This window comes from Lycium barbarum, chromosome 8 (assembly GCF_019175385.1).
Source record: "Lycium barbarum isolate Lr01 chromosome 8, ASM1917538v2, whole genome shotgun sequence".
NCBI classification, from domain to species: Eukaryota; Viridiplantae; Streptophyta; class Magnoliopsida; order Solanales; family Solanaceae; genus Lycium; species Lycium barbarum.
In genome coordinates this window covers 13,218,592-13,290,680 of record NC_083344.1, presented here as the reverse complement: position 1 = coordinate 13,290,680, position 72,089 = coordinate 13,218,592, and the positions used below count along the sequence as shown (strand labels likewise).

General features: G+C 38.9%; 1 pseudogene; it reads right to left on the bottom strand.

Moving 5' to 3' along the window:
* Positions 1–21,333: 21,333 nt before the first annotated feature.
* Positions 21,334–58,844, bottom strand: LOC132607696 (E3 SUMO-protein ligase SIZ1-like; annotated as a pseudogene).
* Between the last annotated feature and the right edge of the window lie 13,245 nt (positions 58,845–72,089).

The window sequence follows — 72,089 nt, the reverse complement described above, 5'->3', positions numbered from 1 at the left end:
AACTCAATCCTTATCTGTTTCTGCCTTAATGCATTTTTGGCTGCTTTGCTTAGTTTGTTGGTTGTGGCATTTTGAGAATAATGTTTTGGTTAGTTGTGAAGCCAAATAATGTCACTCTTTAAAGGGCATGCTATTGTCCAGTTGTACCACCTGCTACTGTGTTTGAAACCTGTTTTCTGTTATAATCAGTTGCTGGTTAAAAGTGTTATATTCTTGGCTGCAATTTTTGTTATTCATGGCAGCACTATTGGTGGTTCACTGTTTTGGTTTTGAGTTATATTTTATAGGTTTTCGTTGATTATATGCTAATCTTTTCCTTTTCGTTTTATGCATGATCATCGCATACGAGTCCGAGGGACTCGTTTTCCCTCCGCATTCGGTGTTGGGCATTTGCCCAACACGGCTCCTCTCTCTGTCCAGCCTTCCCCTGTCCGCAGCAAGCATATACAAAACATTATGAGCCAAGGCCCATATAACAGCAGTAGCCCACAGCAGCCACATATAAAATTTACTGGGCCGAGGCCTAACAGCAGCAAAATCACAGCCGTCCCAAAATGGGCTGAGCCTATTTAACATCATTTGCTCTATTTTATTCTTATGCCTTAACTTTGTATTGCACAATTAATACTTTATTTGTTTGTTTGTTTCCTTAGATAAAAATGAACCTTAGCAAGATTAATAGGTTTAGTTTTGGTAATGGGTAGTTAGTTTAAAGAAGACTAACAATTAATCCCGTAAGTTTCATTTTCTTCTTTTTTATATTAAAGTTATTTATATAGTATCTATAATATTTACTTCTAGAATAATTGATAGCATAAATTCATATCTTTGAGTTAAAGGGATCATGTTTCATTCTTATTATCTTAATTTCAAAGCATCACTAATATGCAAACATAAATTCCAGTATATTTTATAAATCACTCTCCAAGTTTTGAATCAATCACACATATTTTAGCTAAGTTAGTAAGAGTCAATAAAAAGAGAAAGAAAATTCACTCCCTTTGCATCCTATTTATAAAAAAATAAGTCTAGATTTTTTACATTGCCACATTCATATCATATGATTTTATTCAAAGTTTAAATGTGCTAAGTCCTTTCTTAAAAGTTATTACTTATATGCAAAATATCGTATTTCCTGCAAGCTTCATTTTAAAATAGCATTTTGATTTAAACCTTAGCAACATTTATAGTTTATTCTAAATAGCATTTGAGGTCTCTTTTTGTGCAAATTATCCTACAAGTCTTGTTTTAAACAACATTTTTATTTAAAGCCTTAGCATATTTCTTAAGTCTTATTTTAAGCAACATTCTTATATTTTCCTTAAAAACCTTAGCAACATTTCCTAACCCTTTTCTTAAAATTTAAAGCATCTTATTTAGCATTAATTCATTAACCTAAGTCTGGCCGGATAACCGTAGTTAACGGATTCTAAAGGATGCCTAACCCCTTCCCTTTAGGATAATATAGAACCCTTACCTAGAATCACACTGATTAAGCAGATTATTAACGGAGGTTTAGTTAGCTTTACCTTAGTTAATAATTAGGTGCCCTAATTCACCTTAAATCAATTAGGTGGCGACTCCTTAAAACAAAGCAATTCAGGAATCACCAATATGTTGTACTCTAATTTAACCCGTTTAAAATGGGGGTATAACACCAATAACTTTTCTTCAGGTCTATTTTGGTGAACACTGTGGCACCGCCCAATTTGTCAAACAAGTCCGCCATTAGTGGTATGGGGTACTTTTTCTTCACGGTGATTTTATTTAGAGCCCGATAGTCCACACAGAGCCTTAGGGTACCATTGTGCTTCTTTTGGAATAGCACTGGTGACCCGTAAGGTGACTGAGAGCGCACTATAATCTCCGTGTCCAGTATCTCCGTCAACAATCTCCGAAGCTCGGTGAGTTCGGGTTGTGACATCTTGTGGGGTGCCCAGGCAGGTGGCTTCGGACCCGACACCAATTCAATTTCATGATCCACTATATGCATAGGCGAAAGCCTTTTTGGCAGGTCCTGCGGTATGACACCCTCAAATTATTTCATGACCTCCTTCACAGACATAAGAATGGGCCTTGAAGAATGCTTAATCTCTTTGATACAAAGGGTAGCCAGGAACGTGGGTTCTTGTCTGTGGACTCCCTTCTTCAGCTACAATGTAGAGATATTTCCTAAGGCTATCTTTATGGTTGTGCATGGGATAATACAAGGTTTGGCCCCGTTCACTCCCATCATCAATAGCATATCCACGTAGGGTATGGGAATGGTGTTAGTTTGCCTCATGAATTCCAACCCCAATATCAATTCAAAGTCATCAATGATTACCACGCGCAGGTCAAACTTGCCTTCATAAGGATCCATTTTTACCGGCACTCCTCTAGCTAGTCCACTTACTAGTTGAGGTAGTGAGTTGATAGCCTTGACGCGACCCCTTCCCATTCCAACAACTAGGCCAAGGCATTCTACCTCAGTGGAGGCCAGATAGTTATGCGTAGCACCTATGTCTATTATAGCCTTAATAGGTTTTCCATTTACTCTCAAGTCGACACACATCAGGATTTTCTCCTTTTTGGGAGGAGGCCTCTCGGCTGCCTTTGTCTTTCTCTTCTTGGAAGTTGGGCCTGGGTCCTTCTTCTTGCATATACTAGCACTGGTACCCTCTAAGGCATCAAAAATGGAACAAACAAGTGCATTGACGGCACCTATCAGTTTTGTCTGATCAGCATCATCCTCATTGTCGTCCGTCCCGTCATCTAGAATTTGATGGGCATTCATCTATGCCTACGGGCATTCATTGTTCCGATATGGTCCTCCACAATAATGGCATCCTGAAGGGGGCTTCCTCCCCCGATCGTTATTATGAGATGCAACACTAGTGCTGCCTGAGGAGGAACTCTTGGATTTGGTTGTTGTACGGTCTCCTCAACTTCTGCCAGTGCCAGCATTGCTAGATTGGCCCCCTTGAATCCCCCATGGATACGTTGTTGAGATCTATCCTTTCGAGGTTCCACTTAGTAGTCACCAAGGCATTTCGCAGCTTGGATAGCTTTAAGCAAAGAATCGACCCTCTGTCTTTGTATTTCCATATGGGCGTAGGGTTCTAGGCCTTCCATGAATATGAAAATCTTGTCTTTGTTACCCATGTCCCTATGTTCAGCATGAGTGCAGAGAACACGCGCATATAATCTCGGACTAACTTCGTTTGCTGGAGTTCCTGAAGCTTCCTCCGTGCATTGTAATCGATGTTCTCGGGGAAGAACTGTAAGCGTATAGCTGCTTTTAATTCTTCCCATGTCTCAAGAGCATCCTCACCAGCCTTGAGAGCTTTATACTTTACATGCCACCAGAGTTTGGCATCACCTTGTAAATACATGGCAGCAATTGCTACCTTCTTTGGCTCCTCCAATTCTCCCATAGCGTCAAAGTACTGCTCGATGTGAAAGATAAAGTCTTCTACTTCTTTTGCATTTCGAGCTCCCTGATAGGGCGTTGGTTCAGGAATCTTGAGTTTCTAGGGTGCTGAGGCAAGGTTTTCCGCGCCCCTAATAGGATTGCCTCCTCTTCGGAGTAGGCCTTATAGTGCAGTGTTGACAATATTTAGTTGATTAGTCAATTTGTCAATGGTTTGCTACATGGCAGTCACCCTATATACCTCTTGTGCCCTATAGGCTAGAATCTCAGTTAGTTCTGTGGCAGCCGCTTGGGCGTCTCTATCTGAGTCGCACTAATATGTACAATGTCTTGCTCAGCCTGCCGCATCCTGCGGTCCAGGCTGTCCAACCTTTCAGTCACGGGTCGTAGTCTGTTAACTGCAGTTTCCAAAAGAAAAAGGCGGTCTCTATGGTTCACCATGATCATAAAATGATGACAATAGGATTGTGTTCACTCGTCTCATGTAGAGCCTAGGCTCTGATACCAACTGTTACGCGACGCCTTCCTGAGACTTCTTGGAAGAGAGACGTAAGGCCGATGTTACACCTCGCACTTTCGGAGCATGACCATGCTACGTACTTCACCGTATTAATGGAGTATCGAATACTTCCAAGGAAATTTTCGAAGGTACAAGCCATGAGAAGTACGCAATAATGAAGTAAAGGATGAATTACGATCTCGTAAGTGGTAACCGGGAAGGACAACCTTGGAACCAAAGGACATGACCATTATCAAACATGATTAATGATAAATATCATTTATGGAGAGTTTCGAAAGATTCTAGGACCAAGCAAATCGAAGAAAATAAGTTTGTAGAAAATTTGGAAAAACGTTGGCAAAATTTTGGACAGAATTTTGGGCCGAATTTTGGGCCAAATTTGGAGGGGTACATCTCTAGGTATATTAGGAGTTGTAATGTGTTTCAAAAGCCTAAAATGAAGTTCGTTGAGTCTAGTTTCCAACGCAACAAACCGTTTGTCAAAACAACATCGGAGTAGGGAGTTATGGCAATTTTAAGATAACCCATCCAAGCTGCAAAATGGCTTCTGCGGGTCCCACATGGAGAAGTCGGTGGAACCGACTTATAAGGGGTATAAAACCCCCCATCAACCTCATTGTTTCATCATTCTAAACTCTCATGAGTTCTAGAAATATCCTAACACATCCCCCAAACATTTATAGCCCATTAAATCAAGAATTTAACAAGTTTACACCAAACTAGTCCATGAAAGGTGATTGTTCTTGCTTCTACTTGATGTTGTGGTGAGTTTGGTCTTGAAGAAAGTTGGTGTGGCTAAAGTTCTTCAAGTATAAGGTATGTTCTTCATCCTATCTCTTATGTTGAGTTGATTTGAAGGCTTAGCAAGTCTTGAAAGTGAAAATAATTATGGAGGAAAGGTCATAAAGTGTTGTGTTGTAGTTGTTGTGTTTATGGAATGTTTTGAGCATGTTGTGGCCATGTGGTTGGGCTGATTTACATGCATATGGATAGTATCTAATGTTGTTGGTGTGTTGATGAAATTAGGCTCCTTGATTGGGAAGAAAGGAAGTGTATATTGTTGTTGTATGTTGAAAAACATTGTGTGGGATGTTTTATGGAATATTTTGGTATTGATGATGATGTTGTTGATATTAGTATTTCCATTGTTGTTGTTTTGTTGGTATTGTGATTTCGGGCTAGGGATATAAATAAGGGAGATGCTACCCGAATTTCGACAGATTCTAAAGGGGTTTAATTTGAAGGCTTAAGATAAGCATGTGACGATAAGCCTAACAATAATATGAATTCTCTTGAATGTAGATTTACAAGCTTGGGAGGATAAGAGTTAAATAGTTAAGGTTAAGGCGACCGAAAAGGTATGTTAAGGCCAATCCCTTTCTTTCAAGAGGCATGATTCCTATGTTATGATTCCATATGTATTTCCATAACCTTCTTACTTCTAAAAATTAAAAGTTCATGATTCTTAAAAGCTTCTTATGATACTAAAGATGAGATGTTTTCTATGATGATGATGATGATTCCATTTCTAGAAATTCCAAAGCATGTGATTTTAATGCTATTATGAGATTATTGAGCTTATTTCATGATTTTCTCGATTTTATTCATTGTTGTTGATCTCACCTTATAATAATTGTTCCTTCAAGGTGAGATATAGCGATGATGATTGTTCCATGATATAAATCAGAGGTTACCGACCTTACGTCACTCCGATAGAGTCGTAGCTTTTATTTGGGCTCTCATGCATGCTACTTATATTATATATGTATATGATATATATATATATATATATATATATATAGGGGATATGGGAAAAGGTGAGTTGGTATACTATGATATCGTCCCGGATGCGGGATCTATGGGTAAATGGATCGGGCTGCACGTTCTGCAACACTATTATGTTATATATATATATGAGAAATGTTTTTTTTAAAAGAAAGCTAAGCATGCATGGTATCCGCCTTATGAGGAAATCAGATGTACAGGTTATCTTTATCTCATGTTATGTTCCATATTTCTTGTTTTGTTGTTATTCATGCCTTACATATCAGTACATTGTTCGTACTGACGTCTTTTCTTGTGGACGTTGTGTTCATGCTCGCAGGTAGACAGGTACACGGATTTGACCCGTAGGTGATTTATCAGCGGATTCTCAGGAGCACTCCACTTACTTCGGAGCTGCAGTCTATTGGTATTGGTCCTTATGGTCACTTGTATTCTATGTAGAGGCTCGTAGACATGTGTGTATAGTTAGACATTTCATAACCCTACCGGTTCATATCATTGTATAACATTTTACTAGCCGCGTCGGCTGGTGATGATGGATATAATTGTTGAATATTATATAGAGATGTGTTGTTATGTTATGATATATGTCCTTACAGATTATGATATTCATGACCTATCTTTATGGTCCACCCAGAATTGATTATGAGATGTATGTTTAGAGGTGCTTGGTGTGTTAGCTTTGGGTGCCCGTCATGGCCTTCTAGTTAGGTCGTAACAAAAGTGGTATCAGAGCTGTTCGTCCTAGGGTGTGTTTATGAGCCGTGTCTAGTAGCGTCTTGTTTATGGGTGTGAAGCGCGCCACACTTATAAACAAGAGGCTGCCGGGAATTTAGGAATGATTGGCCTTTCCTTCTCATCATAGATCGTGCCGTAGAGCTAAATTATAGGATGTGATGCCCCTGATTCTAATCCTAAATATTTTGATTGTGGATAAGCAGCTGATTATGCCGCTATGAGGTAATTGATGAGAATTGAAGTTGTTACTCGGAAGGTATGTTTCCTGCCTTATTGATATTGATAGAATTCGATATAAGAACTCAAACTGGATGTTACGGGTATTTATGATCGCCCTGTGAGGCATTGGATGTGTTTTCTGGGTTGTGTGCAGAAATGAGGCAGTAACAAGTATAGAGGAAACTCTGCCAAAATTTTTACAAATTGAATTGTTTGAATGTCTATGCTATAGAGAAAGAATGAAGGGAAAATGTGACAATCAGATGTTTAGTAAGTGATGATTGAATGAACCATTATGAGACGATTTCAAAGAGAAGTTTTAAAATGATTTTAATTTAATTTAAGGGAAGAACCTTGGAGGGGAAAATGATTAGTGATTAAAGGACTGGAATGAGTTGCTTTCGAGATCTCGGAGAATTGTGATTTATTGAAGATATAGGGAAAGTTGGCACTAAGAATTCAAATACAGTATTACGATTTATAGATTGGTGAGTAAAAGATAACGAAGAGATATTGATAAGGAAAAGGAAGTTCACGAGTAGGGAAAGGTTTTACTCTAGAAGTATATATATATATACATACACATAAGATTAAGACGGGTTGATGATAGGCACTCAGACTCGTTTTATCAAACTTTCCTATATGATGTGAGTTTACGTTGGGATTTAGAAGTCACCAGTCATTCGACTTCAAGGGGATTCTGAGTATTTGATAGTTGGTACTATTCTGAGAATCATTATGGCCAAGTTACTTCGAGTGTTAATGACGACCTTGAACACAAGAATGAGAAATGGTTAGGTAAGCTGGGTTGCAATTATGATTGTTTTCTTGATTGTTTATATAACTTCTAAATGTGATGTTGCTTGGCCGACGAAGGAAGTAGAGATTGTATCAACCTTTGGAATATGTGGTGTATTTCTAGCTCATCCTTATATAAAGGCTCTATCTCAGATTTTTTCAGACGGGTGTTGTGAAGATTATTGACGATAAAGAAATTAGGTGTGATGTCGGTTTATGTGTAAGGAGAGAAGAGAGTAGGTGTACAAGTGAAGATAAAGTATTGCAAGGATCAATTCGGTTGCGACAAGAAAGTAAAGGGTGCAAGGTTGATTACCTTAGACAAAGAGCCAGGGTACAAGTACGAGTAAAGATTTTTAAGTAAAGTTATATCACCAGGATTCACAGTTAGGACGTAGGAAGGTATGCTAGGAAGACCTACAGATTTAGACATACGAAAAAAAATATGAGAAACCAAAATAGCCCAAGGGAAATTAGGAGTATATGAGCTTTACAATTAGAATTCTCTAGCTAGCTGGGAAAAAGGATAGGGAGATGCATTAGAGCCACAGATTCAGGACAAAATCAAATGGCAACAGGATATCTCGCAAGAAATGGTGCTGAAAAGCGATAAAAAGATAAGCCGCGAGTGGCTACATCGAGTATTATGTATACCCTTATGATTGATGTTACGACATGTTAAAAATATTGATTGTGTTGTATGTCAAAATTGAGGTAGCAAGCGCTACAGAGAGAATCAGGATTGGGCTTTCTCTAGAATTAAAGTCAGATAGCAGTAACGCGACCAACAATGTAAGAAGGAGCATTAGGAAAAAGAAGGTTATGATATCATGAAATGAAGGGGAGAGAAATTTGGACAAGGAAAACGTATACCTATGGAGGGTCAGGTAATATATATTTGAGGAAATGGTTAGTATGAAAGCATGAGAGCAGACGATAGGATCAAATTTAAATAAATCAACGGGAGATCGAGTAATGTTATACGTAACAAGGGATGAACGTGAGGACCCCGGAACCAACCTATACATTTTCATAACTAGAACCAAGAAGGTTGTAAATAAGGGACAAAGGTGCATCCTTGAGAAGGAATAAACAGGTCTTATGAGAGCGACGATGAAATTTTAAACTTCTGAGATTTAACCAAGAGAATGGATTTGAACCCATAATTGGTACACCTATTTAAGGGAAGAAAGTGCATCAAGAAGAGATTTTCAGCGTCAAAAAGGATTCGCACTCGTAACAAAACAGTCCAAAGTCTCCTAACCTAAGATAAAAGATGACTAATGGAAACAAGCATTTTACGAGTAAAAGGAAACAAAAGAAACTATGAGGACTAAACAGAGAAGGAGGTGTAATGAAATGGTTAAAGGGAATTATGTGGCCACCAACAACAAGGAGAAGGTTAATGAGTCAGTAGGCTTGCCTAAGGGAAAACAAAGTGAGATTATAAGACAATGGTTGTGTGAAAGATGCAAAGATGCGATCATGAAGAAAATCGAGAAAATTATATATATATATATATATATATATATATATATATATATATCTGTGTGTGTGTGTGTGTGTGTGTACAAGTTGTAGTATCATAAAAGAAGACGAAGACTCGACGAAAGAAGAAAGGAAAGAGTGTACTTTGTGAGGATTTCATGATAAGAACAAGAACGACAAAACACTAGAAGGACTATGATACATAGCTGTGATGTAAACAAGTAGTTAAGAAGAATTACGGGACAAAATGAGCTAAGCTAATGAAAGTACGAGTTGTGGGAATGGATGGTGTGGAATATCAACTTTTAATGGTATAGTATAGATATAAATCGAAATTAGGAACCCAGAGCAAGGAGAATTTCAAGGATATTAAGAAGATAGTCATGGAGAAAGACTAGGGCTAAAGGAGTGTGGTATACTCGGACACTCCATAAGGGGCGTAATGAATTCTGATGTCTCTGTGAAAAGACAATAAAGAAGGCATTTGAATTGTATCCGATATGTATAAGCATTTTGATTTGATACAAGAATCCAGTTAGCAAAAAGGAAATAAGTTAAACCATTTGATGAAAAGAACTTCGGTATTATAAGGAATAGAGGAATTAAAAGACTGCTAAGGTCGGCCATATGACTATCAAAGACGATTAACACTCAAAGGTTATGGGTATATGAGAACATCCTTTAAAAGAGGGGAAGAGCAGATTCAGTTCTAAGATGAGCTACAATATTCCCAAGCTCAAAAAAGGGAAATATATTGGATTGAAGGAGTCAAATTTTGAGATGAGCTGGTATGTCAAGAATGTGCTAAGGAAAAGTGAAAATGGATTAAATGCAAGTATATCAGGAGACAAATGTGGAAAAGAAGGCATGACAAGATGATGAAGGTTTAGCGAATCAAAGAGAATAAGTTTCGTCAACGCGATACATTGTGTTCCGGACGATGATTCGAATCACTCACACTGCAGAAGTTTTGGTTCAACTAAACATACAGTAACATACTCTAAAAGGTAATAGGAGGAATAAGAAGGGCTTGCAAGCTGACCAAGAATTAGTATAGGGGACAATCGGGACTACCAACAAGAACTTGTACACTAGAAGAGATGAAAGCTTTAAAAGAGGAATATTTATAGGAAGTTCAATAATCTTCAAAGGAAAGGAATATAGTGTGCCTATGGATAGCAAGACAGCAGTACTGCCCGAGATTAGGGAGTACCTCGTAAGTCGTGAAATTCCAAGCTGCTGGTTATATCAATTTTGAGAGTGTATGACATACAACCGTATAAACAATCTCCATGATGAAATGGCTAACAGAATGATGCAAGGACGACAATAAGGAGCCGAAAAACATGGAGGTTAGTTTAAGTCTCAATTAGTCACCGGTATAAGAGAGCCAAGGACATAAGGAGGGAAGCATACTCGTATTGGGAGGAAATTATGATTAAGTAGGATTTTATCTTAGTTCCATGTTCATGAGTTTATTTTGTAATTATGCAAAAACTGAGGAGAGGAAATTAGAGGAAAAGTTCAAATATGAATATGATGATATTGTAAGGAGTTAAGAGGTGTTCGACCAAGGAATTAAAAGGAGATGATATGGTATGTATATAAGGTTGGCTAGTACAAAAAGTGTTAATCTAAAATAGCACCAAAGAAGCAAGCAACGAAATGTGCCATATCTGAACTAGAAAATTTATTTACTAGTAGAGAAATAAAAAGCAAGGCAAAAGAGTACAACAATTAAGAGTTCTCACAGATTGGTAGGGAGTCGTAGCAATCATGAATTAAGACCATCATAATGGCATCAGGTCCCAGGACGCTAGCTAGATAGCTAGATATCAGTTGACCACTAAATACATACATAAGAACATGAGGATATGGAACTAATGAATGAGTTCGACAAAGAATTGGGAGGATATGAAAGAAGACAAATGAGCCAATAGTATAAGGGAATAGATATTAGAAACTAAAGGAGGACAACCATTTCAAGAAATTAATGATAGTATCATAAGCTCGCAAGCTATAACACTCGAGGACGAATGTTTCTATGGGGGGAAGGATGTTATACCTCGCACTTTCATAGCATGATCATGATCATGCTACATACTTCACCATATTAATGGAGTATCGGAGGCATCCTATGAGGTTTTGGAAGGTACAAGCCATGGGAAGTACATAACAATGAAGTAAAGGATGAATTACGATGTCGAAAGTCGTAACCGGGAAGGACAACCTTATAACCAAAGTACATAATCATTATCAAGCCTGATTAATGATAAATATCATTTATGGAGAGTTTCAAAATATTCCGGGACCAAGCAAATCGAAGAAAATAAGTTTGTCGAAAATTTGAAAAAAATTGGCAGAATTTTGGACAGAATTTTGGGTCAACTTTGGAGGGGTATATCTCCAAGTATATTAGGAGTTTTTAGGTGTTTCAAAAGCCTAAAATTAATTTAGTCGAGTCTACTTTCCAACGCAACAAACAGCTCGTCAAACCGACATCGGAGTAGGGAGTTATGACCATTTTAAGATAACCCATCCAAGCTGCAAAATGGCTTTCGCGGGTCCCACATGGGAAAGTCGGTGGAACCGACTTATAAGGAGTATAAAAACCCCCCATCAACCTAATTGTTTCATCATTCTAAACTCTCATGAGTTCTAGAAATCTCCTAACACATCCCCCAAATATTTATAGCCCATTAAATCAAGAATTTAACAAGATTACACCAAACTAGTCCATGAAATGTGATTCTTCTTGCTTCTACTTGATGTTGTGGTGATTTTGGTCTTGAATAAAGTTGGTGTGGCTAAAGTTCTTCAGATATAAGGTATGTTCTGCATCCTATCTCTTACGTTGAATTTATTTGAAGGCGTAGCAAGTCTTAAAAGTGAAAATAGTTATGGAGGAAAGGTCATAAAGAGTTGTGTTGTAGTCGTTGTGTTTATGGAATGTTTTGAGCATGTTGTGGCCATGTGCTTGGGATGATTTACATGTATATGGATAGTATCTAATGTTGTTGGTGTGTTGCTGAAATTATGCTCCTTGATTGGGAAGAAAAGAAGTGTATATTGTTGTTGTATGTTGAAAAACATCGGGTGGGATGTTTTATGGAATATTTTGGTATTGATGATGATGTTGTTGATATTATTATTGCTATTGTTGTTGTTTTGTTGGTATTGTGATTTCGGGCTAGAGATATAAACAGGGGAGATTCTGCCCGAATTTCGGCAGATTCTAAAGGGGTTTAATTTGAAGGTTTAAGATGAGCATGTGATGATAAGCCTAACAATAATATGAATTCTCTTGAATGTAGATTTACAAGCTTGGGAGGATAATCATTAAATAGTTAAGGTTAAGGCGACCGAAAAGTTATGTTAAGGCTAGTCCCTTTCTTTCAAAAGGCATGATTCTTATGTTATGGTTTCATATGCGTTTCCATAACCTTCTTGCTTCCAAAAATTAGAAGTTCATGATTCTTAAAAGCTTCTTATGATACTAAAGATGAGATGTTTTTTATGATGAACATGATGATGATGATTCCATTTCTAGAAATTCCAAAGCTTATGATTTTAATGCTATTATGAGATTATTGAGCTTATTTTATGATTTTATTCATTGTTGTTGATCTCACCTTATAATAATTGTTCCTTCGAAGTGAGATATAGCGATGATGATTGTTCCATGATATAAATTGAAGGTTACCGACCTTACGTCACTCTGATGGAGTCGTAGCTTTTATTTGGGCTCTCATGCATGCTACTTATATTATATATGTATATGATATATATATATATATATATATATATATATATAGGGGATATGGGGAAAGGTGAGGCATTATATACGCATAACCACCTGATCAGTTGGTATACTATGATATCGTCCCGGACGCGGGATATATGGGTAAATGGATTGGATTGCACGTTCCGCAACAATATAATATATATATGGATCGGGCTGCATGTTCCACAACAATATAATATATATACCGATTCGTATATATATATATATATATATATATATATGGATTGGGCTGCACGTTCCGCAGCAATATAATATATTTAGGGATCGGGCTGCACGTTCCGCAGCAATATAATATATTTATGGATCGGGCTGCACGTTATATATGTTTGAGAAATGTTTTTTTTAAAGAAAACTAAGCATTCATGGTATCCGCCTTATGAGGTAATCAGATGTACAGGTTATCTTTACCTCATGTTATGTTCCATATTTCTTATTATGTTGTTATTCATGCCTTACATACTCAGTACATTTTTCGTACTAACGTCCTTTCTTGTGGACGCTGCGTTCATGCCCGCAGGTAGACAGGTACATGAATCTGACCCGTAGGTGATTTATCAGCGGATTCTCAGGAGCACTCCACTTACTTCGGAGCTGCAGTCTATTGATATTGGTCCTTATGGTCACTTGTATTCTATGTAGAGGCTCGTAGACATGTGTGTATAGTTAGACATTTCATAACCCTACCGGTTCATATCATTGTATAACATTTTACTAGCCGCGTCGGCTGGTGATGATGGACATAATTGTTGAAGATTATATAGAGATGTGCTGTTATGTTATGATATATGTCCTTACAGATTATGATATCCATGAGCTATCTTTATGGTCCACCCAGAAATGATTATGAGATGTATGTTTAGAGGTGCTCGGTGTGTTAGCGCTGGGTGCCCGTCATGACCCTCTAGTTGGGTCGTGATCGCTAACCAACCGATGTTTCCAAAGTTACTACCCGCCAACCGGGTCCCCTCCATACGCTAGACGAGACTGTCAGTGCCATACGAGAAAACCAATGTCAAGAGAAATTGAGATAACAGAAAAGTGAGTGAGAATGAGAATGAAAGAAAGCTTGATTGCATTAATGAAAGCTATTACAACAACAACAAGCGGTGTCGAGGGGGAGAGACACTAGTACACATAATTGACTTGCTTGAAAGTTTTTGATTGCTTGATCCCCCGATATATACTTTAAAAAATAAAAACCAAAGTTACAGGACTAGACATAACCTTTGCTAGAGAATCATAATGCAAGTACAGAAAGTAAACTACTCTATATATACATCCAAAGGGACCTAACCTAGAGCTGGTCCATGGGCACCCTCGGGTCACGACATTGTCGTGCGCGTAGGGCACACTGGCACTGACGCTGGCACTATAGCTGGGCGCTGGGCACGCGTTGGGGCACGAACAGTATAGGGACGCTAGTAAGGGACATCGATGGGGTGACATAGGTAGAAGCAACCTTGTCACTTGGTGCCACCAAGACCACGAGGCCGTCCATGGCGCTAGGCGCTGTGAGGCTTGCCATGGCGCCATGGGGTGCATCCAAGGGGTCATGGGGCATGGCTAGAAAGCCGCCCATGACACAACTAACATTATGATTTCTTCCGAGGATGTGCAACTAGTTGACATGATGTTTCGCTTCTATGACGTGGAAACTGTCAGAGATGACTATAATAATTTAGTTGAATTACTTAAAGTTTTTTCGTTCGGTGCGGGAAATGTCAAAAGAAGTCCTCTATCTGCATAACTCTCAGTAGCCCAGATCATGTCTTACTATATAGATTCTTCTCATTCAACCTACAAATGTTTCAGTGCTTTCTCTTTGAGTTCTACTTCAAATACTAAGTATCCTTTATGCATTTTAATAATCTCCTATCTGTACTTTCAATGCAGTTTGCACTTGGAATACTGAGCAAACATGCCAGGTTGTTTCACATAAAATCAATTGGAAGAGATGTGTTTGTGGGGAGCGGGAGTATAATCCTATATTCGATGGGTAAGCCTCTCCATTCCTACAAGTGTGCATCGAGCCCATGCGAAGGGTTTAATTTTCCTTTTGTAGAGTTTCTCTCTTATTCCTATAAATTCTGTATTTAAAAAAATGTTTAAATATAAATAAAATAACTGGCCCAATTGTGTAGAGCAAGCATCGGGTGCAAACTGGAAGACTTGAATTCTAGCAACTAGTTTCTTGCATGGAATGGTCTGTGGTGAGAAAGATCTCATAAAATTTATGAGAAACATGTTTGGACATCCAACGTATATATATGCAAAAATTTAGTGTCACTTTATTTTTTGTACTTATTATTTATTGTGTAAATTTTGTAATAAAAGAGTTAATTCAAGTTAAATAATATGTTAGTCATTTGTTTACAATACATTACCTTGAATTTTGTTGTAAGAAACTTTATTTACGATCTATTTATCCGACTCCCTTTTGGCCTCGTTTGTGATCAAGTAATAGTCGATGAGTTTGATTATGTTTTAATACTTCCGAATCATAGTTTGAGTCATTCTTTGGAATTTTCCAGTCGATTTACGCACTGGGAAATTTATTTTTGGTGTCGAGTTCTGGTGAGTCTCCAAATTCCTTTATCAATTCGCTCAAAGATAATGTTGACATTGAAGTCCATTTTTCCCTTATCTACTGTTTAATTATCGTTAAGTTCAAGTTTTGTTGGTTGAAGAAAGATCTAATAAAGAGACCCAAGAATCTAGTACGACCTCAATAAGTTGGTTGACTCAGATCGTACAGATTGTTTTGAACATATTCAGGTGATCTTTCTAGAACTTTTAAATCTCTACTTTAAGTTTTCAAATACTCTAAAATCCAATTGATATTTGAGAAAAGTGTCTATATTTTGTATTATTTGCTCTCGAATATTGATTTTTTGCCTTGACTCAAATAGAAGAGTACATCATTATTTATATGCAATCATGATCCCTCACTATATGTTTAACTTATTGTCTAATTTTTTGCAGTGGTTTGTTGGAGAAATTGCTTAAACTTTATGCTCTGGAAGGGTCTCACTGTAATCTCATACCAACTAGTGTTATGCTTTCTCTTGAGGACGTGCAACTAGTTAACATGACGTTTCGTTTATAGGACGCGCAAACTGTCAGAGATGACTATAATAGTTTAGCTGAATTACTTAAGTTTTTATGTCTAGTGCGAGAAATGTCAAAAGATGTCCTCCATCTGTATAACTATCTCCGCAGCCTAGATCACGTGTTACTGTAAAATTTCTTCTCATTAAACCTATAAATGTTTCAGTACTTTCTCTTTGAGTTTCTACTAATATTAAGTATCGGGTACAAACTGGAAGACTCGAATTCTTGCAACTAGTTTCTTGCATGGGATGGTCCATTGTGAGAAAGATCTCATAAAATTTATTAGAAACATGTTTGAACATCCAACACATATATGCAAAAAGTTAGTGTCACTTTTTTTTTCGTACTTATATAGTGTAAAACTTTTATAAGAGAGTTAATTCAAGTTAAATAAGATGTTAGTCATTTGTTTTTACAATATATTACTTTGAATTTTGTTGTAAGAAACTTTATTTATCAATTATTTATCCGACCCCTTATGGCCCCGTTGGTGGTCAAGTGATAGTCGATGAGTTTGATTCTTTTTTAATACCACCCTAACCATAGTAGTTGTTTGAGTCATTCTTTGGAGTTTCCCTGTCGATTTAGGCGCTGGGAAATTTATTTTTAGTGTCAAGTTCCTGTGAGTCTCCGAATTCCTCTATCAATTAGCTCAAAAATAATGTCGACGTTGAGCTCCATTTTTTCCCTTATATACTGTTTTAATATCGTTAAGCTCATGTTTTGTTGTGATTTGTGAGGTGCGTTGTGCATTGATTCATGATATGTGTTCAATATGGTTACACTTTGATCTTTGCTTAGTATGGTTTCATAGTGGTTGTTGTCTTTCTTTGATTAATCATGAAATTACATTACTTAAATAAGTTGTGGGGTGATATTGAAAGGATAAGAATCGGGATTAAGTTAATTAAATTGGCAATGAAGGAATTTGGCTTGAGAACATGATTTAGTTGGTTTCGTTTTCGCCCAATTTGGACTGTTTAGGAGCAAAATTTATGATAACATCTTGGGTGTTAGGAAAACTTTGGGTCCATTTATACTAAAGTTAAAGGTTAGGTTACAATACAATAATAAGTTTAGTTTGTTGCGTAGGCTATAAAGAATTAACAAATGTAAGTATCGATAAAGAATCTACAAATGTAAGTAATGTGTCATCATTTGCTTTCTCACTACTTGTTGTGTACTGGAACGCCCTGGCACGAATCCGAATTGATTCTCGGAAATGGATACCCCCCTCACCCTCATATGTACCACTCTCTTCCAAATCTTCAGAGCGTGGGTTAGCAGCTTGATCCCCCTATAATTATTGCAGTTTTGAATGTCTCACCTATTCTTGTACAACGGGATCATTGTACTCCACCTCCATTCGTCGGGCATTCTTTCTGTCTTAAAACGACATTAAACAACCGATTCAGCGACTCCAGCCTGAGCTCTTCCAAAGTTCCATTGGGATCTCGTCAGAACCGGTTGCTTTCTAATTGCTCATCCTACGAATAGTCCCTTAACCTCCTCAACCTTTATACACCTAGCTATAATACCCAAACTCCCAAGGACTATCGCAGTGCTCCAAATCAGTCAACACATAATGAACGAAATTCCAACATTACTGAGCTGCATAGTAGTTGATAATTGGTAGAAAATTCTAATGTAAACTAATCAAAATTTCATCCACGAAACTTTGAATATTAGTAACATGTATACTTCACTAATTATTCCCTCCCTTTTTACAAGAATCCATTGATCAGTACTAACTCAAATTCCATGGGAATTAATTCTAAGAGGATCAGGGAAACTGAAAACTTGTTTGCCCTGAATTTTGAGATATAATCCATCAGTTTTTGCATGTCATTCACATCTATTATGCCCACACCTCTGAGAATCTCTGGTATTATTAAATAAAACAAACTTACCACGTAATTTATCAATATTTATCAGTATGCAAGAGACAAGTAGCATCTGCGGGTTGCTTAAGGTTATTAAAGTTCATTGGAAAATCGTCAGATTGTGAAAAAATCACTGTCTAAACCTTCAATTATATAGTGAGTTCCTAAAGGACCTGCCTATTCATTGTTGATGAGTACAATAAACTGTATAGAATGAATCAATGAACATGAATATAAAGTCAAAAGAATTAAAATTATGGACAAATGTAATTAAAAGGACTTCGAATTTTCTTCTTCTTCTTCTCATCGTTTGTTCTTTTAATCTTTTTGCTAGCCTATATGAGTGAAAGCATCAGCCTTATAGAAAACTTAGGGGGAACAGAATCTAGCATTTGCATACTAATATGTATATTATGCTCCCTTAAATTTCATTTATGCAAAGAATAGGATGATTTGGGTACTTTATATTATGGCGAAGTCATAGTGGAGTAATGTTAACAATTATGTCCTTGTGTATTTTCTTTTGTCAAAATTATAATTAATTCCCTCTAGTTTTTCAACTTAAAATCAATCTCTTTGTAGCTATTTCAAAAAATGTAAAAAATGATTTTCTCAAAGGATTGTTTGTCCATCCATCAAAACTAATATGTAGGGGGGGAAATCAGTATTTCGTGACAGGATTTTTGGTCCTATGAAAAGTAGAAAATGCCTTGAGTTGGTATTTTAATGCACGCTAAGTTTTTAAAACTTCTTCTACTTCTTTTGGTAGACCAGTTGTCTGATGTGCTTTAGGGGAAACAATTGAGCGAACTTAAAGGGTATTTAAATTAAAAATAAAAAATTAAAATTAAAAAATTGGGAAAACAACACAAAATACTCCTAAAAAGCAAAAATTTTACTCGCCCCATGCCCCATCTAAACTAATTTCGCTTCTTCCTCAACCGGCCGAAAATATTTACCCAAGTATCCTCTCGCCCAAAACCCTTCTTCCATGATACTATCACAATATATTTATATATCATGATGGTACCATGGAGGACTACGAGAAGGACTGAAACAGTCCTACATGATACCATCTCAGTATGTTTATATACCATTATGGTATTACAGAGGACTTCAAAGTGTCTCCTTGAAGGACTGAAATAGTCCTCCACGATACCATTACAATATATGTATATGAAATGATGGTATCATAGAGATTCTTTTTTAGAAAAGTGTGTCATTTGAATAAAAGAATATGATACCATCTCTGTATATTTATATACCATGTTGGTATCATAATTTTGGGGCATTTAGGATAAATAGTTTGAGGGCATGAAGGAAGTGGGGCGGGTAATTATTTTGTTTTTCAAGGGCAGCGACGCTCTTTCCTCAAAAAACTATACATGGAGTGTATTTTGATAAATGAGGCTTAAGAAGGAAAATCTTGAATCTCAAAATAAACTTAGGTGTCACTGCAATTTACTCCTGCTTGTCGATTTCATGTAACGTACAGGTGACGTTCAAAATTTTCCTCTATTATCCTCTGTTATTAGAAGAGGGATGGCATGGGTCTCGATATATGATCATAACAAACTAATGCGGATTAATTATACTTGAAAATTTTAGTTAATTCTTTTTTGCCCATCTAAAGAATTTAAAAAGTGACCACAAAAAGAGTTTGCACAGATTCAAAAAGGGACGATATATTAGGGGTGCAAACACAGAATTCATCAGTAGTTTCGTTAAACTGAAAAAGTTAAGGATATCGGAAGCTCATAGGTTCAAATCCCATGGAGTATGAACACTTCTACCCTAGAAAATGACAGTGTGGTCTCACCAAAAGTGTCTGATCTTGAATTTTTGTTCCTGCTTGACAAAATTCTTAAAAAATGTTGTAACTTGAGAAAACATGTTGGGAAGAACTTTTGTTTTCCATTAGGCATAAGTTGTAGTTTTTGCCTATAAGGTAGAACTTGTGGTCAATTGAGAGGGTTCACTGTCTTGAAATATCCTGAACTTCTGCCTTATAGGCAAAAACCAAAACGTATGCCTGATGGGCAACAAAAATTTTACGTATGTCTTCTGCCTTATAGACAAAACTAATTTATGTCCACGACTTATGTATGGGTGGGCAACAAAAGCTTTGCCTAGCGAATCTTCTGAAATGGATGCTATTTTTAAAAGCAAATAGTTACGCGGGGCAAAAAAAAAATGAAGACCACCCTTTATAGAGGCCATTTGTGAACTTAACCTCTACTACCCTCCTCCCAACTTAAATACTGCATTCTACTTTGTGGCCTAATTGAAATGTTTTATTCGTCACCAAAGATCCAAGTCAGCACCCGCAAAAAACTCTTGATTCCTTGTGGCCGTCTTTCGAGTCACGAAAGCATACCATTGTAAATGTCGCTGTAGTGCCCGATCATGGTGTTACCAATTGAACATCTTATTATACCTTGTGACATATGGTTCTTCGAGGAGTTACACCCACCACAACAAAAGGGTCAAGGTGTGCTTCCTACACTAAGAAGTGGCCCACCTATGCCACGCGCGTGCCTAACTTACACATCATGCGCTTCGTCCTTACCACTAAACCAATACCCTAGGTGTATCAATGGAGTATTTTAGCATCCCCAAACTTGCTAAAACTCATAATCTGGATAAATCAAGGAAGATTTAAAAACAAGTAGCAAGTCTTAAATTAGGGACGAACAGAAGTGGCAACCATCCCCCCCCCCCCCCCCTAACTTAATACTTGCCTCCTTCAAAGAAAAAACGATTTTCACTAATAGCTATTCTAAAATGATCATTACGTATGGTTCATTCTTTAACTGCTCTGCCCCAAACACCCCCCCCCCCCCCTCACAACCCAAAAAAGAAGACTTCATTTGTTGAGTCTTCCCTGTATGAGTAGTGATGTATAGAAAGGGGGAATTATAAAGATTCAAATATAAGTGTCATTGTTCTCCTTTAATCATTTTACATTGTACCAAAATTGCAAGGAGATCAAACATCCGGTCCCCCTGGTTTTGTGGCAAAACCTGGCTGTCAAAACATCCATCACCCGGGTGACTCTTTGTTTATGAAAACAGGGCTATCCGAACCATCACACAATTCAACTATTACACCAGGAACTCTCTACTACCAGCAACACAGATATGGCGTAACTCTGTCCATCAAGGTTTAGATGGGGAGAACCAACATTTAATCTCGATTAAGATTTTAACCACAATCTCTCATCATCTTAATGATTAACTATAGGAGTACTCAACAGGAGAAACACAAATCCGAAAAATGCTAGTCTATAAATTACTCAATTTAATAAGATTTACAGGCTATAGGCCCCTCTTCGTAAAAGGCAGAGAGGAGGTTCTGAATGAATAAATGACTCCCCTTTATGGCTACTGTAAATCCAGAGGTAATTACCAACTGGTGTATTTCAAACCTAGCTAAGCTTTCCAAATGTACAGTTAGCTTGCCCTATCCAAGCTATTCAAATGTACAGTTCACTTGTAAGGAACCGTCAACAAAAAGGAGGAGAAGTATATGGCCACACCCTCTTCATGATGCGAAGGAGGGTATGGCAGCGAGGATTCCAAGTCCAGACAATAGAATACAAAAATCGGTAGGTTCAGAGTTCATCAATCAGAACTCCTAAATATCCAGCACAGGAATTGAAGTCAGTTTCCTCTTGGTAGATGCATTTTCATCTCCAAGCCAAAAAGATAAATTACCAAGCCAGCAGAGAAGATCCTACAAACAATTATCATGTGGTTGAATCCTCATTTTTGTAGTAGAAGTAACCACTATTCCTCCAATGTGGGTTCGACTCCCTATTCAGTGTCTGAATCAATAGTCAGATACAATATCGGTCTTACAGAATGACGTTGGCGAGGAAAATTAAACGGACCATCTGATCTTTCTCTACCGCTCTTCTTTGATACTCCGTCATTCATGCCAAGAAGCAATGAAGCTGCGCATAGAGTTGCATTATTAAATAAGTTCAGATAACTTCAACAGAAGGACAATGAAAGAAGAATACTTCTGACAACATCTCTTATCTCACATAGAAACATTTATCATGCGCATTGGGAACTACTTCAAAAGGTAATAATAGCATAGGAGTTCCACAAAACTACTCTAGGTGCGTGTATGTGCTCGTATTAGAGTTCTAAACTTACTATATTATGCATCCAAACATGACTAGTCACAGAAAAAATAATTATGGTTAAAAAACGGCATAATACATAAATAGGCCCTTAAACTTGGCTTCAGCTGGCATGTATGCCCTTCAACTTTGGGTGTGCACAAGTAGGCACCTCAACTTGTATAAAGTTGAACAAGTAAATACAAATGTTGGTGTGGCATCGATGTGGCCTTCCAATAATTATGTACCACGTCAGTGCCATGTCATCATTTGTGTTTACTTGTTCAACTTTATAGAAGTTGAGGTGTCCACTTGTGCACAACCAAAGTTGGAGGGCATACTTGCTAGCTGAGGTCAAGTTTAAGGGCCTGTTTATGTATTATGCCTAAAAAAAATATATGTTGTATTTACTCCTAATAATATTTGTTGCAATCAAAAGTACTAGCCCACAGTGTAAATGCATATATAATATGAATGTTGACATTTCTTCTATAAATACGGAAATACCATTGTCACCCAATGAGTCCAACGAAGAGTCTTTGGTTTGCGACAGCTTCCCTGAGCTCAACCCATTTGCAACTTCAAAATCCCCACCTGCGCCAAGCCTAAGTGAAGTCCAATCCTCAGTATGAATGTCAGTTGACACACCTGGCTGATGCCCCATATCCGCCTCAACTGATGCAGCCAATGGTTCTATAATAGGAAGAAATATCTGAAGTGGTAAGGGATCCTTACAGCCAAATAGGGGATTATTAACTAAACTATCATTCATTTCAGCATTCAGACGATCAACAGAAGATTCTGGACGAAGAGAACAAGATCAAATGCCAGTGTCTATAGCCAACAAGTAGCCATTAAAATCTACTACTAAAGAACTTGAGACATCAGTATCTGAACCAAATAAACTCGGGGCCTCCTGGTTAACAGTAGGCAAAGACCACATATTCATCCCAAGTTCATAATCATTTGCATTGAACAACCCCAGACTTGAATTCCCATCATTAACAAGTGAATGGTCATCCTGGCAAGAATCTGAAATTCCTTTAGGCCTACTGAGAAAAAAGACTTTAGGTGCATCAGTATAGTTGTTATTGTAAATAGATGCAGAAAAGATAAGTGGCTCATTTTCTTCGTCAGAATCACTTAGGACAATAACTTCAACATCTCCAACTGGTGCTGGGGGATTACGGTCATTACAACTATATGCTGGCACAAAATTTGGAGAAACGGTTTCAGGCTCAAACCCATTGTCAGGGAAGTCAAAGTTAACATCACCATCCTGATTAACACTGGATCTTCACCTTTCTTGCCACTCCCAGTAGTACTGTTGCTCATGGGAATGATATCTTCAATATGATTTTCAAAGTTCTCTCTAACACTATCTCCATATGGAAATGTCTGCATAGCTTCAGGTTTGCTGATTTCCCACAAACCATTTTGTTCTTCTTCAACCCAGCTTTTAGTGCACCGGGGCTTGAGTTTGGAACCAAAATGACACATTAAAACAGGGGTTGAACCAAAATACCCCCAAAAAAAGTGTGACAAAAGTACCTTTAACGTAGTATTTTATTGAGTTAAAGGACTTAACCGAAACGGCGCGGTTAAGTCCTTTAGCACAGTAAAATACTACGTTAATGGAGCTCTTCCTTTTTTTTTATTTTGGTTAAACTCCTCCTCCTTTTACATTTTCACACATTTTTACGTACTTTAGCCATAGATTAATCATGCTTCAAGACTCCGAAACTTGGATATTTTATATAGAACCTTACTTATTTTTGTGCGATTAATAAGATAGGCTCAATACATCAAGGATAAGCAAAACATTGGATTATCATTTTAGTGGTTGAAAAGTGCTCAAAGTTCATTTTTGTTTGAAGACTTGTTGTCATTACTAGCTTTAAGTAATTTATGTTTTAGGGTTTAGATTTAAGCATGTTATTTTTTTAGTCAAAATTGCATCATTCATATGAATCTCAAAATAATTAAATTGCATCATTCATAACAATATAAAAATATTTAAACTTGTTCATCAATAACAAACCCAAACTTGTTAAAATACAATCAAAGAAAGAAAAAACTTAAAACACATTCATCAATTCATGCCCTTGAGCCATCACCGCGAGATCTGCCACCACCACGAAAGTTTCCTCCGCCACGAGAGGTACTTCCACCATGAGATGTGTTTTGACCACCATGCCATAAGGGACACTTACGCTTATCATGACCATCATAATTGCAAAATGAGCATTTTCGAGTGTATCTCTTTGGTGGAACATCCATTTCATTAGGAATACGGGAGTATGCATTCTTTTTTAATTTGCAACCATGGAAAATGACTCCGGTGGCCAATAACTCTCACTACCAAGTGGGTAGAACATTTCATCATACGTTCTTTGCATAATTTTCAAGTGTATATTCCTTAGCCACGTGCGTGGAGGTGTTCTTTCTGTAGCACCTCAGACTTTTAACTTAAGCCTTGACCATGATCCCAGACTTAGGAAACTAGATAAAAATGTGAGAATTGGAAATTTCTCTTCAGCTATCAGATGTGGATTTACGCCCCAGAATATGGACCATAAACAAGTATACGACCCGTATTTCAAGTCGTAAAGTGACACCCAAAATCACTGTGCATTCTGGAATTTATCTGGTGGAATTTCATATTGTTAAAAACGGACCGTATTTTGAATACGGCCCACAAAGTGTGATCGTATTTAAGGAGGAAACAAAATCCAGTGATTCTATTTGAAACATGTTGAATTACGGTCCAAGTTTACGGACCATAAAATCAGTTTACGGACCGTATTTCCCAGCCCGCACCAGAACCTATAAATGCCAGCCTTTAGTTATTTTATTTCGTTTTTCATAATTCCAAGCCCTAGAAATGAAGTGTTCTTCTCCCAACAATCCAAAACAACAAGGTAAGTCATTCCAAACTCTTCCAAATCAATTCTATCATATATGCTCTTAATCTAATCATGAAACCATGTTCTTAACATAGGGTTTTCAAGAAAACCCAATTAAAGAGCATAAAGAGCAAAACCTTGGAACTCTTTTTCCAAGACCAGATTATTATTCAAGTTTGAGAGCAATTCCAGGTAAGTTAAGCATACTATCTACATGAGGAACATTGTTTAATCATCCTCATACCTCAATTATAATAATTCTTAGAAATCCAGCCAGTTCATGATTTTGCCCTAGTTCTTGATTTTCATAACCTAGGGTTAGAGCTCAGATTTTTTTATTGTGTTTATACTTATTATGCATGCTATGGACCCTAGCTTAATCTAAAAGACTTGTAATTCAATCTATGAGTCTCAGAATGCAGTCTAAGTCATCAGTCAAGTTACAGAGCCAGTAGTCAGTTTTACACCTGTTGCTACATGTTCGATTGGGCCTAAGGCCATAATTATGATTCATATGCATATATAATTATTATGGGCCTGAGGCTATAACTTTGAGATCTCATTATTTATTTGGCCTGAGGCCATAGTTACATGATATTTTCATAGTTGGTTTCTATACAGATCAGCTCATGATATGAGAATTCAGTTTCATTATGCTTGATTGTTCATATCCCTTATTATCTCTTCAGTTGCTTATCATACTTGTACAATTCAAATGTACTAACGTCCTTATGCATGGGCCTGCACTTCACGGTGCAGAGTCTGACTTTCAGGAGGATACAACAACCGCTTAGCTTCCAGCGCTTTGAATACATCAACTAGTTGGTGAGCCCCTCTCATCCAGGGCTTCCCGTCTATTCCCAGTTTTTCGAGTATTAATTAGTTCATTAGTATTTGAGGCATGTCAAGGTCTTGTCCTGACCTACTTATTCTTTGAGTATTTTGATCATAGAGGTTTCATAGACACAAACTTTAGTCAGTTATGTTGGTTTTGCCTCACAACATTTATTTTCGCATTCTTTATTATCTTTGGGTTAGTGCATTCTCTTGATTCGTATTATATCTTGCATGCTTCCATGATATAACTGTTAGATTCAGTAGCCATGGGTTCGCTCGGTCATAGACAGTCAGGCATCGAGTGTCGTGTCGCGCCCAGGCCATGGTTCGGGGCGTGACAAAGCGTAGTATCAGAGCAGCTAGGTTGGTTCAGTGTCGTAGGGAGTCTATGAAACCGTGTCCAGTGGGGTCTCCTTTATATGTATGACGGCCGCATGCATATAAACAGCAGACCACCAGGACATATTAAGGAAGTATCACTTCTTCGGATTCTAGATCATGCAACTAGAGCTATAACTTCAGGATGTCATCCTAATTCTTGCGTTTACGTAATTTCAGACGATTATGGCTCCAAAGAGAAAGACTACCAACAGATTAAGGGCAGCTTCTAACGCTGCTCGTCGTGAGCCTATCCGAGCCAATTCCGATCAGATGCCTACACCAGAGACTACTCCTACTGCTCCAGCTCTGACAAAGATTCCGGCTCCTCAGACCGGAACAACTAATGTGGATGTTGGGAGTGTTTTTGCAATGCTCACACAGTTAGTGGCTGCTCAGGCCTAGCGTCAGGAAGCGGGGTCTAATTCTGGAAATCATGGAGAATCCTCTAGGGCTAAAGAGTTCCTGAGAATGAAGCCCCAGTCTTCTCGGGGACAAAGAAGGAAAAGGACTCTCAAGATTTCATTGATGGTCTTCAGAAGATTTATAGAATGATGACTGTGACGGAGACAGAAGTAGCTACATTTGGAGCTCACTGGCTGCAAGGAGTAGGAAATGCCTGGTACGAGACCTGGGAATTATCCCGAGGTAATAATGCTTCTGATGCCACATGGGATGAGTTCGTAGAGGCTTTCCTAGACCATTTTATGCCTGTTGAGGTACGAGAAGCCAGAGCTGAGCAGATCTTCAAGCTCAAACAGAATGGGAGGACTGTTCAGGATTACTATTTGGAGTTTATGAGTCTGAAAAAATATTCTACTGAGCTTGTTCCTAACATGAGGGCTAAAGTAAGGAGGTTTGTCACTAGTCTTGATTCTCACTTATATGATGGGGCGAATATTGCAGCCCAAAATGGAGGTATGATTATCTCCAAGGTATTGGCATTTGTGCAAGGAAATGAAATGAGGCTCAAGGAGGAGGAAGTTATGCAGAAAGAGAAAGACAAAGAGTTTAACAAGAGGGTTAAGTCAACCGGGCAGTTCAGCGGGAATAGTGGAAAGAACAGAACATTCTTCAACAACAGGTCATCTGGACCCGTTCCTTCATCAACCAGTGCTCCAGTTCCTAAGTTTAGAGAGGAGAAGAGAGGAAGCTTTCGAGCATCAGTGTCACGCCCTGAACCATGGCCTGGGCGTAACACGACACTCGGTGCCTGACTGCATGTGACCGAGCGAACCACATGGCTTGCCGAATCATCATGAGGCATACATGAGAGGAATTATAACGTGAAGTGCATAATGAGCTTTTGTAAAACATAGTAAGTCATAATATTAAACATAAGTACTTGGTAAAGTCATGAATGCGGACAATATCATAAATGAGACAAACCGGCTAACCAACTCTGGAAGTCTAGCATGACACTTGCCTTGTTTATGAAACCTCTAACATGAGTCTGAAACACGTAACATACTTGCTAGGACAAGGCCCCTAGCATACCTTTAGATGTAAACCTAAATAAAGAAAGACAATGCCTAAACCCCGAATGAGCAGAGGCGTCGTCTTGTAAATCCATACCTGCATCGTGAAATACAGGCCCCCGGGCAATAAAAGGGGACGTCAGCACATTGAATGTACTGGTATATAAAGCAACTGAAAGAAATAACATGGGACATAGAATAACATGATAAGAACTGAAACTGAAAACCTAGACATGAACATGAGCATGAGCATAGGTACATATATATATATATATATATATATATATATATCATGAGTAAAACATGGTAAGTAGGGAGAGCATTTCATAAACCGACAATATAATATCACCATGTGGGTACATGGAGTCTGGTACCTCACCGGACCAGCAGAGCCCCTATACCTTGCCAGGGTATAAGGTGGTAACGTGCCTGATGGATCCATTCAGTGTAAATTAAGGAATCGTCCTAACTGGGCGGAGCGATCCTTGTCCTACGGTGGCTACGAAGTTTCAGGCTATCTGAGCCTTCTCGGTAACTTGTGCAACTCCCAAAAACATGAACATGATATAATTGGCTAAGAAGCCCGTGACTTTCGTGACATAACTTGTAAATAGCTTGTAATCATAATTTCACGAAATAACTTGTAAACATGGTGTCATGAAATAACTTGTATTTAGCATGTATGTATCTTGAATCATGGCATGAAGATAATTATATAATACAACTCCATGAAAACTTGTAGACATGTAGGGTATTCATGAAATAAGCATTTTTATTTAAAAACATGTATGCAAGAACCCATGGAATACGAGATATGGGTGTTCATGGATTACGGACAAATTCTCAATAATCATATGGAGTTATTAAGAACACAATGATTGAATAATAGCAATTCATACATAATATATTCATGGACATGGGCCTAGGGTTGTTATGAGCATGGTGTAGAAACCCTAGTTTTCGTAAAGATTCATACTTTATGGATTAAGAGGCGTGGGGAAGAATAATGATATTCCCACACGTAGATAGCAACTCTACATACCTTAATCACTCCAAAACATGAAGAAAAGTCTGAATCTTTGAAGAAGAATTCCAAAAGCTTTGAATTTGAAACCTTGAGAAGAGTTTTCACAGATTTTCGTAGCTACTGTTCGTGGCTCAAATGGTACTTCTGCGGACCTCTAAATCCAATCTCCACCGTTCATATTTTATACTTACGTGTTACGAACGCTCAGTTAAAATTTGGGCTCGATCCAACGGTTAGATTATCGGTAAACACTAAATTAATATGGCTGGTTGGAATGAAATTCAATCAGAAAAATACTAGAGTTTTCTCCAACTTTTTTACAACTCTTGATTTTTATAGGGTAACGGGATGGATGGATTTATTCTAGTATTTATAAATAATAAATCTTGTAGAATACAAATGTTCTTGGTTAAAATATTTACCTTGGAGGAAACTAGATTGCCAAACCAAATTCTTGAAGGTTTCTTGATTTTTCTTGATTGCAAGAATGACTTTCTTGAAAGATTGAAGTGTCTAGGTTCTTTAGGGATAGAAGTAGAGAGAAAATGAATAGTCTCTTAGGGTTTATAATAGTGTTATGGAAGTTTTTGTTTCATAAAATAATAAAATAGGGAGTCCCAATTCGAGTAGGAAAAGGCTAAAAAACGTAACCTAAAATCTGAAAATTCTGCTCTAACCAGCGTTAGTAAAATAGACATAACTCTTAGTATAGAGCTCTGTTTGAGCTCCACAAGATACCGTTGCAAAGCTATCACAAAGGGATACAAATTTTATGTTTTAGGTTTTCTCAAATTCCTAAATTCACTATCCGAAAACCGGCCATAAGTACAGAATGTCTCAGACTTAAACGAATTTAGAAGGCCTTAAGAACTTCACTTTTTGGTTTGACTTCAAAATGATTGTTTATCACCTGAATGGATTCACATAGCTAAAATATCATCTTTATACTAGTTTCATACATTCACATCTAACTCAGATTTACGGGATGTTACCGACATGGTTTAGTATGAGAGTGCGAGGTGTTACAGTCAGGCTCCTAATCTAAAGGAAATTCGAACAGTCATGGCTTCCACCCGGTTTGTAATACTTGTGGGAAGAGACATTCAGGGACATGCCGTTCGGGCATGGATGGTTGCTTTTGATGTGGCCAGTCAGGTCACTTTTTGAGAGATTGTCCATTTGCTAAGAAGGGTACAGGTGGGACCATAACTCAGTCCACCAATTCGGTTGCAAACAAGAACACTCAGGCTCAATCAGGTAGAGCCCCAGCGAGATCAGGGAATGCAAGTGGTGGTCCAAACCGCTTGTATGCTTTAGGTGCTCGATAGGATGCTGAGGGTCGTACTGATGTTGTCACAGGTACAATCACCATTTTCAATTACGATGTTTTTGCACTCATGGACCCAGGATCCACCCTTTCTTATGTAACCCCTGTTATTGCTAAAAAGTTTGGAGTCAAACCAGAACCATTTTCCAAACCTTTTGAAGTGTCTAACCCTATTGGTGAGGCAATTCTAGCCAAATATGTGTATAGGTGTTGTCCGGTGCGAGTGTACCATAAGTTGATGATAGCAGACCTTCACGAGTTAGAAATGGTAGACTTTGATATGATCATAGGGATGGATTGGCTATATTCTTGTTATGCGTCAGTTTGTTGTCGGACCAAAACAATCAAATTTGAATTCCCAAATGAGCCAGCCTTAGTTTGGTCCAGTAATTCAGTAGCACCCAGAGGTCAGTTCATCTCTTATCTGATGGCCCGACAAATAATTTCCAAGGGCTATATCTATTATCTAGTCGGGGTTAGGGATGCAGATACCCAAACCCTGACTCTTCAGTCAGTTCCAGTAGTCTGTGAGTTTTCGGACGTCTTTCCAGAAGATCTTCCAAGAATCCCTCCTGATAGGGAAATAGAGTTCGAAATTGATATACTCCCTGGACCTAAGCTTGTCTCTATTCCGCCATATAGAATGGCTCCAGCAGAACTCAAAGAACGTAAAGCTCTGTTAAATAACCTCCTAGATAAGGGATTCATCCACCCCAGTGTTTCTCAATGGGGCTCACCAGTTCTATTCGTGCGAAAGCAAGATGGTTTCTTCCGTATGTGTATAGACTATCTCCAACTTAACAAAGTCACTATCAAGAACAGATATCCCTTCCTAGAATAGATGACTTATTTGACCAACTTTAGGGTGCCCAGTTTTATTCTAAGATAGACCTCAGATCTGGTTACCATCAGCTTAAGGTCGAGGAAAAAGATATTCCTAAGACAGCTTTCAGGACCAGATATAGGCACTATGAGTTTTGTGTCATGTCTTTCGAGTTGACGAATGCGCCAGCAGCCTTCATGGATCTTATGAATAGGGTGTTTAAGTTGTATCTTGATCTCTTCGTGATTGTCTTCATCGATGACATTTTAATATACTCCCGCAGCGAGTCAGATCATGCTCAGCACCTCAGAGTAGTGTTGCAGACACTTAAGGACAGTGAGCTATTCGCAAAATTTTCCAAGTGTGAATTTTGGCTCAAGTACGTGGCATTCTTAGGCCATGTTATTTCCGGAGAGGGTATTCGAGTTGATAACACTAAGATTGAGGCTATCAAGAGTTGTCCCAGACCTATCTCTATTTCAGATATTCATAGTTTCTTGGGTCTGGCTGGTTACTACAGGCGTTTCGTAGAGGGATTTTCCTCCATCTCAGCTCCATTGACTAGATTGACTCAGAAGAAGTCTAAGTTTCAGTGGTCAGATCCTTGTGTCACATCCCTACCAGGAGAATGACGAACTCCGACCCGTAGGCCAGGAACCACTTGACTTATCCGTTACTTTGAACATTATAAACCATAACTCGAAGATCACCTGCACGCAGAAAACGCCCAACATAGGAATATCCGATCATTCAGCACATATGTTCATATGCGGACCGACAAGGTCGCCACATCATAACGTATATCATAAAGCCGACAAGGCTAACAGTAAAGTATCAACAGCTCAAAATAAGGCCGGCAAGGCCACCAATATATTATACAACAATATGAACCGTTGGAGTTATAAAACATCTAACTATACACACACGTCTACGAGCCTCTACATAGAATACAAATGATCATAAGGACAATATCAAATAGACATTCGTAGCCTCGTAATCTACATATACAACCATTCATACTATTGTTAGGCTCATTGTCATACGCTCGTCATAAACCCTTAATTTAAATCCATTTAGAATCTGCCAAAATTCGGGCAGCATCTCCCCTGTTTATATGCCTAGTCCGAAATAACAATCCAATGACCAACAACAACAACAATAATACCAACATCACAACAACATTATAAACACCCATAGGCTCCATAAAACATCCCACACAATGTTTTCCAAGTTTCTCAACTATCCAACTTGTTATACGACTACTTAATAACTTTATCTCCATAAATAAACTTAAATTACTATTAGTAAGGAGAGATTCATACCTTATTCTTAATAGAGCAGAAATATCTTCAATATCTACTTTGAATCCAATCCAATTCCCACACAACACAAAATTATAATTGTGACTACACGCTGCCTGGACCTCAATTAATATTCCGTCACTTGAAATTACGGAAAATCCTCACTTTTATGAGGTAAATATACTCTCTTTTGCTTGCTGATTTTTCTGGAATATTTGGGAGATTATTATGACAAAAAAGAGGGATTTTAACCCTTTTATAGGTGCGTAAAGTCGGTTGCACTGTAGCAGTTACTGTAGCGCACATTTATGCTCTATCGGCCTAACTTGTAACGTCCATAATTCTCTACTCTAATGTTGTATCAACGAGCGGTTTATTGAGTTGGCAACTAGACTCGACGAACTTCATTCTAGGCTTTTGAAACACCTTAAAACACCCCATATACTTGGAGATATACCCCTCCAAAGTTGACCCAAAATTCTGTCTTTAATTCTGCCAACTTGTTCCAAATTTTCGACAAACTTATTTTCGTTGATTTGCTTGGTCCTGGAATATTCCCAAGTCCCCCTACATGATATTTATCATTTATTATAATTGATAATGGTCATGTTCTTGTGTTTCAAGATTGTCCTTCCCGGTTACGACTTATGGGGTCGTAATTCATCCTTTACTTCATTGTTACGTACTTCCCATGGCTTGTACCTTACAAACCATCATGGGACGTCTCCGATACTCCATTACTACAGTGATGTACGTGGCATGCTCATGCTCTGAAAGTACGGGGTATAATATTCTCCCCCCCCCCCCCCCCTCAAAAACATTTGTCCTCGAATGTTGAGGTAGAGTTTGCTCCGAGGTAGATGTCAATGTTCTTACCTATATTTGTCAGTATTTACTTTACTTACTTACAATCTTACTTGCTCATTTAAAACTGAACTTATCCAAATTACGCAGTTTATCCTTCTTCTTTTGTAGCCGAAATTTATGCTCGTACTCAAGGTCGTCCCTTCCCTTATTATCTGTCTATCTACTAACTCTTTATGCTTTATCATTCTCATTGTCTATTCAGCCTCCGTTGTTTACATTCTTGTATGCTCTTTTATCCAGTACTTACCACATACTTTTATCCAATTTTGATCCCATATTCTTTTTATTCAGAAATTCTTGCTCTCTTCGATCTCCACGTATCTTTCTTACGTTTTATAGATGTCCCAGGCCTTTGTCTTCTTAGAGTTTACTTATTCTTATTCTTCCTCCCTTAAAGATAACCTCAAGACTGGTCACAATTTAGCATCATTTGCTTTCTATAGCAATCGAATTAATCTTTGCAAAACTTTATCTGTCAACTAGTTTAACACCGAAGTGTCTCGCTTAATTTCTCTTTCCTTCAATTGGACTTCTAGCACTTGGATAACTAACGGTAATTCTTGTAATTATATCAAAAACATCTCAAATCACTTCTTTAATGATTCATTTCCTTTAATTTACTCTTAAAGTTTGTGATCCTTAGTTCAGCTAATAAATTAGGGGTTAATTCAGAAGTTTGTCGAAGAATAACCAAGATTCCTAGTCATGCAGCGAATTCGAATCTTTTCATTCTTTCCTTTATCTGTAACCTTCATTCATCCCTTTTCCAATAAGAGCCATCATGTTGCTTGTTCCACGAGGTTTCATTGTCGCCTGCTCGTTCCAATCAAATGTGATATCCTTTGATCATTTCCTTTGGGGTTCTCCTTCTACTTTTAACCTTTGCTTGACTCTCACTTAATACGTCTTTCCCATAGTTTGACGCACTCATCTATCATTTCGGTTTATCAATCAAGCGGATCTCTTAATTCCTTAAATGTCCATCTCCTTTATTTATATCTTTGAATTCTTTTCCTGCAATCTTATCTTCGTCTACTTCTATGATTTCACCTTCCGTTGACTTAGTCCCTCTTGTTTCGTAGCCCTCTATTTCTCTGCTAGTGGACAACTTTCTTATTCAGTTGTGGCACTTTTCCTTGCTCGCTTCTCTAGTGCTACTTTAGAGTATCCCTTTTAGTACTAATCGATTTTACATACATATCATCTCATCTCCTTGTTAATTATTTGGTCTGACTCCTTAACTCCTTCCATTGTCATCATAGTTCCACCTATGGTAGCGCCCAGATAGTTTGTCATAGCATTTCCTTGCTAATGGCGTATTATTCTCATTAATTACTCTACTTCAGATTACTCATCCAATGCGTCAAAAATACCATAGCCAAGGGATTTATATTCAAATGGGACTCAATTCAACCCACACAACAATCCTCAGCACCATTCCTTATACACTTGTATACAATATTTTCTTATCATCGTTTTTATCCCCCATCACAATATTATACTTACAACATACTAATAATCATATCTCAAGCTAATCTGCTATTCAAAATATCTTCAAGTCCATGGTTGAATCTTTCCTCCAATTTCCTTTCCTCAAATGTTAACATATTTACAAAATGACTCATAAGCATGAGACTAAAATAAAATCTTACTTAATCACAACTTCCTTTCAATACGAGTGTGCTTCCCTATTTAAGTCCTTGGCTCTCCTATACCAGCGGCCAATTGAGACTTAACTAGCTTTCATTCTTCTTCAAATATTTATTGTCATCCCCACACCATTTTACTAGCCATTTCATCAGGACGATTATTTATATGGTCCTATGACATATACTCTTCACGATTTATTATAAACGGTGACTTATGATTTCACGATGCATGAGGTATTTCTAGTCTCAGGCAGTACTGCTGTCGCGCTATCCATAGGCATACTGTCTTTCTTTCTTTTGACGATCATTGAATTCCTATAAATATTCCTCTTTTAAAACTCTCATCTCTTCCAGTGCTACGATTTCTCTTTACTAATCTCGAATGTCCCTGATACTTATCCTTGGTCACTTGTAGACCTTCTCACTTCTTCTGTTACCTTTTTGGGGTACATTGGCAGCATATTTAATTGTAATAATAAAATTTCTCTGGTACGAGCGAATCATAGCCCGAAACACAATGTATTGCATTCACAAAACTTATTCCCTTTGATTTGCTAAACCTTCATTATCTTGTCATGCCTCCTTTCCTATGTCTGTCTCATAATATACTTGGATTTAGTCCACTTCCACTTTTCTTTAGCACATCCTTTCGATATTAGTTCATCTCGAATTTCGACTCCTTCAAGCCAGTACATTTCCTTCTTCTGTACTTGGGACTATTCTAATTCGTCTAAGAATATTCTCATATACCAGTAACATTTGAGTATTGACCGTCTTTGGTAGTCATTTGGCTGACCCTAGCGATCTTTCAACTCCTCTAGTCCATATAATGCCGGAGTTACTTTTATTGCATGGTTTGACTTTTTTTTTTTTTTTGCTAACTGGATTCTTGTATCCAGTCAAATGTCCACACATATTGGACTCAACTCAAACCACTTCCTTCTTTCATGCCTAATCGTCCCCTAGGTTAATGAATCAATGGTGACATCAGAATTCGTTAGGCTCCTTATAGAATGCCCGACTATACCATGCTCCTTCAGCCGCAATTTTCCTTCATACCTATCCTTTCGCCAGTACCCTTGAGATTCCTCTTACTCTTGGTTCCCGATTCCGAGTTGGATTTATACCATACCAGTAAAAGTCGAGACTCTCTCTCATTCATTCTCACAATTCGTCCTTTCCTTAATTTGGCTCATAGTGTCCCATAGTTTCTCTTAACTAATTGTTTGTATCATAATCATGCATCATAATCCTTCTAATGTCCCGCCGATTCTTATTCTCATCATGAAATTTTAGTAAAATACACCCTTTTCTTTCTTCCTTCGTTCATTTCTTATTCCCTTTACGATACCATAGCTTGCTCGTATGTATGTCTATTCCTCATATATTCGTCCTGTTTCCTTTATAATCATATCTCTATTCCAAGTCCACTGTCTTATGCCATTACTGTCTACCTTTGGCCAACCTTACTAATTTATTAAGCTTCCTCTTATCGTCGCCGATCACATAACCTCCTTTAATCAATTTATAACCATACTTTCTCGTACTTCTATCCTCAAGGTCCTCCTTGATTTCCTTTGCTCTTAAAGCACTCTTTCCCATTTGCCACTTAATAATATCTACCTGGAAGTTTCCAGAACACTCCACTATGAATACAAACCCATCTTGATCTCGAATAAATATATACTTCTAGGGTGGAACTTTCCCGTACTCGTTAACTTCCTTTCCCAACATAGGAATATCCGATCATTCAGCACATATGTTCACATGTAGACCGACAAGGTCACCACATCATAACATATATCATAAAGCCGGCAAGGCTAATAGTAAAGTATCAAGAGTTCAAAATAAGGTCGGAAAGGCCACCAATATATTATACAACAATATGAACCGGTGGAGCTATAAAACATCTAACTGTACACACACGTCTACGAGCCTATACATAGAATAAAATGATCATAACGACAATATCAAATAGACTGCAGCTCCGAAGTAAGTGCAGTGCTCCTAAGAATTTGCTGATAGAACACCTACCGGTCTGACCGTCTCCCTGCCTACCTGCGGGCATGAGCGCAGCAACCACAAAAAGGGACATCAGTACGAATAATATACTGAGTATGTAAGGCACAAATAACAACATAATATAGATATGAAAGGCAACATGGAATATGAGAGATAACCTGTACATCTGGATGACTCATAAGGCGGTGTCATGCATGCTTAGTCTTTTTAAAAAAATATTTTTATACATATATATAGTACCATGCCCGGCCGTTAAGGCTCAGTGCCATATATATATAGTATCATGCTCGGCCATTAAAGCTCGGCGTTATCATCATTAGCCTGCGCCCGGGCTCCCGCGTCCGCGGCAATATCATAACATGCCCACTGCAGTGGTGTGCACATCTACGTGTCATGCCCGTCCGACTATAGCGCGGCGCGGTGTGAAAAAATACATACATATATATATAAAGCATACGTCAGAGCCCAATCAAAAGCCACAACTATATCAGAGTGACGTAAGTTCGGTAGCCACCGATTATATTATGGATCAATCACTATCGTTTATCCCACCTTGAAGGAACAAGGGTCATAAGGTGAGATTACTAACAATGAAGGAAATTAAGAAATTCCAAAGTAAGCTCAATCAGCTCATAACAATATAAAGCTCATGTAATTGGAAATCTCTATGAATAAAATCATCTCATAATATCATGAAATCCGTATGCCTTGGAGCTTTGATAAATAAATCCCTCATAATCATCGTCATGGTTATCATAAAAAATATTGTCCACCTTTAGCACCATAAAAACTTTAAGAGTCATGAAAATCTAACATTCTTGGAAATGAGGATTTTTATGGAATTCATGCATGGGTTGGTAGGAAAAGAATCATGTCTTTAAAAGAAAGAGGAATAGCCTTAACATACCTGGAAAATAATTTCTCAACTTTCAACTTACTTCCTGTCTTGCAATTCACTTAAGATCATTCATAGCCTCATAATCTACATATACGACCATTCATACTATTGTTAGGCTCATCATCATACGCTCGTCTTAAACCCTTAATTTAAATCCATTTAGAATCTGCCAAAATTCGAGCAGCATCTCCCCTGTTTATATGCCTAGCCCAAAATCACAATCCAATGACCAAAAACAACAACAATACCAACATCACAACAACATTATCAATACCCATAGGCTCCATAAAACATCCCACACGATATTTTCCAAGTTTCTCAACTATCCAACTTGTTATACGACTATTTAATAACTTTATCTCCGTAAATAAACTTAAATTAATATTAGTAAGGAGAGATTCATACCTTATTCTTGCCAGAGCAGAAATATCTTCAATGTCTACTTTGAATCCAAGCCAATTCCCATGCAAGACAAAACTATAATCGCGACTACACGTTGCCTGGACCTCGATTAATATTCCGTCAATTGAAATTACTCAAAATCCTCACTTTTATGACGTAAATATGCTCTCTTTTGCTTGCTGATTTTTATGGAATATTTGGGAGATTATTATGACCAAAAAGAGGTATTTTAACCCTTTTATAGGTGCGTAAAGTCGGTGGCACTGTAGCAGTTACTGTAGCGCACATTTATGCTCTATCGGCCTAACTTGTAACGTCCATAATTCTCTACTCTGATGTTGTATCAACGAGCGGTTTATTGAGTTGGAAACTAGACTCGACGAACTTCATTCTAGGCTTTTGAAACACCTTAAAACTCCCCATATATCTGGAGATATACCCCTCCAACGTTGACCCAAAATTCTGTCCTTAATTCTGCCAACTTGTTCCAAATTTTCGACAAACTTATTTTCGTTGATTTGATTGGTCCTGGAATCTTCCCCAACTACCCATACATGATATTTATCATTTATTATACTTGATAATGGTCATGTTCTTGTGTTTCAAGATTTTCCTTCCCGGTTATGACTTATGAGATCGTAATTCATCCTTTACTTCATTGTTGCGTACTTCTCATGGCTTGTACCTTCGAAAACTTCATGGGACGTCTCTGATATTCCATTACTACGGTGATGTACGTGTCATGATCATGCTCTGAAAGTGCGGGGTGTAACACCTTGCGAGCGCAGTTTCGAGGAGTTGAAAACAAGGTTGTCTTCAGCTCCGGTTTTGACCTTGCTGGAAGGGACCGAGGGGTTCGAAGTTTATTGTGATGCTTCGGGCGTGGGTCTCGGTTGTGTCTTAATTCAGCATGATAAGGTTGTATCTTATTCATCTCGTCAGCTCAAGGTTCACAAGAAGAATTATCCGACTCATAACCTAGAGTTGGCAGCTGTAGTTTTTGCACTTAAGATATGGCGTCATTATTTTTATGGAGTGCATGTTGATATTTTCACAAATTATAAAATCCTGCAGTATATTTTCAAGCAAAGAGAGTTAAATCTTAGGCAGAGGAGATGGCTCGAATTGCTTAAGGACTATGACGTGGATATTCTCTATCATCCAGGGAAGGCGAATGTTGTAGCCGATGCTCTCAGTCGGTGTTCCATGGGAAGTTTAGCTCATGTTGATGCAGATAAGAAAATTATGACCAAGGAAGTCCACCGTTTGGCCAGTCTTGGGGTTCAACTATTCGACTCCGGGGATAGCGGTGTGGTTGTTCAGAATAGAGCCTTTTTCTCTTTAGTCGTTGAAGTTAAAGAGAAGCAGTATAAAGATCCCTACTTGTTGCAACTGAAAGAGGGGATTCACAAGCATAAGAGGATGACTTTCGAACAAGGGGGAGATGACGGAACCTTGAGATATCGAGGCAGATTATGTGTTCCAGATGTAGATGGGCTCAGAGAGAGAATTATGTCTGAAGCTCACCACTCCAGTTATCCCATTCACCCAGGTTCCACAAAGATGTATCACGATCTTAAGGACAATTATTGGTGGAATGACATGAAGAAGAATGTAGCAAATTTGTGGCTAAGTATCCAAATTGTCAGCAAGAGAAAGCCAAACACCAGAGGCCTGGTGGCTTGGCTCAGAATATTGATATTCCCGTTTGGAAGTGGGAGATGATAAATATGGATTTCTTAGCAGGTTTACCTCGTTCAGCTAGGAGGCATGATTCAATTTGGGTGATCGTGGACAGACTTATGAAGTCAGCGCACTTCTTACCGGTTAAGACCACAAATGCAGCTGAGGACTATGCCAAGTTGTATCTTCGCGAAATTGTCAAGCTTCATGGGACTCTAGTGTCTATTATTTCAGATCGTGGTGCTCAGTTCACAGCAAAATTTTGGAAATCCTTTCAGAAATTATTGGGTTCAAAGGTTAACCTCAGTACAGCTTTTCACCCTCAGACAGATGGCCTGGCAGAGCGCACCATTCAGATCCTTGAGGATATGTTGAGGGCATGTGTCCTTGATTTCAAAGGTAATTTGGGATGATCACCTACCTCTTATTGAGTTTGCTTACAATAATAGTTACCATGCTAGTATTGGGATGGCACCGTTTGAAGCTCTTTATGGGCGGAGGTATAGATCACCGATTGGTTAGTTTGAAGTTGGTGAAGCAGAGTTGTTGGGACCAGATATGGTCTATTAGGCTATGGAAAAGGTCAAGTTAATTCAAGAGCATTTGAAGACAGCTCAGAGTCGCCAGAAGTCTTACACAGATGTGAGATGGAGAGATTTAAAGCTTGAAGTTAATGGTTGGGTATTTCTTAAAGTCTCTCCTATGAAGGGTGTCATGAGGTTTGGTAAGAAATGGAAACTTAGTCCCCGCTATATTGAACAATACAGAATTCTACGAAAAGTTGGTCTAGTAGCTTATGAGCTTGAGCTGCCACAAGACTTGGCTACCGTACAACTAGTATTTCATGTGTCCATGTTGAGGAAGTGTGTGGGAGACCCCTCGTTAGTTATCCCGACTGATGACGTAGCAGTCAATGATAGTTTGACTTATGAAGAAGTCCTAGTGAAAATCCTTGATCGTTAGGTTCGCAAGTTGAGAACTAAAGAGGTAGCCTCCGTAAAGGTCTTGTGGAGAAATCAGAAAGTTGAAGAGGCTACATGGGAAGCCGAAGAAGACATGAAGTCCAGATATCCCTATCCTTTTGAAGAATCAACAGAAACCGGTGAAGGTATCGTACTTCCCCTCTCAGATCCTTCCTTCTATAGCTTCCATTATTAGTATTCAGCCTGTTAGACAGTCAGTTTAATAGTTACTCAGTTCAACAGATAATTCAGTCCAGCGCCTTTCAGTTCAGTTTTCATGTGCTCATAACAATTAGTGTGCCCATGTCTCAGCAATCCCTTTTGACCAAAATCCATCATTTGAGGACGAATGATCCCAAGGGGGAGATATTGTAACACCTTAGACTTTTAACTTAAGCCTTGACCATCATCCAAGACTTAGAAAACCAGATAAAGAATGTGAGAATTGGAAATTTCTCTTCAGCTGTCAGATGTGTATTTGCGCCCCAGAATACGGACTGTAAACCAGTATACAGCTCGTATTTCAAGTATTAAAGTGACACCCAAAATCACTGTGCATTCTGGAATTTGTCTGGTGGAATTTCATATTGTTAAAAACGGACCGTATTTTGAAATACGGCCCGTAAAGTGTGATCGTATTTAAGGAGGAATGGAAACCAGTGATTTTGTTTGAAACATTGTCACGACCCGACCCGAGGGCCATGATAGGCACCCAGTGTTAACCCACCCGGGTACCTCTTATCGTACATTCATATTCACATCTAGGTGGACCACATAGCTTATTCATGAATGCTATACATCAATAAAGCTAAACTCATTGGGCAACAACACATTTATACCATCATTGACAACTATGCCCACATCAATATACATAAACCGATGAGACCATTAAAATGATATACAAAATATTAGCCGACAAGGCTTTCAAGACATCTAACCATATACAACTGTCAACGAGCCTCTAAGAAGAGTAAGTAACATCATATAGGCGGGATAGGACCCCGCCGTGCTCATGTATGTACACAAAATAATAATACCCAAAAGTTGTAGCTCCAGATGAAATGGAGCTCCCCTAAGTAGTCCCTGAACAAGAAAAGCTATGGATCAAGCCTGTCTCCCTGGCCACCTGCGGGCATGACGCAGCGTCCACAAACAAAAGGACGTCAGTACGAATATTGTACTAAGTATGTAAAGCATAATCAACATCATAATGGGAGCATAAGAGACAACATAAGAAACAACATAAGATGGGAGAATCGGGAGATAGTAAAGCCATCATCATCATTACTTACTTACTTACTTGTCTTTCATAGGGACCTTCCATTTCTAAAGCATGCTTGTGTACATACATACATATACATTCGTGTTCGTATTTCATATTCGTATCCATACCATACCCGACCATGGAGGTTCGGTGTTTCGCATACTCGGCCATGACAAGGCTCGGTGATCATACATACCTGGCCCTACCAAGGCTCAGTGGTATCCGTACCCAAATGCAGTGGTGTGCGCGCGATAGGTATCATACCCGACTATATAAGCACGGTGTCACGTGATAGTCATACATACTTAGACACGTGTACATAAGGGTCCATAAGTACCATCAACGTCACTGCCATTATCGTTTTTGTTACGTCTATCCTTGGAGGATCAACTATCGTATAAAGGATGCAATGGAGTCATGAAATTATCGAGGATCATGAGTTTAGTAGCTTTGGAGATAGAATAATTTGGAGGACATTATGGAACTCATATATATATATATAGCCAAGGAACCATACCTTATTGAAAGAAGGGTTAGCCTTACATATCTCCTTGTCTTCTCAACTATCTAACGTTCACCGTTGAAGCTTGAAGAATCTACATTTAGAAGGATTCATACCAAGGTTAAGCCTTAATGATACTTTTAAATTCTAACTAGAATAATTCAAAGTCTAATGAAAATTGGGCAGCATTTCCTCTATTTCGTCAACTTCCACCATATCACAAAACAACTCTCAACAACCACAATAACATCCATAATACGCTCATAATATCCAATTCAAGTAATCACATTACACTAAGCCTCTAATATTCACCCCTATGTTCAACTCATACAAGCAACTTCATACCCATTTTAGCACATTTACATATAATTCTCCTTCATCACCATTATCACCTTCCATAACAAGATTATATCCATTTTATGCTAAGAATCATAACTACATGTAGATTACTACTCATAATTATCATAAAAGCTACATTTAAACTCCATTTTCTACTTTCTTCTTCTACCCTAGTCTTTCAACCTCTCTATAGTTCAAATAACACGAAATGATCATAAAACTTACCTTTGATTGAGTAGGAATAACCCTTGGATGGAAATACTTCACTTGAAGAAAAACCCTAGCTTCAATCCATAAAGTTTTCTTGACTCTAGCAACCTCTAAGAGCTTCAATCCATAAAGTTTTCTTGACTCTAGCAACCCCTAAGAGCTTTCTTACACTTGATTCCCTTAGATTAATGATATGAGCCTTGGATCTCCTTTGGATTCTTGTATATGAAATGTAGGGAATGTTCTAGAGACTTGGAGAGAAGTGGAGAAGTGTTAAAATGAAAATAATGAAGTGGGATCACATTTATAGACTTGAAAATAACTGAGCCCGTCGGGTGTTATACGGACACTTATACGGTCCGTATAACATTGTACGGTCCGTATAAGTGGCGGTGGTTCACCATCAGGAAAATCATCTTCCTGCTGGGGGTTATACGAACCCCTTATACGGATCGTAAACCCCTTATACGGATCGTATAAGTGGTCGTATAACTCCACTGCCCTGAAATAGTTTCCATCGTTTCGTTCGATCTCCAATCCTTATTGAACCTTCTTGACACTTGTTTAACACTTCATTACCAATCTAAGGATAGTTACAACTCTTCTTTAAGACATGATTAAGTCAACATTAGCTCGGTACCTTACAGAACTTTCCAAAACACAACATATACTTTGCCCTCCTTAAGGAACTTTCTCCTCTTACTTCCAACATCTTTGCAATCTTAACTAGGATCGTTAAATAACCTTCCTTACTTATAGAAACATCATATTCGTCTCACCCTACATTAGTGTATCTATCATATGACGACACGAAAATTTTCCGAGGTGTAACAAACATGTTGAATTATGGTCCAGGTTTACGGACCGTAAATCAGTTTACGGACTGTATTTTGGCCCGTATTTCCCAGCCCGCACCAGAACCTATAAATACCAGCCTTCAGTTATTTTATTTCGTTTTTCATAATTCCAAGCTCTAGAAATAAAGTGTTCTTCTCCCAACAATCCAAAACAACAACTTAAGTCATTCCAAACTCTTCCAAATCAATTCTATCATATATGCTCTTAATCTAATCATGAAACCATGTTCTTAACATAGGGTTTTCAAGAAAACCCAATTAAAGAGCATAAAGAGCAAAACCTTGAAACTCTTTTTCCAAGACCAGATTATTATTCATGTTTGAGAGCAATTCCAGGTATGTTAAGCATACTATCTACATGAGGAACATTGTTTAATCATCCTCATACCTCAATTATCATAATTCTCAGAAATCTAGCCAGTTCATGATTTTACCCTAGTTCTTGATTTTCATAACCTAGGGTTAGAGCTCAGTTTTCTAATTATGTTCATACTTGTTATGCATGCTATGGACCCTAGCTTAATCTAAAAGACTTGTAATTCAATCTATAAGTCTCAGAATGCAATCTAAGTCATCAGTCAGGTTACAGAGCCAGTAGTCAGTTTTACACCTGTTGATTCATGTTTGATTGGGCCTAAGGCCATAGTTATGATTCATATGCATATATAATTATTATGGGCCTGAGGCCATAACTTTGAGATCTCATTATTTATTTGGCCTGAGGCCATAGTTACATGATATTTGCATAGATGGTTTCTATACAGATCAGCTCATGATATGAGAATTCAGTTTCATTGTGCTTTATTGTTCATATCCCTTATTATCTCTTCAGTTTCTTATCATACTTGTACAATTCAAATGTACTAACGTCCTTATGCATGGGCCTGCACTTCACAGTGCAGAGTCTGACTTTCCGGAGGATATAGCAACCGCTTAGCTTCCAGTGCTTTGAGTACATCAACTAGTTGGTGAGCCCCTCTCATCCAGGGCTTCCCGTCTATTCCCAGTTTTTCGAGTATTAGTTAGTTCATTAGTATTTGAGGCATGTCAGGGTCTTGTCCTGACCTACTTATTCTTTGATTATTTTGATCATAGAGGTTTCATAGACACAAACTTTAGTCAGTTATGTTGGTTTTGCCTCACAACATTTATTTCCGCATTTATTATTATATTTGGGTTAGAGCATTCTCTTGATTCGTGTTATATCTTGAATGCTTCCATAATACAACTGTCAGATTCAGTAGCCATGGGTTCGCTCGGTCATAGACAGTCAGGCAACGAGTGAAGTGTCGCGCTCGGGTCATGGTTCGGGGCGTGACACTTTCCCATTGTGATAAAACACTTGAAGGCATGAGAACATGGCATGTGATATGATTGCCACTTGCCACATGTGCATGTTCTTGGAATCTCACAAATTGTGTGGGCGTTACCTTTGTTGCCTTGGTGCACACTTGTTGTTAGTTCAAATATGAGCTTTGCATAGTTGTACTCCAGCCGGTCGTGTTGTTGAGCCTTAAATTTGTGATACTTGAACAATTGTGAAGGCTTTGGCATCCATTTTAGACCGTCTGCTGCAAGTCCTTTGGCTTCTTTTGATCTAGTAACGAACCACTCCACAACCTGCTTAAAAGTCATTCTCACCATTGCGGTGACGGGTTGTTACACCCTGTAATTTTGTATGTCGAGATTCGAGTTACCCTTCAGGAGGTATATGAGATTAGATGCGCCTACCTTATGTTTATGAGGGTTTAAGTTTATATAATAAGCTGCGGAGGGATTGGAGGGCAAGTGGATCAAGGAAATTAAGTTTGTTGGATTTTGGAGGAAATATGAGGGGTAATTTTGGCCCTACTTGAGGAAGGAATATCTTATGGTATACGAGGAGTTTTGAAGTTAAATAAATGCCTAAATTGAAGTTCGGGAAGCCTAGTTTCCAACACAATAAATCGTGTGTCGATACGACATCGGAGTAGAGAATTATGAACGTTACAAGTTAGGCGGGCAGAGCAGGGCGCGCAGCTACAGTGCGAACCGACTCTAACCCACTATATAAGGGGAAAATCCCATTTTTTCTTCACAAAAATTTCCCAAATATTCCAGAAAATTTAGTAAGCATATTAGGGCATATCTACACCATAAAAGTGAGGATTTTGAGTAAATTTCGAGTGACAGAGTATTAATCGAGGGTCGGACAGCGTGTAGTCGCGATTATAATTTTATTTTGTGTTGGAGTTGGCCCGGATTCAAGTAGATATTGAAGATCTTCCTATTCTAGTGAAGGTAATGTGTGAATTTCGCTTTATTAATGTTGATTTAGGAGTATTTATGAGAATAAGATTTATAATTATTGTGTTGGTGTTGTTGACTTATGGATGGAAGTTTGAAGAGAGTTTTGGATGAAAATATACATATTTGTCTTATAGACTCTTGATGATATTGTTGTTGATGTTTTTGGTATTGTTTGGGAGTTGTTTTGGTATTTGGAGGAAGTGAATAATATAAGGGAGATGCTGCCCAAATTTTCGTAACCCAAATTAGTCTTCAATGAGTAATGCTTATAAGTTGATGGAAATATGATGGAAGTATAATTAAAAATGTATTTCTCAATGTATAGGTTTGGGTGAAGGGCAAGCATCGGAGTAAGGGATTCTTTAAGTGGTGGCTTGACGGATAAGGTGCGTAAGGTGTTCGTTTCTCTCTTTCTTTGGCACGAATCCAACTAAAGCATGAACATGAGTGTCCCATAACAAATTCACTCCATTCCTATGCTATGTATTTCAAATCTTATTGCCTTAATTACTTGATTGATTCTACCATATTATCATATTTATCATCTTTAAGTTATTTCTTTGGATTCGATACGAACTCCATAATTCATTCGGAGGTTACGACCTTATGTCACTCTGAAAGGTCGTTGTTACTTCATTGGCTTATTATGCATGGTATATATATATATATATATATATATATATATATATATATATATATGTATGCACTATTTTACTACACCGAGCCTCGCTATAGTCGGCCGGGTACGGCACCTATTGTGCAACCACTGATCATTTGGTATTACACACCGAGTCCCGAAAGGGCCGGGTACTTATACACCGAGTCCCGAAAGGGTCGGGTACTTATACACCGAGTCCTGAAAAGGCCGGGTACATTATGATGATGATACTATTTATACATATATATGAGCATATACCTGCATATCATTTTAAACTCATGCATTGTATATTGTACGTTCTCAGAAGGCAGGTTACTTCTATTCTCTTGTACCTCCATCCTACTTATGTTATTGATTCCAGCCTTACATACTCAGTACTTTTATCCGTACTGACGTCCCGTTGCACGGGACACTGCATTTCGTGCTGCAGGCGCTGACAGGGTTTTTAAGGAGCGACCGCAGTAGGATTTTCCAGCTTCAGCGGTATTAGCAAGTGCCACTTTTCCGGACTTGTTGTCTTTTGGTATTTTTCTGCTAGTGTAGTATATGTTCATACATACACTCTTAGAGGCTCATAGACATAGTGGGGTATGTATATATTGTGTATGGTCACATTAGCCTTGTCTTGGTCTGTGATACTCTTCTGTTAGCCTTGCCGGCTTTATGATACTCGTGATGTTGTGGCAACCTTGGCGGTTCGCTTATGTACAGATATGTTGGATTATCGGATATTTCTATGTTGGGCCTTTTCTGCGTGCAGGTGTTCTTTGAATTATGGTATATGAAGTTCAAAGTAACTGTTAAGTCAGGTGGTCTCCGGCCCATGGGGTGGAGCCCGTCATACTCCTCGTCAGGGTGTGACACGGGTAGTCCCCATGTAGATTTCAATAAGCCATTGAAAGTGTCCTCTCGTGGCGGAAGAAACTTTCGTAGTGGTGGCAGATCTAGTGATGGTGGCACATCTTGCGGTGGTGGCGGAAGATCAACTCAAGGGCATGAATTGATTAAGATTTTTCTTTCTTTAATGATTGTATTGTAACAAGTTTGGGTTTGTTATTAATGAACAAGTTTAAGTATTTTCATATTGTTATTAATGATGCAATTTAATTATTTTGAGATTGGTATGAATGATGCAATTTTGACTAAAAAATAACACGTTTAAATCTAAACCCTAAAACATAAATAACTTAAAGCTAATGACAATAAGTCTTCAAATAAAAATGGACTTCTAGCACTTTTCAACCACTAAAATGACAATCCGAAGTTTTGGGTATCCTTGATGTGTTGAGCCTACCTTATTAATCGCACAAAAATAAGTTGGGTTCTATATAAAATATTAAAGTTCCGGAGTCCCGAAGCATGATGGCTAAAGTACGTAAAAAAGTGTGAAATGTAAAACAAAGAGAGTTTAACAAAAATAAAAAGACAAAAAAAAAAAAAAAAAAAGGAGCTCCTTTAACGCAGTAAAATACTGCGTTAAAAGACTTAACCGTGCCGCGTTAAAGGTACTTTTGTACCGCCTTTTTTATGGGGTATTTTGGTTCAAGTCTTTTTTTTTTTTTTGAGTCATTTTGGTTCCGGACTCTGGGGCTTTCAGAGCCTCCTTCCTGTTTAACATGCTTAAGAGTTCCAGGCTTCGGTTTTGACTCTATATCAGAATCAATGAGAGTCCCATCAGGTAAGTGCCACTGTCCAAGATCCCCAAGACTCCTTCGATCACCTTCTAAGCCTTTGGATGCCAAGAACCATTAGGTTTCACTTCAATTTCTGTCACTTCTTCTCCATAAGTTTGCAGCTGCACCAGAAAAGCCAAAAAAAGAAACACAAAAAGGAATTATGAGGTTAACATAGTTAAGATCACAAGCAAAACTAGCCATACCTGGGAAGTGAGCAATAAACAACAAGATTAAAACAGTGTACGATCACAAGAAATAACTACCCATACCTGAGAAGTGATCAGGTTGAAATATGGATCTATAATGACATGCTCCAGAGAGTAGTTCTTGAGACAGATAGGGCATTTGCCACTGCATCATATCAATAATATTTGTTACTAAATAACAGCAGATACAACAGAGATTTTCATCTAAGACTGACAGACACTTAAACTTGGGGCCTAGTTACTTGCCTTCCTCGACCTTTGATTCATTTCAACGAAGACTTCAAGATCAAAGCAGCCATATGTACACAAGGTTTGAATCTTCCGGCAACTTTCATTCTTGAACCACTCATCTGTATATAGATGCACAAGTGAAAATCATAGTGTGATTCATGCTGCATCACAAGGCTAAACATGCAAGAAACCATCAAGGAGAATAAATCAAATCCAATGGAAGCAAATTATTCAAATTTAAGACTCCTATCCTCCCTTAAAAAGGAACTTATTACATACTAGCAGGAGGAGGTGAAAGTTTGTGGCAAGTCAACAATCTCTCTCTTCTTTCCACATAATAGCAGGAGGAGGTGGAATTTAGTGGCGAATCAACAATATCTCTCTCTTTTTTTTTCCCGGGGGGGGGGGGGGGGGGGGGGGGTGATGTGCGTTGTGTGCCTACCCCGCAAATCACTAAGACAAAGTTTTGGGTGCTGGAGAAACAACAATATCCATTTACATCCTCTGCTAATTCGCTGTCCATCATCTGACTTCATAAGCTGATGCCTCAAAACTAGAAGAGTCTATGCTTTGAAGAAATAACCCAATTGTTGCTTGTTTCAACAATCAAATGGAAACCTAAACGTGCTGAAAAAATGTACAATGCAATTGCTCTGATTGCAAATGAAGAGACTTCTAGGAGTAAGCTATTGCCACTTTGTGCAACGGCATAACTTTGCAGCTTAACTCTCTACTTCAAACCAAACCAACTTATGCAGCTTAACTGTCTATTTATGTGTGATGTAAACGCAGCATCTTAGTAGCTACCAAGGTGAAAATAGTGAAACTCATTTGAAAATGCCAAATTTTAAATACCAATCACTTTCTTCTTTCGGCAATGAGAAAGAAAACATGGAAGAGAAGACTAACACCACACCGAAAGTGGAGTAGAGATGATACAATAATTAAACATAATACCTGAAAAGGGCAGTGAAAAACGAAGATTACAATATCGGAAATTGCTTACAGGATTTTCAGTGGCATTTACACCACTAACGTAACAACGAACGCGAGCAAGAGCATCATCAAATACCTCACCATCAGCCTCTTTAGGAATCATATTGAAAACCTAAAAAGAAAACAAAAGTTTATTCAGACACAATAAAAAGATCAATACAACAGGACCGAGGCACATGTACATGTCTATTATTAGTCAACCTAGATGTAAAGCCATCACTACCAGCCAAGGCTAGATAAAAGTAATAATAGAAGATAGCTTTTACAAAAAACAAAAATAAAAAATTTCCCAACTACAACTGCATATACCCAATGTTATGTCCCGTGTTTTCGTATAACGGGAAATCGAGAAATAATTACGATTTGTGTGTTATAAGGAAATATTTTGATTTTGGTGAATATGACTATGTTGGTTATGGAATCATAAATGTTAAGACATCGGGGAAGGCCGAGGATAAATTTGGAATTTCGGAAATTAGTTTCGGGAATTACAAAACGGGACGTTTATCGAATTGGGCCAAGAAAAAAATTAGAACACAAAATGAGGCCCAAAGTTAGTGGGGTGGCCGGCCATATTGGCTAGGCCCAAGCCCTTTTTTAATGATCATGTGCCATGCACATGATCTATATTGGATATATATCACTTAGGCCTTTTGGAATTATCAAGAATCAAGATCAAAACAAAAAAAAAAATTAAGAAAGCACCTCAAAGAAGCTCTCGGCCAAGCTTGAGAAAAAGGAGAGAAAAAAATCTCCCAAGCTTTGTTGTTGATCCAAAAGTCTTAATTTCTACATAGTTGTGAAGTACTCAAGGCCCTCTTCAACGGGGTATAATTAGTTTGGCACAAGAACCTCGTTTGCGACAAGTCGGAAATTCAAGAAAAGGTAAGAATTTTGCCCCTCTAATGTTATAGAATTGATATGAATGTGTTAAGGATTGGGAATAGACGAGAATCCCGTAACTTTGGTGTATATAGAAAGCCGTGGGTGTGTGTGTATATTGTATGTTGGCCGTGAGCCTAGGAAGAAGAAAGTGGTGTGAATTGATCTTGTTTAGTTTGTATAATGTGTTGTTGTGATCTTTATGTCGTAAATGATTGATTAATGAATTAAATTGGCGTTGGAAAATGATTTCGGACATTATCGGAAAGTGTATACCTTTGGTATAATTGTGTATATCATTGTATATTTGGGGTGCTAAAGACTTTAAATATGATTTATAGTTGATATTAATGAATTCGGAATGAAACGACGCAAGTTAGAATGTTCGTCGTGAATTTTCGATGTTTTGAAGAATTATGGAAAGTAATGGATTTTGGGCAATTTTGTATATGGTTTGGAATGTATTTGGGATGTGATTGAATAATCTTGAATGAGTGAATGAATACAATAATGTGGGCATAGATTTGGAATTTTGGAAGTTTGAATGAAAAGTTGCCAACTTAGGTAATAAGGTGGAACTTTGAAACTAGAGTGGTTTGATTATGAATTGTGTTGTTGTTGATGTGTGGGCTGTTGTTGTTGATGTATTTTGAGCCGAGCTAAGTCTCGGGTGTGTTAGATTTATAGGGGAAATGCTGCCGAAATTTCGGTAGACAAAAATGAAGTTAATGGCATTTTTAAGCCTAAGAATCTCAATTGGTAACTTTGACCATTTGCAGATTTCAGACGAAACGAGACTTGACTTTTGGGAGAGCGTAAGACGTCTGTAAGGTATGTAAAGCTTCCCACTTCTTCGTTTGGCATGTCTTAGTGTGATAGGCGAATATTGGAACTTCCGGAGCATTTCTGCTCCTCGAAACCCGATCCACAGAAAAGTTACTATTCATTCAATTCAATTGAAGCCTAAGGGCTCTATTTTGGCTAGAATGCCACCAATCGTCCGAAACCTATCGAAATGTGGTCGGGTAACTTAGAAATGATTATGTATGAACTTTTGGCCCCTAAATGTTCGTAAATTATGTTCGCCACCTCAATTCGACTCGAGGTGGGCCCGCTAACCCCGAGACGCCCTATTTGTCTTATTGGGCTGTCCTTTTGAGTAAAGTTTGAAATGATACCTTCGATTTTGGAACTTCCTCCTACGGGATGTGTTTTGAATATTACGATACGCTAAGTTACGTGTTGAGCTATACGTACTACTTTGGAAACGTTTTGTGAAATGAAACTTTGTATCGACTAAGTATTCGATTATTTTGTACTATGAAATGACTTATGAGACTACTAAGTTTTGAAAGGCTATTTTGAAATATGAATTGCATTTGTTTGCTCACGACTCCGCTCGTGCCTTATTATGACTTCGTTCACCGGTTCCCGGGCCGGTTATGATTCGTGCGCCTTGCAATAATTCGGCCGTATGCTGTGTTACGGTTCCCGAGGCTTCGCCATAGGGCCGGGTTCCGTTTGGAGCTATGCTGTGATATGGCTCGTGATGCGATACGCTCACCTATGTTTGTGTTTGTGTTCGGAGATACGGAGATTTGAAACCTTCTGGTGTTATGCTGTGTGTGGCGCCAGCGTCGGAGTGGCGACCACGTTCCTAAGCGTTTGCATGATTTCGTTTGCATTATGTATACGTATATGATTTTGATATGGATTTTGACATCCCGATTTGTACTCCCCTTTGTTATCTGATTTGCTTTCAGTTTTGATCCATATTTCTGTACTCCGTGCTTTACATACTCAGTACATATTTCGTACTGACCCCCTTTCTTCGGGGGCTGCGTTTCATGCCCGCAGGTACAGACATTGGTGATCCTCCACTGTAGGCTTCACTTTCTGCTATTTTGGAGTACTCCTTCTGATCCGGAGTCCACTTTTGGTACAGACTCCTTTTGCTATGTATATGCTCTGTATATTTGACGATTTGGGTACGGCGGGGCCCTGTCTCGCCATATGTCTTTGTTTTGAGTTCGTAGAGGCCTGTAGTCATATATGTGGGGCGAGGGTCCTATATATGTTTGTTTGATTTTGTTCTCTAGTCTTAAAGCGGTCCGTTTGTTTTGATGGCCCTAAATGGCCCTTATGCTTATGTTTGCACTTTCGACCGGCGATGTCTATTCCGCCGCTCAGTTTGTATTTGATATGGCATTTTGATTTGTGCGACCGCTTAAGACATATTTGATAAAGATTCAGTTTGATATGACTTTTATGAATTTTTTTGGAATATGCTCGGATTTGGTAAATAAATATGCGATTTGGTCTGGGTACCCAGATAGGGTGCCAGTCGCGGCCCACGGGGCTGGGTCGTGACACCCAAACTCCACATCCCCCCGATGAACTTTGCTCAAGAATCGAGTAGCAATGCAGTTGCCTGAGCCTACTTCAAGACATGTCTGAGAAACAGAAGCCCTCTGTCTAGTCTTTGGGCATCCCAAAGTAACAGCATTTACTGTTCATTAATAGGGCAGATATAGTGCACAAATTCTTAGAAACACATAAGCAGTTAAGGTGCAATACTATAAAAGAGAAAAGATGATGAGATGAAGTGATAATATACATAATTGTTCCAAATAAAATCACAAGCTTCACCGAAATACTTAATATGCAATTGCTTTTGAAACAAATAAGTTACATCTGTAACTGGAGAAATTTGACTACCTGTTGGAAAGTACGGTGCTTTACAAGTCTAACTCCCAAGCAAAAGATACGAACATCACATCCTGTTAACAAAATTTTGTTAATTCCATCTCTGGAGCATAGTGTGATCTGTCAAAACAGCAAAAACATAAACTTCAGAGAAACATCGAGGAAAACAAAAGTTGTTATGTATATATGTCAATACAAAAACCAAGAAATGACAAGTAGCAAACATGAAATACAACTATATTAAAGTATAGTCACGGACAGTTTTGCCATAGGAAAATCACGAGCAGCACATATATGTACAACTAACCCCCCCCCCCCCCCCCCCACCCTGTCCAAAAAAAAAAAAATACTAGGAAGATAAAAAGGTGTGCATAAATGAATACTCACTATTGGGCCATCATCTCTGCCATTTGCACCCAACATTTGGGAGCCAGGTCTATTTAAGCAACGTACTGGCACTCCTTTTGGTTCAAATATAATACTCCCTCCGTTTCAATTTATGTGAACCGTTTTGGAGGACTAGGGTTAAACTTTATAACTTTGATCTTAAATTTTGACATAGATTTTCAAGTTTATAAAAATAAAATTTATATATTTAGAAACTACATAAAAAGTACTATAAGTCATGATAATTCATAATTCGGATAACTAAGAAAAAATGTAAGGAAAACATGATCAAAGAAGCACCTCGTAAACTCCCCAAATAGTAATAGGTTCACATAAATTGAAATAGAGGGAGTAAAAATTTCCGAACTGGCAAGAAAATCTTGAACGAAAATGAGAAGTGTGAATCAGTTTTTTATCATGTTTATGGAAATTGTTTTTGGAGAAAACAAGCAAGAACAAAGACAGAAAATATATTTAACCTGAGAAGGGTACACAATAAAAGTCAAAAACACTGTTCCAAGTTTGCTTGTGCCTGTGAGTTCTACAACTGCATATTCTATATCAAGGCTGACCGGGCCTTTGCAATGGAGAGAAGAAACATATCTAACACATAATATATTGCCAGATCCAGAACGAATGACTGCAGAAAGATATACTTTCAGCACTTAATTCCATGCGGGTCAAGAATATATAAATGAAGCAAGACAGAATAGAGCATATCATTGACCTGCAAATCAGCATACTGAGGCCACTGCATCCTAAATTATACCTTGTCGTTCAGAAGCATACACCAAGCCTGAAATTTTACAAAACAAACATAATATATTTTTTTTGATCAAGTCTTCTTTTACGAATATTCGAGCTGAACAACACCTCTTTCACAGTACCCGGCATCACCCAAGTCAACACAACTTATCATATATATATTTATCAACTTAAGATCACAGACTCTGAATCCAGTCAAATATTATCATATAAAATGAAACGGTTGGAGTAGTTATCAAATGAAACAATACCGTCACATAAAATGAAATGGAGGGAGTAGTAATAAAAAAAAACAAAATAGTCTAAAACAAACAAGCCAAGAAGGAAGTAAATTGTTGCAGGGGAGGAAAGGTTGGACAACATTTTTGCACATTTGGTATTGAATCATGAACAACTGTGCAATCTCTAATTCCCAAGCATCAAGTTTAGCAGCGCAAATTAGTTAAGGAAGACATCAACTATTATATGCTAGAAGATATCAGAATGGCAAAAGGAAATACAAAATAATGATTGAGCTAACTAAATCAGCTCCCAAATAGATTTCCAGCAGCAAGAGTAGTTCCTTGAACATAGTAATCGACATTCTCTGTTACCTCCTCCAAATTATTTGCAGTCTGCAGGACCTGCCAGAAGAAGATAACAAAATCAAGTTACAGGTGTCCCAACATAAGACTTCATTTCCAGCTATAAAGCATAGACAGAAAAATAAACACTTGGAGTTATGCATAAGTGAAAAGAATACCATTGTACCAGTCTCCAAACTAATAATCAAATATGCATGATATTCATCTTCTTCATCTGCCACACTTGAGGATTTGTTGAGATGGGTACGTGTATTCTTGCGGTAAACCGTCCAAATTCCCTTGCAACCCGGTAAAGCTTCCTTCAAGAAATAAAATTTAGCATCAAAATTACTTTCTCCAGCTAGATTTGAGTACACTGTTCACTATCAAGCAATGTCATGATATGCTGAATATCTAAGATTAATTAAGTTATAAAACATCAGAACATTTTCCATTAGTCCAAGTTAAGATACCAATCAAGGTTGCGTAAGTAAGAAAGCAGAGAAACACATAAATTCCTGAACGCTTAGCACTTTTAGAAAGCTCATAAGTCATCTCATTGATATCAAGCTATGAACATTGAACACAGAAAAGCAAAGAGAACAATCGCATCATTCAACAGGAAAACTGTAGTACCATGAGAGAATAATCACATCATTCACCATGGTACAACACAGGATGGCCCTTAATATATTTGACTGATTTTAATAAAATAAAATAAAAAAGACAGGACAATACTTTTTTTTTTAATCAAGCAAATATATTAAGTATTAAGGGGCATCCTGTGTTGTACCATGGTGAATGATGTGATTATTCTCTCATGGTACTACAGTTTTTCGATTGAATGATGCGATTGTTCTCTTTGCTTTTTTGTGTTCAATGTTCATATCTTGCTATCAATGAGATGACTTATGAGCTTTCTAAAAGTGCTAAGCGTTCAGGAATTTCTGTGTTTCTCTGCTTTCTTACATAGGCAACCTTATTGGTATCTTAACCTAGACTAATGGAAAATTTTCTGATGTTTTATAATTTAATTAATCTTAGATATTCAGCATATCATGACATTGCCTGACAGTGAACAGTGTACTCAAATCTAGCTGGAGAAAGTAATTTTGATGCTAAATTTTATTTCTAGAAGGAAGCTTTATTGGGTTGCAAGGGAATTTGGACAGTTTACCACAAGAATACACGTACCCATCCCAACGAATCCTCAAGAGTGGCATATGAAGAAGATGAATATCATGCATATTTGATTATTAGTTTGGAGACTGATACAATGTATTCTTTTCACTTATGCATGGCTCCAAGTGTAAAATATCTGAGAAGAAAAATTGCTTTATTTTTCGATCTATGCTTATAGCTGGAAATGAAGTCTTATGTTGGGACACCTGTAACTTGATTTTGTTATCTTCTTCTGGCAGGTCCTGCAGACTGCAAATAATTTGGAGGAGGTAACAGAGAATGTCGATTACTATGTTCAAGGAACTACTCTTGCTGCTGGAAATCTATTTGGGAGGTGATTTAGCTAGCTCAATCATTATTCGTATTTCCTTTTGCCCTTCTGATATCTTCTGGCATATAATATTTGATGTCTTCGCTAACTAATTTACGGTGCTAAACTTGATGCTTGAGAATTAGAGATTGCACAGGTGTTCATGGTTCAATAAAATGTTGTCTAACCTTTCCTCCCCTGCAACAATTTACTTCCTTCTTGGCCTGTTTGGTTTAGACTATTTTAGTTTTTTTTATTACTACTCCCTCCATTTCATTTGATGTGATGGTATTGTTTCATTTGATAACTACTCCAACCGTTTCGTTTTATATGATAATATCTGACTGGATTCAGAGTTCGTGATCTTAAGTTGACAAATATATATGATAAGTGGTGTTGACTTGGGTGATGTCGGGTACTGTGAAAGAGGCGTTCAGCTGGAATATTCGTGAAAGAAGACTTGATCAAAAAAATATCTACTTAAGGTCAAGTCATTACTCAACCGACAACCTGAACATCGTACTCCTGCTTTGCTAATAACTCCCTGTCAGCTCTAGTGAGTTGAAATGTTTTCTCAATCCTTTGCATTGGGCTTGAGCTGAAAATTTTTAAACTGTATAATATAACGTCAATGTAGTATGTTTACAATAGAACAAGCAGTTTAAAAAAAAGGCAAAATCAAAACATCAATATTGTATTTTTTGCAGTTCCCAAAATATGTAAATCTTATTTAAAAAAAACTAAGAAATCAATCCAAATTCACGCCAAAAATTGGATGCGCTGATCCTCATACTCCAAAAAACCAGCATTTCTTGTGATAGGAGCACCATCCAACAAATGAATCTTCCTATGTTCTAGATTACAACTTAATAAAGTAGACAAATACATATCACAAACCAGCATAGCAAGGGGGACGAAGCAAAGAAAGTCATATACTTTAAAGGGATAATACATATGAGCCCCCTCAACTAGTCCCGAAGTTTCAACTACACACCTAAAGTTTGTGGCAGTCCTATGACTGTTCTGATGTGGAATAATTACACCATCTTTTGATGAAATTACACAAAGAGTGTATTCACTCCATTTAGGGGTGTGCATAGCAAACTTAGGTTAAACAACAACATACCCAGTGTATTCACACAAGTGGGATCTGGGGAGAGTAGAGTGTACGCAGACCATACCCCTACCTTGGAAGGTAGGGAGGCTGTTTCCGAAAGACTCTCGGCTCAAGAGAAAGTAGGGCAAAAAAGTCAGACAAGAATTGATGAAAATAAAAGAGCCATGGAAAAATAGTACAAATAAGCAAACTTAGGTTAAAATTTTGTTATTTACAGTATTCCTTTTATCAAATATATTTTCCCACTTTTTTTCTTTTCTATCTTAATTAGTATAATTTATCCCTCAACACCAAATTAACGTCTCTTCCGCATCAGACAATAGGAGTCAGAAATGGAATGGCACCCTATTTTGCTAGAACCAAACCCCATCCTATCCCATCTATCCGAGGGAAAAGAAACAAAAATCTCCATTCTTAATAACCACCAAAACAGGCATTAAAAACTTCTGCTCTGACTTAGTTGACACTGTTCAATGCAGCGTTATTAAAAATCATGGCTTGTTCGATTAAAGCAACCAAGCAATGTGAAACGAGGGGTCATCACTTCATGGGAAAAGTCATGCACTTCACACAAGTTTGTGTTTCAAACAATGACGTGGAAAGTGATTACAACAAGAAGCGGTAAAATTCTTTGAATCTCAACTTTGATTAGTAAGATAAAGATCGACATTATTGTATATCTATGTCGGGTGATGAGATTAGTTATTTAACTGAAAGTTTATTATTATCATACTAAATTCATATACAAATCGTACTTTAAATTGTCCAAAACTATGTGCGTTACTTCTTGCTTTTTGCTTCACGACCTTGTCACCTTTTTTGCGCTTTTGGCAAAAAAAAAAAAAAACTTGCTTTTAAGGAGTTTAACAACATAAACTAACTACATAAACAATGTAACTTAAACCCAACAACAAGGAACAACAGCAGCAGAACTATTTCTAGACATAACACGTCACAAGACTAATAGGATACAAGTAACTCACCTATCTACAGGAACACTAACGATGGCCAACTTAGCAGGATATAAAGGGTTTCCCATCATCACCCAGAACCTGCATATAGATTGTTTCATTAGTGAAGGTCAAAGCATTTATTATTATGTAAGAAAAGATGCAACACCTAAGTATCTGTATGCATAAAAAATGAAGCGTCAGCTCTGAGGAGTCCAATAAACGCCAGCCTCCCCTTTAAGATTTACTCCCACACTGGCAATCCCAGGTTAGCACCTACATCTTGTGTACACAGCTTAACGACATCCAGTAACAGTAATGAATTAACGAAGCCAAATTAGCTGAACAGCTCCCTTCTAAGAAGGCCTGAATATCTTATTCCCATGCTTAAAGATATCAGACCTACAACAAGGATATAAATATGAAGTGGCAATAACTCAATCTGCCAAATAGAAACTTGCGCAAGCTCTTTAAAGCCAATTCTCCTACCGGCCCCCTCTCCCCACAAATGCAACCATATGTTACACCCCACACTTTCAGAGCATGAGCATGCCACGTACCTCACCGTAGTAATGGAGTATCGGAGACGTCCCACGAAGTTTTAGAAGGTACAAGCCATGGGAAGTACGTAACGATGAAGTAAAGGATGAATTACGATCTCGTAAGTCGTAACCGGGAAGGACAATCTTGAAACACAAGAACATGACCATTATCAAGTATAATAAATGATAAATATCATGTAGGGGGAGTTGGGGAAGATTCCAGGACCAAGCAAATCAACGAAAATAAGTTTGTCGAAAATTTGGAACAAGTTGGCAGAATTAAGGACAGAATTTTGGGTCAACTTTGGAGGGGTATATCTCCATGTATATAGGAAGTTTTAAGGTGTTTCAAAAGCCTAAAAATAAGTTCGTCGAGTCTAGTTTCCAACGCAATAAACCGCTCATCAATACAACATCAAAGCAGAGAATTATAGATGTTACAAGTTAGGCTGACAGAGCAGAAATGTGCGCTACAGTAATTGCTACAGTACTGATACAGTGCCACCGACTTTACCCACCTATAAAAGGGTTAAAATCCCTCTTTTTGGTCATAATAATCTCCCAAATATTCCAGAAAAATCAGCAAGAAAAAGAGAGAATATTTACCTCATAAAAGTGAGGATTTTGAGTAATTTTAAGTGACGGAATATTAATCGAGGTCCAGGCAACGTGCAGTTGCGATTATAGTTTTGTCTTGCGTGGGAATTGGCTTGGATTCAAAGTAGATATTGAAGATATTTTTGCTCTAGCATGAATAAGGTATGAATCTCTCCTTACTAATATTAATTTAAGTTTATTTACGGAGATAAAGTTATTAAATAGTCGTATAACAAGTTGGATAGTTGAGAAACTTGGAAAACATTGTGTGAGATGTTTTATGGAGCCTATGGGTGTTGATAATGTTGTTGTGATGTTGGTATTGTTGTTGTTGTTGTTGGTCATTGGATTGTGATTTCGGGCTAGGCATATAAACAGGGGAGATGCTGCCTGAATTTCGGCAGATTCTAAATGGATTTAAGTTAAGGGTTTAAGATGAGCTTATGACGATGAGCCTAACAATAGTATGAACGGTCGTATATGTAGATTACGAGGCTAAGAATGATCTTAAGTGAATTGCAAGACAAGAAGTAAGTTGGAAGTCGAGAAATTATCTTCCAGGTATGTTAAGGCTATTCCTCTTTCTTTTAAAGGCATGATTCTTTTCCTACCAACCCATGCATGAATTCCATAAAAATCCTCATTTCCAAGAATGTTAGAGATTCATGACTCTTAAAGTTTTATGGTGCTAAAGGTGGATAATTTTTTTATGATAACCATGACGATGATTATGATGGATTTATTTATCAAAGCTCCAAGGCATACGGATTTCATGATATTATGAGATGATTTTATTCATAGAGATTTCCAAGTACATGAGCTTTATATTATTATGAGGTGATTGAGCTTACTTTGCAATTTATTAATTTCCTTCATTGTTGGTAATCTCACCTTATGACCCTTGTTCCTTCAAGGTGGGATAAACGATGGTGATTGATCCATAATATAATTGGAGGCTACCGACCTTACGTCACTCCGATATAGTTGTGGCTTTTGATTGGGCTCTCACACATGCTTTATGTTAGAACCCGTATTTTTGTACAGTGGAATAATCTGGATTAATTACGATAAGTTAGGGACAAAATTATTTCGGGATACAAGTCGGGATTCTTGACCTTCGATTTTATTTTGAGATATAAGTTGTGCATGAATTTATTGGTATGGATCAATTAGGAAAAATTTGGGACCAAAAGTGATAAAATTAGAAGTGGAAAGTCATCCACAAATTCCATGTGGTGCCCACACAATTTGGTGTCATCTTTTAAGTGGTCCAACTCATTTAATGTGGGCCAAGGGGACAACAATGCACTTCATATTAGTTAAAAGATGACCATGTATTCATCTTTCTCACTTCCCACAAAAAAAAAAAATATCTAAAAGTTGAAGGAGAAAACCCCCAACCTCACGGCCAAGTTGAAAAAAAAATCAAGATCAATTCTAGCCTTCCAAAAATTATTTCTTTGGCACAAATCAACTATATTGAGGTCCCTAAGTAGCGTGGAAGCATTGTGGGAGCGATCAATCCACTATTTCTCATCTTGTGGAAACCCTAGGCTTGTGGAAGTTGAAGATAAAAAGGTAAGATTTGATCTTGTTCTTGTGTTATGATGGTTATATTCATGTTGTAGTATCTTATTATGGTTAAAAATCATGAAATAAAGAATGGTGAAGTGGATGCCATATGTATGAGGGTTGGGCGTGTGATGGGTGTTGTTGTGTTGTGATTGAAATTATGAATTAATGTTTAGTTAGTTGATTATGATCATTGTAAGGTGAAGAACAATTGGGAATCATCCATATATGTGTATGTGTAGTGTTGATTGAAATGGTTCACATTATATGACAATGAGCGAATGAATATCGCTTAATGTTTTAATCGTCGTCGCTTTGAATTTTATGCTGGAAATGAATGTTCATTGGTTCAAATTGAGGTTGTAGATGTTGCGGACTGATTTGGGGGCTTTTGTATATTTAATGTAATTGGTATATGGACGAGATAGTATTGTTAGAAGGTGAATTGTGAATACAAACCATAATTTGTAAATGAAGAAAAAGTTAGAGGGGCTGTTTCGGTTAGGGGGGCTGTTTCGGGTAGCTGGAGAAAAATTTGGATTATTGGAAATGTTGTATGAATTGCTTAGAATGTCCTTAAATATTGTTGGTAGGGGCATGGGTTAGTATGTGAATGTATAAGCGTCGATTTTGGCTTGAAGGTAAGTTGTCGAATTGAATTTATGTAAGTTGTTGAATAGTGGAAAAAGAAAGCTATTGTTGTTGTATTGCTTTCCGAATTAGTTGTTGATGTTGTTAGGTTGGTTGTTGCTGTTGTTGTTGATTGATATGGCCGAGTTAAATTCTCGGGGTAGCCTATTTACAGGGGAAATGCCGCCCAAATTTCCGTAGAGTTAAGGGCGAAATTGGAATTTAATGCCCAAAAAGTCTTTAGCTAATGTTTGGCATTTTATGGCTTGTTTGTAGACCTTGGGCAGCCCGAATCATAGTTTGGACTTAGCTGGAGTTGGATCATATTGGAGAGCGTTTGAGGTATGTAAAGCAACCTTCCTTCTTTTGGCGTGCCTTAGTTTCACATAGGCTAGATTGGAGCTTTAAGGGAACTCCAAATTCGAGATCCGAGCATGTTATGATCCATATATATATATTCTTTGGCACTCTTATGTATGTTTTTATGAAATATGAACCATGATGTATTTGAAGTAATCGCTTTCCGAAATTCGCATGGAAAATGTTCGCTTTAAGGAATTTTGTAATCTCTGAATGCCATATTTTTCGCATAGAGGCTCGGATCGCTCCAATAATTTTTATAGGAGTTTGCTTGATGTATAATGGGTATGTTTTTCATAGGCGGACTCAGTTCGGGTCTATACTCGTCCGTGGGTCCCGCGACGCCCTTTATGTAAATTCGACAACTTTGAATCAAAAAGTGATAATTATTACTCCGATTTCAAATATGACTATTTTACTTATCCTTCGGATTTATAATAATGATTTTATGCATATGATTCCTCACTACTCCGCTCGTGCCTACTATGATATCGTTCGCCGGTTCCCGGGCCGGTTCTGTTGTCGTGCGCTTTTTGATATATTCCGGTGTTATGCTGTGTTTATGGTTCACCGTGCTCCTTGCTCGAGGGCCGGGTTCCACTTATGTTTGGCGTTATGCTGTGTTTGGCGTTATGCTGTGTTGTGATGTGTGACGGGGATTCGGAGATTTGAAACTTTCTGGTGTTATGCTGTGTTGTGGCGCCATCGACAGGCGGGCGACCACATTTTCCAGTGCCCTATGCATAATTTATACTTTGGGAATAAACATTTTGATATGTATTATTTTCTATATATCTGATTCGATTATTATTCAGATTTATTTCTGTACCTTCTGCTTTGCATACTCAGTACATATTTCGTACTGACCCCCTTCTCCGGGGGCTGCGTTTCATGCCCGCAGGTACAGACGCACAGCCTGGTGATCCACCTGTTTAGGACACCCTTTCTGCTATTCGGAGTGCTCCTCTCTTTCCGGAGCTTATACTTTTGGTATATATATTTATTAGTGCATTTGTATATATTCGTTCATGGGTACGGCGGGGCCCTGTCCCGTCATATGATTCTGTCGGTCTGTTTAGAGGTCTGTGGACATGTTTGTGGGTTAGGGTCTTTCTGTATGGATGTATGTACATGTCGTTTGGGTGATCCCATACGCCGAGGCGGCCGGTCCGCATATGTTGTTTGGGCGATCCTATACGCCGAGGCGGCCGGTCCGCATATGTTTATATCTTGCTTGGTTAGCCCTGTGTGGCTTTTGTTGGTATTTTCTGCGTGCAGGGTATATTGGATAGTCCGTAAAACAAAGGAAACTCTGCCGAAATTTTTCTAGAAATTACTTAAATTTGAAATAAAGCCTTGTCGGCTTCCGCCATATACTAGAATGAGTTGATGGAATTTGAGATAATACTTAATAGATGGGTTCGGGTGCTCAGATCGGGCACTAGTCACGGCCTACGGGGTTGGGTCGTGACAGAAGTGGTATCAGAGCGGTTTGTCCTCGGAGTGTCCACAGATCGTGTCTAGTAGAGTCTTGTTTATCGGTGTGTTGTGCACCACATCTATAAACAGGAGGCTACAGGACATTTAGGATGTTGTCTTTTCTTCTGATCTTAGATCGTGCGATAGAACTGTGCTATTAGGATGATTCTGTTTTGATCTGTTGTTGTTTTTCTTTCAGTGATGCCTCCGAAAAAGGCGACGGCCGCCCTGAAGAAAAAGGGCGTAGTAGGAGAGACCAGCCGGGCTCAGAAGGATACTCGGACCCTTGCTCAGATGATGCGTGATATTACATCCCGGCCAGCCGACTCTGCTACGTCTTCATCGTCAGAGGAGTCTGGAGCAGCTTCACCATTAGCTCCAGGGGCTTCAGCTCCCGCGCCTCCAGCTCCTCAGCAAGGGGCGGAGGACAGGACACTGAGAGAGGCTGTGCAGTTATTGACCACTCTGGTAGCGGGACAGGCTCGCAGACGCGGGCGGAGAGATGATGATGATGACGATAGGCGTGACAGCCTGAGGGTTCGAGAGTTTCTATTATGTGGCCCTCCAGAGTTTTACGGGTCTAAGCCCGACGAGGACCCCCATGACTTTATTCGGGGGATGCGGCGCTCACTAGATTTGGTCAGGGCTTCAGAGACTGAGTCTGTTGAGTTGGCTTCGCATAGACTACGGGATGTTGCTGCTCACTGGTATGAGTCCTGGGAGCTATCCAGGGGTGAGGGTGCTACCCCAGCTACTTGGGACGAGTTCGTGACTGCTTTCACTCACCACTTTTTGCCCCCAGAGTTACGGCGAGCGCGGGTTGACCGATTTTTGCATCTGCAGCAGAGGGGTCGGAGCGTCCGTGAGTATAATATGGAGTTTGATTCTTTGGCCCGGTATGCACCTGCCATAGTAGCAGATATGGCCGATCGGATGCACAGATACGTGATGGGGTTAGACCGCTATTTGATTGATGGCTGTATGGCGGTGGCATTGCAGGCAGACATGGATATTGCCCGACTACAGGCTTATGCCCTAGGTATGGAGGACCGACATAGAGCTGATTATTCTAGCAGAGATCGGGACAGGAGGCCGCCCAAGAGGGCCAGATTCGCAGGTTATTCTGGAGACTCTCGAGGCGGACAGCCTCAGCAGCAGCAGTCAGGCAGACATCCTCCTCCGTCAGGCCGGGGTACACCCCCACAGTTTACCGGCAGGAGATCTGAGGGTGTCGGATATTCAGGGGCAGGCCCGAGCTCCAGGGCTTCAGGTTCACAGTTGAACAGAGGTTCCAGCAGTCAGATGAGGCCACCCAGACCTTTGTGTTCCTACTGTGGGAGACAGCACCCGGGAGAGTGTTTCCGAGCTACGGGTGCATGCTTTGTGTGCGGCCGTCAGGGCCATCAGATGAGAGACTGTCCGGCTAGAGGTGGTACAGGCAATTCAGCTCAGTCTACCGGGTCAGCCGGTGGTTCATCTTCAGCCTCGGTGGCGATGCGCCCTGCGGGGCGAGGTACTCCAGCACCAGCAGGCCGCGGCAGGGGTCGTGGCGGAGCTTCGGGTTCTAGCGGTCCTTCGAACCGCATTTATGCTTTAGCCAGCAGACAGGACCAGGAGGCTTCGCCTAATGTCGTCACAGGTATATTACTGGTTTTCTCTCGTGATGTGTATGCATTGATTGATCCTGGTTCTACATTATCATTTATATCTCCACTCGTTGCTGATAAAATTGGGATAGAATCCGAACCGATAGAGCCTTTTGAGGTAGCTACACCAGTAGGGGATTCTGTTATAGCCAGTCAGATTTATAGAGATTGTTCCGTGATTATCTGTGGCCGCTGCACTAAGGCGGATTTGGTAGAGTTAGATATGATCGAGTTTGACGTGATTATGGGTATGGATTGGCTAGCTTCTTGCTATGCTAATGTTGACTGTCAAAAGAAGATAGTCCGATTCCAATTCCCAGGGGAGCCAGTTATAGAGTGGGCAGGTAATACAGTATCGCCGAGGGGTAAGTTTATTTCATACCTCAAGGCTGAGAAAATGATCAGAAAGGGGTATATTTATCATCTGGTCCGTGTTCATGATTTAGAGGCAGAGGCACCGACTCTTCAGTCAGTCCCAGTGGTTAATGAATTTGTAGATGTATTCCCAGATGAGCTTCCGGGTCTACCTCCCGAACGGGAGATAGAGTTTGCTATTGATCTGTTGCCAGACACTCAGCCTATCTCTATTCCTCCGTACAGAATGGCACCTGCAGAATTAAAAGAATTGAAAGAGCAGCTGAGAGATTTATTGGAGAAGGGTTTCATTCGGCCTAGTGCGTCACCCTGGGGAGCTCCAGTATTATTTGTGAGGAAGAAAGACGGCTCGCTGCGGATGTGCATTGATTATCGGCAGTTGAATAAGGTAACCATCAAGAATAAATATCCCCTCCCCAGGATTGATGATTTGTTTGATCAGCTGCAGGGTGCCAGGTACTTCTCGAAGATAGACCTGCGATCGGGTTACCATCAGGTACGGGTACGAGAGGCTGATATTCCCAAGACAGCATTCAGGACCCGATATGGGCACTATGAGTTCAGAGTTATGTCTTTTGGGCTGACAAATGCCCCAGCAGTATTTATGGACCTGATGAATCGGGTATTCAGACCGTTCTTGGATATGTTTGTGATCGTATTTATCGATGATATTCTGGTTTATTCTCGGTCAGAAGCAGAGCATGCAGACCATTTGAGGACGGTACTTGGCACACTTCGGCACCAGGAATTATATGCTAAATTTTCTAAGTGTGAATTCTGGTTATCTTCAGTGGCATTTCTGGGACATATTATTGGGGCTGATGGCGTCCGGGTGGATACCCAGAAGATCGAGGCCGTAAAGAATTGGCCTAGACCTACGACGCCGACAGAGGTGCGTAGCTTTCTGGGATTGGCTGGTTATTATCGGAGATTCGTGGAGAAGTTTGCTTCCATTTCAGCGCCTTTGACAAGGCTGACTCAGAAGGGAGCTAAGTTTCAGTGGTCAGATGCTTGCGAGCGTAGCTTCCAGTTGCTGAAAGAGAAGTTGACTACGGCTCCAGTCCTGACTCTTCCGGAGGGTCCAGATGGGTATGTGATTTATTGTGATGCCTCTGGTATTGGTTTGGGATGTGTGTTGATGCAGCATGGCAGGGTGATAGCTTATGCTTCCCGGCAGCTCAGAAAACATGAAAAGAATTATCCTACTCACGATTTGGAGCTGGCCGCGGTCATTCATGCCTTGAAGATGTGGAGACATTACTTATATGGGGTTCACGTTGACATTTATACAGATCATAAGAGCCTTCAGTACATCTTTAGGCAAAAGGAGCTGAACTTGCGGCAGCGGAGGTGGTTAGAGTTGCTGAAAGATTATGATGTTGACATTCTCTACCATCCTGGGAAAGCTAATGTTGTGGCGGATGCACTCAGCCGCAAGTCTATGGGCAGCCTAGTAGACGTGCCATCAGAGAGTAAAGAAATGGTTCGCGATATTCATCAGTTGGCTAGTCTTGGAGTTCGCTTGGCTGATTCTGGAGATGTTGGGGTTTCTGTTCGAGGTATTGCTGAGTCCTCTATTACAGAAGATATTAAGCGGCATCAGTATGAGGATCCTATTCTGGCAAAGTACAGAGACGCAGCGCTGGCACGGGAGAAGACTCCGTTTGAGATTTCACCTAATGGAGTGTTATTTCACAGAGGCAGATTGTGTGTACCTGACGTTGCAGGGTTGCGGCGACAGGTTATGGGCGAGGCACATTACGCCCGATATTCTGTTCACCCAGGGTCGACGAAGATGTACCATGATATCAGATGCCTATATTGGTGGGACGGTATGAAAAGAGATATAGCAGAGTTCGTTGCTCAGTGTCCAAATTGCCAGCAGGTTAAGATTGAGCACCAGAAGCCCGGTGGGCTATTGCAGGAGATGGAGATACCGACGTGGAAGTGGGAGATCATTAATATGGACTTTATTACAGGTCTACCTCGCACTCCACGGAGGTATGATTCTATTTGGGTTATTGTTGATCGGCTGACGAAATCAGCCCATTTTCTTCCGGTTCGGACCACCTATTCAGCTGAGGATTATGCCAGGCTTTATGTCAGGGAGATTGTACGACTTCATGGAGTTCCGGTGTCTGTTATTTCCGATAGAGGTGCCCAGTTTACAGCTAGGTTCTGGAGATCGTTTCAGGAAGGATTGGGAACCCAGGTGAGCCTGAGTACAGCCTTCCATCCCCAGTCTGACGGACAGGCCGAGCGCACTATTCAGACATTGGAAGATATGTTGCGTGCCTGCGTTATTGATTTCAGGGGTAGCTGGGACGACCATTTACCGCTTGTTGAGTTTGCATATAACAACAGCTACCACTCCAGTATTCAGATGGCACCCTATGAGGCTTTGTATGGCAGGAAATGCAGATCTCCGATTGGTTGGTTTGACGTGGGTGAGACTCAGTTCATCGGTCCAGATGTGGTCCAGCAGGCCGTGGATAAGGTGAGACTTATTCGAGAGAGATTGCTAGCGGCCCAGAGTCGACAGAAATCTTATGCTGATAAACGACGTCGACCGTTAGAGTTTCAGATTGGCGATTGGGTGTTCCTGAAAGTGTCGCCTATGAAAGGTGTTATGAGATTCGGCAAGAAAGGGAAGCTCAGTCCGAGATATATTGGGCCGTATCAAATTATTCGTACAATAGGCAAGGTGGCCTATGAATTAGATCTGCCAGCTGATTTGGGAGCGGTACACCCGGTATTTCATGTTTCTATGCTTCGTAAGTGTATTGGTGACCCTTCCAGAGTTTTTCCTGTAGATGATATTCAAGTCACAGAGGAGCTATCTTATGAGGAGCAGCCTATAGCCATATTGGATCGTCAGGTAAAAAGGTTGCGGAACAAAGATATGGCTTCTGTTAAAGTGCTGTGGCGGAACAATAACCGAGAGGAAATGACCTGGGAAGCTGAGGAGCATATGAATAAGAAGTATCCTCATTTATTTTCGGAACCTACAGGTAATCCAATTCTCTATTTGACTTTGTTGTTTGATCAATAAATGTATGGTTGTGATAGTTGAGAAGGAAACTCCCCCAAATTGTTTGTATGACCCGTGAGATAAATCTAACATTCGCGGACGAATGTTCTTAAGGGGGGGAGGATGTTAGAACCCGTATTTTTGTACAGTGGAATAATCTGGATTAATTACGATAAGTTAGGGACAAAATTATTTCGGGATACAAGTCGGGATTCTTGACCTTCGATTTTATTTTGAGATATAAGTTGTGCATGAATTTATTGGTATGGATCAATTAGGAAAAATTTGGGACCAAAAGTGATAAAATTAGAAGTGGAAAGTCATCCACAAATTCCATGTGGTGCCCACACAATTTGGTGTCATCTTTTAAGTGGTCCAACTCATTTAATGTGGGCCAAGGGGACAACAATGCACTTCATATTAGTTAAAAGATGACCATGTATTCATCTTTCTCACTTCCCACAAAAAAAAAAATATCTAAAAGTTGAAGGAGAAAACCCCCAACCTCACGGCCAAGTTGAAAAAAAAATCAAGATCAATTCTAGCCTTCCAAAAATTATTTCTTTGGCACAAATCAACTATATTGAGGTCCCTAAGTAGCGTGGAAGCATTGTGGGAGCGATCAATCCACTATTTCTCATCTTGTGGAAACCCTAGGCTTGTGGAAGTTGAAGATAAAAAGGTAAGATTTGATCTTGTTCTTGTGTTATGATGGTTATATTCATGTTGTAGTATCTTATTATGGTTAAAAATCATGAAATAAAGAATGGTGAAGTGGATGCCATATGTATGAGGGTTGGGCGTGTGATGGGTGTTGTTGTGTTGTGATTGAAATTATGAATTAATGTTTAGTTAGTTGATTATGATCATTGTAAGGTGAAGAACAATTGGGAATCATCCATATATGTGTATGTGTAGTGTTGATTGAAATGGTTCACATTATATGACAATGAGCGAATGAATATCGCTTAATGTTTTAATCGTCGTCGCTTTGAATTTTATGCTGGAAATGAATGTTCATTGGTTCAAATTGAGGTTGTAGATGTTGCGGACTGATTTGGGGGCTTTTGTATATTTAATGTAATTGGTATATGGACGAGATAGTATTGTTAGAAGGTGAATTGTGAATACAAACCATAATTTGTAAATGAAGAAAAAGTTAGAGGGGCTGTTTCGGTTAGGGGGGCTGTTTCGGGTAGCTGGAGAAAAATTTGGATTATTGGAAATGTTGTATGAATTGCTTAGAATGTCCTTAAATATTGTTGGTAGGGGCATGGGTTAGTATGTGAATGTATAAGCGTCGATTTTGGCTTGAAGGTAAGTTGTCGAATTGAATTTATGTAAGTTGTTGAATAGTGGAAAAAGAAAGCTATTGTTGTTGTATTGCTTTCCGAATTAGTTGTTGATGTTGTTAGGTTGGTTGTTGCTGTTGTTGTTGATTGATATGGCCGAGTTAAATTCTCGGGGTAGCCTATTTACAGGGGAAATGCCGCCCAAATTTCCGTAGAGTTAAGGGCGAAATTGGAATTTAATGCCCAAAAAGTCTTTAGCTAATGTTTGGCATTTTATGGCTTGTTTGTAGACCTTGGGCAGCCCGAATCATAGTTTGGACTTAGCTGGAGTTGGATCATATTGGAGAGCGTTTGAGGTATGTAAAGCAACCTTCCTTCTTTTGGCGTGCCTTAGTTTCACATAGGCTAGATTGGAGCTTTAAGGGAACTCCAAATTCGAGATCCGAGCATGTTATGATCCATATATATATATTCTTTGGCACTCTTATGTATGTTTTTATGAAATATGAACCATGATGTATTTGAAGTAATCGCTTTCCGAAATTCGCATGGAAAATGTTCGCTTTAAGGAATTTTGTAATCTCTGAATGCCATATTTTTCGCATAGAGGCTCGGATCGCTCCAATAATTTTTATAGGAGTTTGCTTGATGTATAATGGGTATGTTTTTCATAGGCGGACTCAGTTCGGGTCTATACTCGTCCGTGGGTCCCGCGACGCCCTTTATGTAAATTCGACAACTTTGAATCAAAAAGTGATAATTATTACTCCGATTTCAAATATGACTATTTTACTTATCCTTCGGATTTATAATAATGATTTTATGCATATGATTCCTCACTACTCCGCTCGTGCCTACTATGATATCGTTCGCCGGTTCCCGGGCCGGTTCTGTTGTCGTGCGCTTTTTGATATATTCCGGTGTTATGCTGTGTTTATGGTTCACCGTGCTCCTTGCTCGAGGGCCGGGTTCCACTTATGTTTGGCGTTATGCTGTGTTTGGCGTTATGCTGTGTTGTGATGTGTGACGGGGATTCGGAGATTTGAAACTTTCTGGTGTTATGCTGTGTTGTGGCGCCATCGACAGGCGGGCGACCACATTTTCCAGTGCCCTATGCATAATTTATACTTTGGGAATAAACATTTTGATATGTATTATTTTCTATATATCTGATTCGATTATTATTCAGATTTATTTCTGTACCTTCTGCTTTGCATACTCAGTACATATTTCGTACTGACCCCCTTCTCCGGGGGCTGCGTTTCATGCCCGCAGGTACAGACGCACAGCCTGGTGATCCACCTGTTTAGGACACCCTTTCTGCTATTCGGAGTGCTCCTCTCTTTCCGGAGCTTATACTTTTGGTATATATATTTATTAGTGCATTTGTATATATTCGTTCATGGGTACGGCGGGGCCCTGTCCCGTCATATGATTCTGTCGGTCTGTTTAGAGGTCTGTGGACATGTTTGTGGGTTAGGGTCTTTCTGTATGGATGTATGTACATGTCGTTTGGGTGATCCCATACGCCGAGGCGGCCGGTCCGCATATGTTGTTTGGGCGATCCTATACGCCGAGGCGGCCGGTCCGCATATGTTTATATCTTGCTTGGTTAGCCCTGTGTGGCTTTTGTTGGTATTTTCTGCGTGCAGGGTATATTGGATAGTCCGTAAAACAAAGGAAACTCTGCCGAAATTTTTCTGGAAATTACTTAAATTTGAAATAAAGCCTTGTCGGCTTCCGCCATATACTAGAATGAGTTGATGGAATTTGAGATAATACTTAATAGATGGGTTCGGGTGCTCAGATCGGGCACTAGTCACGGCCTACGGGGTTGGGTCGTGACACTTTATATATATATATGTATGTATTTTCTCACACCGCACCGCGCTATAGTCGGTCGGGCATGGCACGTAGATATGCACACCACTGCAGTGGGCATGTTATGATATTGCCCCGAACACGGGCTAATGATGATAACACCGAGCCTTAATGGCCGGGCATGATACTATATATATATATATATA